A 72,089-nucleotide genomic window follows, 5' to 3' on the forward strand; every position below is an offset into this window, starting at 1 on the left:
CTGCAGAGCTAGAGTCGTAGGTCAGGGGTTATTTGAGGCAGAGGCATCTCCTCTCCCGGGCAGGCTTTCCCGGTTGGAGGAGGCAGGACTATGACACGCGTCAGGGGTGGCTGGGAGGAGCCTTCAGGGGTACTTTACTCCCCTGCCCCTGCTGGAGGGCCTCATTGCCGCTCCGGACGACGTCGCACGGTCTCGTCAGGACACTCTTGTCCCGACTCAGGCACTCCCTTGCGACAGGTGGCGGTCCGCCGCATCACTTGGTCATTCACCTGGGGGGCAACGACATCACCAACATGGGAAGGTCCGCACTGCTGCATAAAATGAAGGCGGACCTGGTGGAGGTTTGCAGAATGGTGGGGAGCTGTGAGGTCTGGTGGTCCGAATTGCTCCCACGCAGAGTCTGGCGAGGCGCTAGGTCATGCGAAGCCATACAAAAGTCTAGGAGGAGGGTAAACCGCGACATGCGCAAATTCACTTCACGGAGAGGCATTGGTTTCATCCGCCATGAGATGATTCAGGATAAGATAAAAGGTCACTTTGAGATAAATGGCGGCCATCTCAATCCAGTGGGCTTGGACCTTTTCCTCCTAGATTTGTACGATGTTTTGCAGGAGAGAGGCTGCATGTAGGAAGGAGCCTAGTGGATGGGGGGCCCGGGCGGCGGCGGTAGCCGCCGGTCGGGCTGTGGCGGAGTTACAGGGTGATCCGGAAGCAGAGAGGTGCAGCGTCTTACCTCAGCAGGCACATAGGGGTGCCAGAGCCTAACACCTGGACTTCATGGGAGGTCCGGGTACACGTGTCGGCACCTCAGTAGTCCTTCGGGCGGTTGTGGGCCTGTACAACCGGGGGTTGCCTAGTTGCGCTCCGCCCCTCGGGGCGGGAGTTTAGTTAATTAACATATGGGGCAGCACACAGGTTGTTACACACTGTGCTGCCTGGCTCATCAGGCGGGCAGGTGGCGAGAATGCGGCCTGCCCTTGGATCGCCTGTAAGATAACCCATCTTGATTACATATGTTGTATGTAATAAATCCTGCAGCATTTTCTTTCCAACCAAACACTGTGTCCTGTGTATTATTCCATGTTTGTAGGGTATCCATGTGTGGGGTGGGGGGTCCTGTTGCCATGAGGGGACTATGCAGCTGCCCGAGGCCACCCGGTGGCCATCAAGAGGGCGGCATCTTAGTCGCCGGGGGGCTCCCCCCGCCCCCTTTCCATGCAGGTACTCCCTCCTCCCTCGGGTAAGAGGGGTCCAGAAAGGAACGGGGCTGGCCCAGTGACGAGCTTCGGGGGGGCGGCAGGCCGGGCGAGGGGTACTTAAGTCCCCCTAGCCATGTTCAGGCCTCTTTACCGCCCCTCACCACGGACAGACGGTCGATTAGGACGCACTTCCCCTCCCTACCTCTTACCCGTGCGCCAATTGGGGGTGGGACTGCTTGAACTTTTTAATGTTTTATTTTCGTTGCAGGCGGAGTTACAGGGTGATCCGGAAGCAGAGAGGTGCAGCGTTGTACCTCAGCAGGCACATAGGGGTGCCAGAGCCTAACACCTGGACTTCATGGGAGGTCCGGGTACACGTGTCGGCGCCTCAGTAGTCCTTCGGGCGGTTGTGGGCCTGTACAACCGGGGGTTGCCTAGTTGCGCTCCGCCCCTCGGGGCGGGAGTTTAGTTAATTAACATATGGGGCAGCACACAGGTTGTTACACACTGTGCTGCCCGGCTCATCAGGCGGGCAGGTGGCGAGAATGCGGCCTGCCCTTGGATCGCCTGTAAGATAACCCATCTTGATTACATATGTTGTATGTAATAAATCCTGCAGCATTTTCTTTCCAACCAAACACTGTGTCCTGTGTAATATTCCATGTTTGTAGGGTATCCATGTGTGGGGCGGGGGGTCCTGTTGCCATGAGGGGACTATGCGACTAGCGACGTCATCGTGACTTCTGGCAGTGCAGCGAAATGCATTTCAAAAGGGATTTTCTAAAGAAACAAATACAAAAACTCAAATTAAAAGATGATAATAGTAAACCCCTACTCTCAAACATTGTCTACACTATATTTATATATGTGTTTCAGAATTTTTAAAACCATGTTGTCTTCAGACAAGCAACGACATTGTGACTTCCGGTGGCACCGTTGATAATGGGAAATACATAATACATTTCAAAAGTAATTTTCTGAAGAAATAAATGCAAAAACAGTAGATAAAACATGAAAGTAAACCCTATTCTCGAACATTCTCTATGCTATTGGCCCCATTAGGCCGCCATCCCGACGTAAAACAGGACCACCTGCCATAAGGGCGGCAGTCCCGTGGGGGGCATTAGGATGCACCTGTCACACTGGTGGGCACATCCTGTATTTTTAACATTGCAGCGGGAGGTGCAGAAAGCATCGCCTGCCGTAATGTTAAAAATGCGCATTGCGCACTTCAATGCACAACATGACAGGCACTGTGCGGTGCTTGCCACGTTGTACCATAGGTACCCCACATGTGCACCCCCCACCCTCCCGGAGTCCCTGGGGGCCCGTAACGGACCCCCAAAAGACATTCCTGCATGCCTTTTCATGGCGGCAACGTCGCCACGGAAAAGCATGTTCCCGCCCACATCCTAATAAGGATGGCGGTGTCTAACAGACACCGCCACCATATGAAACACTTTTCAGCCCAGTCAACTCATTGACCTGGCGGAAAAGCAGCGGACGCTATTTTCGTATTTATATTTATATATCCACTCATTCTTCAATGCAAATTTATATATATGTATACATATATCACATATTTAAATAACGAACCAAACCACATTTACTGGATGAGGTCATCAGTGATGTCATCAGTGATGTCACTGACCATGTCATGAATGATGTAATATGTGACATCATCAGCAGTGGATTGCGGGCGCGCGCAATGTAGTTAGTACAACTAACTATATCGGAGGAATTTCAATGGTTTTGTATGAGTGAAATGTCCAGCTAACTATAACACCCCTAAAACCTATGGTTTTTTTCTGTGAATTTCTGATGTTTTTTAAATGCTAATTCCTAAATATATCAGGCCTGAAACCTAGGGTTTTTTCTGTTAATTTCTAAGGTTTTTTAAATGCTCATTTCTAACTATATCAGGCCTGAAACCTAGGGTTTTTTCAGTGAATTTCAAAAGTTTTTTAAATGCTAATTCCTAACTATATCAGGCCTGAAACCTAGGGTTTTTTCAGTGAAATTCAAAGGTTTTTTAAATGCTAATTCCTAACTATAACATGTCTCAAACCTATGTTTTATTCAGTGAATTTCAAAGGTTTTTGTAAATGACAATTTTTCATGTATTAATGGTTATACTGCTTTTTTTATACTGATTTACTACATTTTTTAACTATTTATTTTTCAATATTTTATTTTTTTAATTACATTATAATTACATTATACATTACAATACAAAATATACTTTCTCAGAATGAATTACTTTAGTTTAAATACTTTCAAATAGGCAATAGACTTTTAAGTACAGTAGTTACAGTTGTTTCAATGGGCAACACAATAAGTCCAATTCTTGTAGTTAAAAACACTCCCCAAGCAATATTCTAAAAAACTATTTACATACTAATTATAAAACATCGCAATAAGAGAGACAGCATTCCACACATGTACATTTGTCATTTCAAGACTGTTTATTTGAAGAAATCAATATGGGAAAAGTTCTAAAATATCAGATTATTCATGGTTTCTCAATTTAAACAAAACCACAGAGGTGTTGACATGTTTAGGTGGAATCTTCAGGACAACAGTATAAATATCTTTCTAACTGATTATGCAGTGTTCACCTACATAAAAAACAACACAAGAGTCAAACACACAATCTTAGGAAAGCAATAAATTATTTGTTTGACAACTTAATCATGCTAAATAGAGTATACGTATCTTACATGATATGTTCCATGAAAAAAACCAAGAGGATCTTCTAGACAATACGGTTTTGGGTCAGATTCATAATTGTCAGAAGAGTCCACATCAAGACTGAGACCAACCATCCATTCATCTGTTCATTGCAAAACAGGGACCCCCAACTCCCACAAACCCTTGGGGCACGAGCCGCTACCTGACCTCTGCCCTGACTGCTGGTTGCGCCCAAAGGCACTTAAAAGGGGCCATCTTCTCCCGCAGCACGGGTTGCGAAACGGGGATCCCAACTTCCACAAGCCCTTGCAGCAGCAACTGTCACCTGACCTCTGGCCTGACCTGTTCATTACACAGACATACTATCAGATTTGTACCTCAAATGAGAATAAATAAAACATTACACTCACCAAAATTCTCTGGTTGTTGCTATCGGGGTGAGTGACACTGTTGACCATCACAGATCTTGTCAAAAACACATGAAACTAGGGTTAACAAAATAAACAACTGAATTATTAAATTATGGCCCCTCTTTCAAAAACATCCCACCGAAAATCAGTATGGATATGTACCTCTTATTTAAATGGTTGCTCCTAAGGACACTGGAACCTGAACCTTCCCGAAGTCTATTGTATGTCAAAAAAAGGCTTTTTCAGCAGAAGTCCCTGTGTTCCTGTACTGGTAAAAAAGGATATTTTTAAGATGTTATCATCCCCAAAAGGGCAAAAATTTTAAATTATTTCCTAAGTTCAATTATAGCAAAAGTAAGGTGACCTACCTCTCGGACATTATTCCTGAGATCTATAGTCTCCTAACGGATATGGGTCAAAATACTTTATAAAAGCCTAAGTGAGGAGAAAAGGTTATTAGTCCACCATTTGAGGTATATGTAAATCCTATTTCAACCCATATTCTATCTGACACATACCTTGATTAAATTCTCAATATTCAAATCAAGAATGCATGATGTGGTGATGGGGGCTAAACATCTCTCCAAAAGGATATATGTCAAGAAAATGACTACCACATCAGGAACATATTCATTAATTATGATGAGTCTAAAATTCGAAAATACAATATCGGTAAATAAAATCCAATCAATAAACTTAAGATAATTCTCAAAAACGAGGAATTACATGTGACCATGATTCATAACATATTCCAAAAAGGGAGCCCACATTAGCGGGTCAAATTAGACAAATGGTGCCCTGGGTATATTCCCCTATCAATGAGGGGGTTTTGTATATTAAAGCAGAAAAGCACTGTTATTAAAGTGACTAATAATGCCACATCGTATCATAAATTAAAGCTATTTTCTCATTAATTGGTTCTGACTCGTATCTCTGGCAGGGGCGTTAAAAAAATGTGAGTAATATGATGAGGCTCAAAATATAACTGAATGATTCTCAGAGCCTCTGTGTACTATAAGTCTTACACCGAAACATGATGACTACCATAGTTATTGCTCAGGTGACCGCTATGTGAGTGCTGCGAACATCCCTGCATTCAAGAACAAAGGCGTGCTATAAAATTTTGAGAACCACTAATATGTTGCTGAATTGGGACAATATGTCCCATGATAATAAGAGTGAGGAACCCGGTCCCAAGATGCTTGTTTCCTATTCAGGGAAGACCTGGTTGGGCAGTTGGGGCTGGTCTGTTCCCATGAGGCACAGGGTCAAGGCTGATTTGCATATAGCTGGGTCTGAACTCAGGTGGCAAAGTGAGCTAATGAATGATGATGGATTCAACCCTGAACTGTGACTGGGGGTGAGTGTCTGAAAAGTTTCAGAGCTCCATCCATCATCTCCTTGTGTTCAATTGGTGTAGGCTCAGCCCATATCACCCAGGCTAGAAGACCAGTCAGCAGATCAGCACAGCAGAAATGCAGTTCTTCCAGAGCAGAAGTCCAGCAGAGCAGCATTTCTTCAGCAGCACAGCAGTCTTTCTTCCTGGCAAAATATCCACAGGTCCAGAAGTGTACTGAGTTGGTAGGGTCAGACGTCTAGTTCTTATATAGAAAATAAATTTGAGGAGGGTCAATGTAGGGCTATATTTAATGACCAAGAACCACTCGTGCCCTGAGAGAAACTGTCAAAAAACAAAGAATGGCCTGGTCAAGAACCTGTAAGTATGCCGCAGCTGTGCTAATGCCCCAAAACCATTAGTAGCACTAGAAGTGATAGCCTGGGTTTATGAGAAAAATTCCCATCAGCCCACCCATGTGGTGGAGTATCGTCATGTGGGAGATGTCACCAATCCCGATCTCAAGCAATGCACCTAGTCATGGTGCAGAGATGGACTACCATGGTGTAGGTTCAAACCACTGGGCTTCACTGGTGATGCTAATGGGGTGCAGTGCAAAAAACATAAGTGAAAAATGTGCATATAAAATTAACTCCAAGGGCCTAAATTAAGTTTAATCAGTAAGGCGCCTGGGTCAAGATTAAAATATGTTGCCTAAATAGTTTGAAATAATAACTATATATGGGCAAAGTGAGTGAAGGTCGACATGTTTCAGCTATTTATGACTGCTGGTCTTAGCTTTCTTCAGGACCATTACAGAAACTTGCGACTGCAAAAGAAAAAGTGATGTACGCTAATGTACAAAGGATAGATCCTACCAGTTCCTCTGAGCCCAGATGAATACTGTAGGGAATCCAGAATTTTATGTATCTCCTAAGGGAGAGATATAAGCGTAAATCAGAAACCATATAGTGCACAGCAGGTTACAAGAGAACAAGCACAGGATGCTAAGCACACATAACAGGGCGAAGGAGAAAGTCTCTCCCCGCTATTTCATACAACTATGTTGAGAACAGTGTATAAAAATCACCAACATGTAAATATATGGTAACTTACCCAGCATTATGTGGGAGTATGCCTCACCTCACCCGGAACCAACTCGGGAAAAAGGGAGGCCCCGCTCTAGTTAAGGAAGGAAATGGACAGGAAAGTACCTTTGAAAATTAGCAAAGGGACTACAAGCCAAATGTGCTGCCATTCCTAAAATGAGTCTTAACAATACCTAGCTTAAAAGCAGAAAGAGACTCAACCAAATGTAAGAAAAATGACTGGGGGACTCTGCAATGATTATTTCAAAACATGGTGGGGAGCTGTGTTCAGCGCTATATACTCATTTAAAGTAGGCTCTGGCGCTGTCAAACCCCAAGTATAGGACAGTAAGGTGTATGGTTAGGACAATCTAGCGCTCGCCTACTGGGACTGCAGTGACTAGCCCTGTAAATACCACAAAAATACCACAAAAATATATAGGGGCCCTACCTGTCCGTCGGTACCTCGATGCCAGCGTCCGAGAAGGAACGGAGGTACCGACGTGTGGGGCGCATGCGTATTTATACGCTATTCAATTAGCCAACTCATTACAGCTGTTTTCAATTACCATCGCACCGGCATTGTAGCGGGATGACAGCGCCGAAGGGCGCATGTTCAGAGCAGCCTGAGTACTGACATCGCAGCCCGCATGCGCACCGCGTAGTGTCCGCAGCGCGCATGCGCGAGCTTCGGACCGAGTGTATCTAGCCGCGCATGACCCAGAATGAACTGCGCATGCGCGAAATTAGAGACACGTCCGCTATACAGGAAACGCAAAAGCGGAGCTCTGTGTTTTAAAGCAGAGAGCCCTCTCCAAACGCAAATTGACTCACAATGTATCTATAGCGATGGGTATTTCTCTAATACCTCCAAGGTATGTTTAAAGGGCAAGTGTCCTCTCTAACATATAGTGAATCACTGCGGATTTCATAGGGATATGTTCTTAACTAACCCCTGTTAGATATAATTAAAGGGCAGGTGTTATTGCTAGCTAGAAGTCTAAATACTGGAACCATACAGTTCATTATGTGAATCACTATTAGAAAGCGCTCAGTGACCATATATGGTCAATGGAAACTTTATATTAACTTGAAAGAGTGATGGCAAGGTTGATCAGAGTGGAAGGCAGATGACAAAACATGTGGACTGGTTGGATTACAGCGACGTCCACGGTATGTCATCATTCAAACCTTGTATATGACTTTTCAAAAGGAAAATCCATTTCTGCTCCTTTTTGAAAAGGAATTTCGCCACATCACTGATGTGAGACGGAATGAATGGCCGTTCTATAATGACCCACTTCATTTCTTCAGCATTGTGTCCACGCTCCAAAAAGTGGTTGGTTAATTTGGTAGACTGTTTACGACACCTAATTGTGCTTTTATGCTCCCCTATTCTTAATTTGATCTTGCGGGTGGTATAGCCAACGTATCTAAGGGAACAGGGACACGTTATCATGTAGATAGCGTTGTCGGTGTTGCAGTTGGTGTGCTTTTTGAGCACCCATGACCTCCCAGTCCCTATGTCAACTGTAGTAGTTCTCTCAGTCTGGGGGCAGACGCTACATGACCCACAGGGGTAGTGGCCAGAAACCGGAGGCAGGTTCCATAGGGTTGTCGAGCCGTCAGTCTTGGTAAGTCTAGGTCTTGTATGTACAAGAGTGTCGCGAAGGCTCGGTGCCCTTTTAAACGAGAACAGTGGGAATGGAAGGTTGGCTCCAGTGCTGTTAAGAATCGTCCAGTGTTTGCGTACCATTCTCTGGACAGAGTTGGACAGTGTACTGAATGTGCTTACAAATGTTAGGCGTTCTGTCGGTGGTTTGGGTGGGCGTTTTTCAATCAGTGCCTCGCGGTTGTTGTTCGAGGCACGTTTCCATGCTTTCTTCACCAGATGTTGGGGGTAATAGCGTTCCTCTAGATGTGTGGCTAGTGTGGTTGCATGCTTGTTGAAGAGTTGTAAGGATGAACAATTCCTCCTGACCCGGAGGAACTGTCCCACTGGGAGATTCTCCCTCAGGGAGCGTGGGTGATGACTGTCGAATGACAAGAGTGAATTTCTTGCCATCGGTTTGGTAAATAACTCACTGCGGAGACCTCCATCCTCGGGAAAGATGGATAGATCAAGGAAGGGAAGTCTTACATGGCTGAACTCTAGCGTAAACTTGAGATGAGGATTACATCCATTGAGCCAAGTGTGGAAGGCCTGTACTTCAGGGATAGACCCCCGCCACACTACCAGGACGTCATCTATATACCTCTTCCATAGCACCAGGTGTTCAAAAAAAGGGTTGCTATGGTTGAGGATCTGGGTCTGTTCCATTTGGTGTACATAAAGATTTGCCAAACTTGGGGCAAAGACGCTCCCCATGGAGGTCCCGGAGATCTGTAGGAACAGCTGTTCTTCAAATTTGAAATAGTTTTGCCTCATTGCTAATTCTGCAAGAGAAAGGATAAAGTTAACCGGAGTTATGCTGTCCAGATCTTCCAATGACAAAAGGCCTCTGACTGTATCCAAGGTGTCTTGTTGTGGAATACAGGTGTAGAGAGATTCTACATCAAAACTGACCATGAGGTCAGTCTCCACATTATATTCAATAGTTGGTAATAGTCTGAGGACATCGGCTGTGTCCTCCAGATACGTGGGCATTTTCTTAACAAGAGGTCTAAGAAAGTGATCTACAAAGGTGGAGAGTGGTTCCAAAATGGAACCGATCCCTGAGATGATTGGACGGCCTGGCGGAGGTCTCGTGGCCTTGTGGATTTTAGGGAGACAGTAGAAACCAGGAATGGTGGGTTTCTCTTTCACAAGGAATCTGGCCTCATTAGGTGTGATCCACCCCTCTGTTGTACCTTCATCCACCAAAGTTTTAATTTCAGTGAGCAAACTCTGGGTGGGGTCCGAGGTAAGACGACGGTAGAATTTGTCGTTGTCCAACTGTCTAAGGCATTCTTGACGATACTGTTCAAGATCCATGACCACAGTGGCTCCCCCCTTGTCCGCCGGTTTTATAATGATGGACGGATCAAGTGAGAGATTTTTTACCGCCTGCTACTCAAGTTTAGAGAAATTGTGGAACGTACTCCGTTCGGTAGTTTGCAGCTGCGATACATCATGTCTAACCGCCTGTTCAAAGGTAGTAACGAGGGAAGGGACTTGGTGACTCAAAGGGGTAAACGTGGAAGCGGGACGTAGTCCTGTGTTCCTACTAGTATCGTCACCTGATTGAGAATCATCCGTCTTATCCATAAAAAAGAAGTGAAGACGCACTTTACGGAAAAATTTCTCAAGTTCTGTTCTTAAGAGAAAAGGGTCTCCATCATTAGTTGGCACAAAGCCCAGGCCTCTCTCCAAGACTGACTGCTCGACTGGGGTGAGAATACGAGAGCTGAGATTTACAACTAGACTCCCGCTGCCTCCGAGCTGTTGTTCTCTTGTGCTGCTCTCCTGCTCCGAGTGTTGGGGAATGTCTGTTCGGCTTCCCAGTGGACAGTTTGAGGTCCTTTTCTTTTGCCCCTGTTCTGGCCTCGGCCACGCCCTAAAAAAGGCTGGTTTGGAAAAAACTGGGGAAAAGGAGTGTAAGGATTCATGGGTGGCGGATGTGGCTGAAAGCCCCATGGGCCAGGTGGCCACCAAGGGCCCGGATGCTGATAGTTGCCTGGGTGTTGATTATACATCGCACCTCTCTGCCGACCTCCCCTCTTGAAAGGCCGTTGTTGGAACCCTGATCCTCTCTGGGTGGTTCCAGACGTGCTGGGTGCCTCTGAATCACTAGAGTAGGTATCCGAGCCAGAGGATGAGTAGTTGGAACCATACTGTTTGCCTCTGCTATTAAAATTAGGGGCTACATAATTGTCGCTAGTGTATGGATAGATTTTTTCCATAGAGAAGCGATCCAGGTCTTTTTTAAACTTATCCATCTTGCTCATTAGGATATTGTCCTTGTACTCTTTATTTGTTTTGTTAGTTTCTTCTAGCCTTTTCTTGAACAGTGTGCTACATGTAGTTTTGATCTGACCTTCAAGCACCTGAATTTCTATAAGGATTGCGTCCGCTGCTTTCTTAGCTGTACTGATTATTAATATCAACCAGTCCCGCGTGCAGCGCCACGCAATAAGGGACCAGTCTCGTAAGAAGGCTTTGTCGGTCAAGAAAAGGCGTGGTGTATTAGTGACAATTAGGCCTGTAGGGGCACATTTGCCTCTCAGGTATTGTGCCATAATGGTTCCATGAATAGAGGTGCGTGTGTGCGATTTTTTCAAATTCAACAGTGTAAGCCAGTCATCTTTTGCTATACTCGAAGTCTCGGGTAGTGAGTCCAGAAGGGAGGGATTGTCATCCAGAATGGTCTTTAACATATCATCATCGAACGCTAGTCCTGCAAAGTCAGCCATTTTCTTAGAAAGGGAGTCTCTTAAGCACGTATAAGCTAGGTGAGCATAATCCAGGGATATACCCTATACACTAGTGTGTTCCGAAAAAAGACCCGCAACAGAGGTTGCACTACATATAGAAAATAAATTTGAGGAGGGTCAATGTAGGGCTATATTTAATGACCAAGAACCACTCGTGCCCTGAGAGAAACTGTCAAAAAACAAAGAATGGCCTGGTCAAGAACCTGTAAGTATGCCGCAGCTGTGCTAATGCCCCAAAACCATTAGTAGCACTAGAAGTGATAGCCTGGGTTTATGAGAAAAATTCCCATCAGCCCACCCATGTGGTGGAGTATCGTCATGTGGGAGATGTCACCAATCCCGATCTCAAGCAATGCACCTAGTCATGGTGCAGAGATGGACTACCATGGTGTAGGTTCAAACCACTGGGCTTCACTGGTGATGCTAATGGGGTGCAGTGCAAAAAACATAAGTGAAAAATGTGCATATAAAATTAACTCCAAGGGCCTAAATTAAGTTTAATCAGTAAGGCGCCTGGGTCAAGATTAAAATATGTTGCCTAAATAGTTTGAAATAATAACTATATATGGGCAAAGTGAGTGAAGGTCGACATGTTTCAGCTATTTATGACTGCTGGTCTTAGCTTTCTTCAGGACCATTACAGAAACTTGCGACTGCAAAAGAAAAAGTGATGTACGCTAATGTACAAAGGATAGATCCTACCAGTTCCTCTGAGCCCAGATGAATACTGTAGGGAATCCAGAATTTTATGTATCTCCTAAGGGAGAGATATAAGCGTAAATCAGAAACCATATAGTGCACAGCAGGTTACAAGAGAACAAGCACAGGATGCTAAGCACACATAACAGGGCGAAGGAGAAAGTCTCTCCCCGCTATTTCATACAACTATGTTGAGAACAGTGTATAAAAATCACCAACATGTAAATATATGGTAACTTACCCAGCATTATGTGGGAGTATGCCTCACCTCACCCGGAACCAACTCGGGAAAAAGGGAGGCCCCGCTCTAGTTAAGGAAGGAAATGGACAGGAAAGTACCTTTGAAAATTAGCAAAGGGACTACAAGCCAAATGTGCTGCCATTCCTAAAATGAGTCTTAACAATACCTAGCTTAAAAGCAGAAAGAGACTCAACCAAATGTAAGAAAAATGACTGGGGGACTCTGCAATGATTATTTCAAAACATGGTGGGGAGCTGTGTTCAGCGCTATATACTCATTTAAAGTAGGCTCTGGCGCTGTCAAACCCCAAGTATAGGACAGTAAGGTGTATGGTTAGGACAATCTAGCGCTCGCCTACTGGGACTGCAGTGACTAGCCCTGTAAATACCACAAAAATACCACAAAAATATATAGGGGCCCTACCTGTCAGGCGCCTTACTGATTAAACTTAATTTAGGCCCTTGGAGTTAATTTTATATGCACATTTTTCACTTATGTTTTTTGCACTGCACCCCATTAGCATCACCAGTGAAGCCCAGTGGTTTGAACCTACACCATGGTAGTCCATCTCTGCACCATGACTAGGTGCATTGCTTGAGATCGGGATTGGTGACATCTCCCACATGACGATACTCCACCACATGGGTGGGCTGATGGGAATTTTTCTCATAAACCCAGGCTATCACTTCTAGTGCTACTAATGGTTTTGGGGCATTAGCACAGCTGCGGCATACTTACAGGTTCTTGACCAGGCCATTCTTTGTTTTTTGACAGTCTAGTTCTTATACCCAGTGGTGTCTCTGAAGAGGGGGAGTCTTCAAACAGGCGCTTTGAAGTGCACAGAGGTCCATCCCTTCTTGCCCTGGTTCCAGACTCACCACAGGGTTGCGGTAGGATCAAGTTGCATACAAAACGCTGAATGGTCTTACTATGACTTTGACTGCAGTAAAAGAGATCTCGTGAGCTCCCGTGGAGCCTTTTACTTCCACAAGTCAGCACCCTTTGCTGGAAACACTTTGCATTGCAGAGCTGCCTGCGTACCTAGGCAGTAGCAGAAGGGGGGAGATGGAGGGGCATGAACATTTTTTACAATTGATATGCACCGGTTTTGAGCGATGAGACCAGATTGCAGTTTCAGTGATGAGATAAAGAGAAAGGGAAGTTCATTGACAGGCAGTTAGTTGTGATTATTGGTAGTGGGATAAACAGAGATAACAAACAATGTTCTTATTATGGCTTTGGCTACAAGACCAGGAACAGATAGATCATTTTGGTATATCAAAGGCTGCATGAATAATTTTATAGTTGCCGTTTTGACTATTTAAACAAGTGATGACTTTTATTTAGGCTTCTGCAGCAGTTATGAATTATTGTGAATGATGCTTCTCTTTGGGGCTGGAGCACTCATAATGAAAAAGAATAATTGTTTTGCATTTCATGATTATGTGACGTACTGGTTAGGACCGGAGGAACTTTGAGCAATCGGTAAAAATGATAATGGCTGACTAGGCAGAATTTCTATTTCAGTGAGTACATATGGTCATGGCCTGATGTCGAACAACATAAAAGAAGCAAAAAACGTATGAAAGCTATTTTTATGCATGTAACAGTACGTTTAAATTTCTGTGAATAATGATTACACATAAAAGTGTATTTATATATCGCCCAAGTGCTGGATAATTGCCAGTAAGGTAGAACTGAATGCAGTAAACCGAATAGTATTTTGTTTATGTTTATTATGAAATAGGTATATTTGGTGTGTTCAAAATGGCGCTCTTTAAGTGACAAAGGCTGTTGATCTACTGAAACGTGTCCTGTCCGGGGTGTTTAAAATGGAATAAAACGGTGGCAACACTCTTCTATCTTAGAGTGCTGTTTCTTTCTTTGAAGAGGTAAGTTAGTGGTGTAATATATATATATATATAAAGTCAGGTTTTGCTGAAAGCCGCACGCCTGCCTATGCGTGTTGATGCCTGCCGTGGTCGTGTAAAACCACAATCCATATGTAAAAGTCCAAACCTCCAAGGAATGAGGCAGCACACCAATCCAGGTACAGTGAGAGCTTTATTAAGTTTGAAAACAACGCGTTTCAGCTGGTCAAGTTACCCGGATGTGAAAGGGACAGCATTTTCAATACAGAGTAAACAGCGTCATAATAGACATGAATGGGTTACTTTGTAGTTCCGCTAATGTCTAATGGTACATGACACAATATGTGATAAAATCGTTGATCGTTGCTCAACACAAAGCATGAAAAAATTATATATATAATAATAATAATAACTGTTTGTAAGAAAGGAAATTGCAAGATTATAAATGATAATGCTCATAGTATTTCCATTTGCCCCCGCATACTGCCGTGTGTGCTCATAAACCCAAATGGTGAAAGAGTTCCTAAGGCATTAAAATGATTCCCTCGCGATGCCACAATGCGAGTGATACATATTTTAAAGGGGGGAGTCAGTACATATCGGGATAAGCCCTTGAGTGCAGCAGTTAGTAAACAATAACAGCTCTCAATTTGTAAGAACTGATTGTTTGTGCGGCAGAATAGAGGGTAATAGCTTGACATGTGTCAGAGTGCAACATTTTCTAAACAACAAAGTCTATCAATTCGTAATTAGATAGTAATGTACCACATATTACGTCAGTGTTGAACTCCAGATGTTCACATCACACTGGCATAGCAGTTTTTTTTAAAGGAGCATGCACACTGAACATATTCGATACCAACAGTCAGCTCGGTTATATTCAGGAACACGCCATTTCTTAATTCTAAAAGGAAAAATGGGTCTACACCTTTTTCAAGTTAAATCAGCAGAGCGACGTTCAAAGTGAATGTCAATCCTCATATTTATATATTAAATCAGCAGAACGACGTTCACAGTAACTCTCAATTCATCATATGTATGTATCTGTGCCGTCCCATACATAATAGAGGAATAACTAATGTGTGTCGAAACTCTTTTCTACTCAACGGTAAAGAATGTGAAATCGTGAATCAGTGATATAGTTCAAACTGTGGTGGGAGGATAGAATGGACATCTAATATAAAAACCCTAAGTAGGTGGTATAATAACCATTTCACATTTAGTTCAAGACCTGCGAGAAAAGACCAGGTGTGTACCATACTATCGACTGTACACAAGGTAAGACCAACTGGGTGACTATAATAGTTGAAGGGCAAATGCCAAATCCATACCCCCATGGCCTGTGTATATCACAGTCTTGATTTCTGACTTCTAACATATGAGAAATCAGAGTGCAGACAACTGTCTGATAAAAGGTAGAGTCCAAGATCCAATCACTGCCATTGTGATTGTGCAACCACTATAAAATAATAATGGCAGTCCAAAAAAAAAACCGGGGATTCCTGACATGAATAATAAACGAAAGAAGAAAGAAAACAGAGGAAAAGAAATGCGCATGTAACCACTGTAGAAATGTAAATGTTAAAAAATGGACAGTAGTCTAACCCTGCAAATATAGCCGCTTTGCCGAAATCAATAGTCTTAGGTCAGGCAGTGCATTAATTGGCCAATGTAGGTTTTTATTCTTCCTGATGTTCAAATCGATAATATATTTTGATTCAAGAATGCACAATTGCTTCTTCCTGCCCCCCCCCACGAATGTGTTTGCGAATTCTATCATTCTACAGTTTTCTGTCACTGTTTTGTGAATTGTAAAAGTGATTTGCAATGGGGTAAGAGAATGCCGCTGCCCGCGTCCCACGCAGGGGGACATTGGCAGGGCAGCCCCCTTAGTGGCCACTAGTCCAACCCCCTCCCCCTGTCGTCCCTTGCGCGCTTGGGTGGGAGGGAATCCAGGGTGCCCCCTTGCCCCTCCCAGGTACCTGCATGCTACTCCAGCCAGGGGAGGGCCTTCCTGGGGTGGGCGTGCCGGGTATATAGGGCCTTGTCCGTCCTCACTGCGTCCTCTGCTTCCTGACCCTGCCCAGCGCCCGGCCACCGTCCTCGGGCTGCATCAGTCCGCCCCCCGCGAGTGCTGCACCCACCCTGTCCGCTCACCCAGCAGCATGTTAGGCGGCGCGAAATCATTGGAACGTTTTAATGTTTTTTCTGTGTTGCAGGCGGAGTTACAGGGCGATCTGGTGGCAGACTGGTACAGTAAGGGTACCTCTGCGGCAGACGGGTACAGTAAGGGTACCTCTGCCCGGCACAGTAAGGGTGCCCGAGCCTAAGACCGTGAGCCGCAGGAGGTTCTGGAAACCACGACGGCGCCCCGTTAGTCCTTCGGGCGGTTGGGGGGCCTGAACCAACTGGGGGTGTGCCATTCCGCTCCGCCCTGAAAGGGGCGGGAGTCCAAGGAAAAGATCTACAAGGTGCGGCACTGCTGTCCGGGCGTCGACCCACAGTGCCGGCTGGCTCTACAGGCGGGCGGGGCAGCGAGGGGCTGCCTGCCCTGGATCGCCCGTAAGATGACCCACTAATGTCATATTATGGTTGTATGACAATAAACTTGCAACAGTTCTTTACCCATAAACAAAGTGTCTGGTGTATCATTCATGGGTAAAATGTTTTAAAAGTGCGGGGAGGAGCGGGTGATGGTGTGGGCACTAGTCCATGTTGGTTATAGCTCTTTGGTGTTCGACCATATGTTTCTTGAGCTGGTGTTCGGTGCTCCCTGTATAGCGCATGCCACATGGACATTCTGATTGATAAATTACGAAATCTGTGGCACATGTGATGCATATTTTGATATTCCTTTATTTGCCATCGTGTGTGGAAAAAGCTCTGCAGCTGGTAATATGTTTGCAGGTTTTACATGACTTGAAAAATCCCTCCTTATGCTGCAGCCAACTCCTGGTAGATTGTGTTTGCTGGTAACTTTGAACCAATCTGTCCTTAAGGGACACTGAACATCTGTACGTTATCGTAGGTGAGTCCCCCATTATCTTACCAATTACTGGGTCAGCTTTAACCAAACCCCAGTGTTTCTTCCTTATTCTCTCAGATTGCCAGATTTGGCACTGTATGTTGTGATCATGCGGGGATTACTGGTAGGGCATCCCTTGTGCCAAAGAGTACCACAGCTTGCCTGGTATTGCTGTTTGTCTGTGGCTTGTTTGAGGATTTTGTCTGAGTAGCCACGTTGTTTGAATCTTTTATTCAAATTTGTGCACTCCATATATATATGTGTGTGTGTATATGGATATATATATGAAGAAATCCCCGCCTGTCAATGGATGACAGGCAGCAGCAGGGTGCAGACCTCGCAGCGCCACGACAGACAGGCAAGTGAAGCTCTCCAATAATCCAACTCAGGTGAGTAGCAGGTGGATATATATATATATATATATATATATTACCTACTGGCGATAGCCAGTAGGTATATATAGTTAGGATTTTTTCTCTATGGGACTTTTGAAAATTCTATGCCTAATAACTTTGGCGTTTGTGGACGGAATCGGCTGAAATTTTCAGGAAAATGGCACATTTTGTTTCTGAGCAGCTCCTGGAAATTTGGGGGGGGTTCGTCAAGGGGGGGCCGAGAAAAAAGGGGGGTCCCAAAACGCGTTTTTCCCATGTTAATTTCCATAGGGCGGTTGGACTCACTTTTAGCCCGAACGGCTGAATGGATTTCCACGAAACTTGGCAAAATTGTAGGGACTGTTAGCCCGATGTGCCTTTGCTAGGTCTCAATATATGTGCTCCAGTAGTTTTTGAGAAATTAACGTTTAAATCAAGATATATATCTGTAACAGCGCTCTGGGCAGCGATCCGGTCCGCTTACTTTTCGCTTATCGGAACTTTGCGCGCAGAAAGCTGATTGGCTCTCCGGTGTCTGTCAACATTCTAAACAGTCCGGAGCGGACGCCATCTTGTCTCTCGGTAGGATCGAGAGAGAAGAAGAGGTGGAAAACGAAGGGGGAATTTAATGAAAGGGGGCAAGGTATCCCCCTCTTGACCCCCTAGGAATGTTGTTGGGGTTATTAAAGGGTCCCGTGGGGAAAATAAAAAAAAAATGATTTTTCACGGTAGAAGCGCGGCCGCGAACTGGTAGCGAAACGGGAATTCGCCATTTTGTGCTTCGTAAATTAAATTACTAGTTATAAGTGGGTGCGGGAGACGTATCCTAATCCCCTATGTTTCCTGAGGGTGGGTGAGGAGGCTGATATATGTTGATACATCTCTTCCAGCGGCTGTGCGTGAGCTTTTTTTTTTTTTTTGCTGCGTGACAGTCCGGAGCGGCCGCCATCTTGTCTCTCGGTAGGATCGAGAGAGAAGAAAAGGTGAAAAACTAAGGGGGAATTTAATGAAAGGGGGCAAGGTATCCCCCTCTTGACCCCCTAGGAATGTTGTTGGGGTTATTAAAGGGTCCCGTGGGGAAAAAAAAAAAAAAATGATTTTTCACGGTAGAAGCGCTTCACGGGCCGCGAACTGGGCCGCAAACTGGTAGCGAAACGGGAATTCGCCATTTTGTGCTTCGTTAATTAAAGTACTAGGTATAAGGGGGTGCGGGAGACATATCCTAATCCCCTATGTTTCCTGAGGGTGGCTGAGGAGGCTGATATATGTTGATATATCTCTTCCAGCGGCTGCGCCATCTTGCCTTTTTTCGAATGCCACAATTTTGTCGTGCACGGCAGCCATTTTAGATGCCAGGCTGGTTCCAGGCTATCACCTAACCCTGCGGATGTAGTTTATGGCCCCAGCTGTAGAGAATTCAGACATGCCAATCCTCCTGATTCAGGCGTGTGAGTACTGATTTCAGTGCTAGTCTCCCGCCTCCCGATTTCTGCAAGCAAAAACCCGGGGGCATATTACGAACAACTAGCGATAATTTTTGTCTCTAACTTGTTTAGAGACAAAAATTATCGCCGCACATCGGCGATTTTTATCGCAGATAAACCTTGCTATTATCGCAGAAAAGTCAGCGATATTCATGTATTATCGACCTAATGCTCTTAGCCATGTTATCCACCTCCCATTGGATAACATGGCTAAGAACTGCTCAGGGCAGGTGTTAGATTTTGGAGATATTCGCGCTTAGCGCGAATATCTCCAAAAGTTGGTAATAGAAGGTAGCGATGTTAGGGACTGTTTCCAGTCGCTAACATCTTGGCACGCCACTTTGCATGTCATTAGTGATAAGTATCACTGACATGCAAAGCGGGGCCCAAGATGGTCGCTATCTCCTTTTAGCTGTCACTAACTGGTGTTAGCGACAGCTTGATAATAGGGAAATAATTTTATCTCCGCTTTCATGGTTTTTAAAGCCAAAAAAGCGGAGATAAACCCCCTTGATAATATGCCCCACGATTCCTTGGGGGTTTCAGCTGACAGGGCTTGGTATTGTGTTACATGGTAATTTTTCCATGAAACGTCAGAGGGTCGATGCAGGGGTTCTAGAAGAGGTGATAAACCATTTAAGCCTCATGAACAAGCGCATGGTCTTTTAAAGATTTGTGAAGTACTCGGGGCGGCGGTGTGTGTGTGCCCTCTTTCAGGAGCGGGCGGGGGGGCACTGCCAGCAACTTGCCAGGTCAGGTAGTGTTCAACACGTGCATCACCCTTTCTCTGCCTGCTATTGCGCTCCATGCTTCGGAAAGGTAAGAAAAAGAACGTGCATTTGAGTTTGAAATGTCCGATCCTGCAGCAGCACACTTCCAAAGCCCACACATGACAATAACCCGATTCAAGGCCCCATTCACCCGTTTTTAAAAAAATAGATAACACTCCAACAAAGTAAGGTTATAAAACTTTATTAACTACTAACTTTAACAAACGGAACAAAAACTAAAAACATTTAAACATTTCTCAACACAAAAAGCAACAATGGTTAGAAGCTGTCTTTTGTGCGAATAGTCCCAAGGCAGCACAACGTGCAGAGTTCTGGACGGCACCCAGGTGATGTCGCCTGGGTGCCGCACTGGTTTAGGGATCCTACAATGCTGCTCCGAAAATTGGCGTGGGGCGTCCCGGGTGGGGCGGGGGGAGGCCTCGTCAGTAGCGGTCTGTTGTGCGAATAGTCCCAAGGCAGCACAACGTGCAGAGTTCTGGACGGCACCCAGGTGATGTCGCCTGGGTGCCGCACTGGTTTAGGGATCCTACAATGCAGCACAGAAAAACAGCGTGGGGCGTCCCGGGTGGTGCGGGGGGAGGCCTCGTCAGTAGCGGTCTGTGTCCAGTGTCACATGGCTGACACAACATGTACGACAGGCACCCAGGTGATGTCCAGTAAACTGCCGCACTGGTTTTGGTATCCTACAATGCTGCTCCGAAAATTGGCGTGCGGCGGCCCGGGGGGGGGGGCGTGGGGGAGCCGGCGTGAACGGGCCTCCCCAGGTGGCGGCCATCTAGCTGAGTTGCGCTCGCTCTTGCGGCCACAGCGTCTCGCTCACCATGTTGTTGAGTTGCTCCCACTCTTGCAGTGCAGCGATAGGCGGCTGCCACATGGCTCTTAAAATGGCGGACGGCTCCTCGGTTTTGGGCCTGGTCCACTGAAATGGCCCTGGGACACTTTGGAACTCGGACGCTTGCCTGCTAGGGCTTGGGCTCCATTCTCGAAAAGCATCCCCTCAGCCGTGAAGATTCTACAAAAGTCTTGGGGGCCCCCGACTCCCGCAGGCTTCCGGTGGGGAGCGGCTGCCATGATTGCTCGCGGAATGACCACGACGGAGCCACGAGATGGTGGTGCTCTCATGCTGACGCCAGCTTCAGTCTGAATGATCCAGAAACAAGGTGGGGCTTTCATCGTTTGGGAAAAAAAAATGTTCTAAACCAATGAAAAGTGTTATTTTTAGGTCATATGACCAAGCCTTCCATCTTTAGGAAACCAAAAGTAAAATGAACCAATGAAAAGTTTTATAAACAAGTCACATGACCTGTTATGCGACATAGGGCTACAAAAAGCGTAGAAAATCCGTTGGCACGTGAGGCGGCGTCAGTAGCGGACCGATGTGCAAATAGGCCGAAGGCAGCACAACGCGCCGAGATCCGGATGGCACCGAGGTGGTGTCCAGCAAATTGCCGCACTGGTGTGGCCATCCTACAATGCTGCGCCGAAAGACGGCGTGTCCAGCTGAATTGCGGTCACTGTTGCGGTACAGTGACTCGAACGCGCCGAGATCCGGATGGCGCCGAGGTGGTGTCCAGCAAATTGCCGTACTGGTGTGGCCATCCTACAATGCTGCGCCGAAAGACGGCGTGTTCAGCTGAGTTCCGGTCACTCTTCCGGCACAGTGACTCGAACGCGCTGAGATCCGGATGGCACCGAGGTGGTGTCCAGCAAGTGGCTGCACTGGTGTGGCCATCCTACAATGCTGCGCCGAAAGTCGGCGTGGGGTGCCCCGTTGGCTTATGAGGTGATGTCAGTAGTGGACTGATGTGTGAATAGGTCGGAACCAGCACAAGGCGCCAAGATCCGAATGGCAAGTCCTGGATGTTGAGTGCCTCAGTTGAGATTTCTGAGCAGTGCTTGTAGGACTGTCTGAAGCTTATTTGCACCTGCTGCAGCTTCACTAGGTCCGGCGGAACTTTTTGCCTTTTCCTTTCTGCTTCTTTTCCTACAATGCGTTTCATCTGAAGACACGACCAGGTCCCTGAATGTGTGCAGGGGGATGCTATTGATTGAATGAACGCGCCGAGATCTGGATGGCACCGAGGTGGTGTCCAGCAAATTGCCGCACTGGTGTGGCCATCCTACAATGCTGCGCCGAAAGTCGGCGTGGGGTGCCCCGTTGGTTTATGAGGTGATGTCAGTAGCGGACCGATGTGTGAATAGGTCGGAACCAGCACAAGGCGCCCTGCACTGTTGAGCCTTTTTCAATGTCTGTTTTTTGTTGTTTCCCCTCCATCAAAAACAAAACAAAAATACAAGGCGCCAAGATCCGAATGGCAAGTCCTGGATGTTGAGTGCCTCAGTTGAGAGTTCTGAGCAGTGCTTGTAAGACTGTCTGAAGCTTATTTGCACCTGCTGCAGCTTCACTAGGTCCGGCGGAACTTTTTTCCTTTTCCTTTCTGCTTCTTTTCCTACAATGCGTTTCATCTGAAGACACGACCAGGTCCCTGAATGTGTGCAGGGGGACGCTATTGATTGAATGAAAATGGCGGCTTGACACAAAGCTGACTCAAGCGTTACTGTTGGTGCTATACAGACAAAAATTGGTTTTCAGTTTGTACATTCTTCAGGTTTTTTTTTTCCATCCAAGTCTGATTGAGAGTTTGTAGAAAAATGGCTTCAGATTTTCCACATACTACTCTTCAACATTCTTCCTAAATGTAACAATGTGAAACTCACTAGGAGAACGGCTGTTTCTGTTTCCTTTCAAAATGCTGCCACCAATATTTTCTGAATGGAAGACACCATCTTGTAGCATAAAGGGCCGAAAGGGGTTCTGGTCTGGCCGATGGTTGGTGGAGACATTTTGACTATATCTTGGACCTGCCCGGCCTCGCCCAAAATGGCGCCGGTATAAATGGGACTCGTAACTCTTTGCCCGCAAATGTATATCTAGAAAATGTTATTGTAAGTGGCCCTGTCGTATTTTAATTACAAAATGTACGTCCACCGATTCCGCAACTGTTAGACACCTTTGTTCTTGTCACCTAATGGCCCGCTCGTTACGTTCTTCTACAGTGTAAATGTCTCCTCATCATATACGATTTCAGTTTGCTCCGTGGCCGGCCCACGTGGTTATAGGCCCGTATTTGTATACTGACATTTTCACAATAAAGGTTTTTAAAACAAAACACGGTAGTAGTATTTTCATTTGTAAAGTTTTTACTTTTAGTGACTGTTTTCGAATCAGTAAAAGGCAAGTGAAATAAAGCAGTCCAATTACATGACGGATAAAAGGTATAATATGTAGGAACGCAGTAAAGATAAATGGTCAAGGGCAGTTGTGTTTTTCATGTCTGCAACATAAAGTGATCGATAAGAATCTGATAATCAGGCGTATCGGCGACTAAGACAGCAGGCCGAATCTCTTTTACTCAACGGCTCCGTCATGGAAGGAAGAAACGCCCTTTTTCTCGAAAAAGGAATATATTTTACTTGCAAGACAGTTGTAAATTTTCCGGGAAGGTACATTAGCCTGGAATATTATAACATATGTTTGAAAAAAAAATATTGTTCGAAAATAATAAAAAGCGTAATTTTTAGGTCATATGACCAAGCTTTTCATCATTAAATTAACAAAAGTAAAATGAACCAATGAAAAGTTTTATTAACAAGTCACATGACCTGTTATGCTTACGTTACGCGCTGCGCGCCGCGCCTCGGATCACTTCCGGGTGCGCTAACGCGGCGTGTCATAAAACGCATTACGCGACAACGTAGGTCAAGAATATAGTCTAAATGTCTCCACCAACCAGCGTTCAGAACACAACCCCTTTCAGCAGTCCAAAAAGTTCTGTTAAATGACAACAGAGGGGACAGGCAACAAGAACCATCAGTCAAAGAGGGGAGGGCAAGTTCTTCTCTTCCGGGTCATGTTGGGGCGCTACCGGAACTGATCGAATTGGTAGTCTACAGTGTTTCTGGATGTTTCAGACTAAAGCTGGCGTCAGCATGAGACCACTACCATCTCGTAGCTCCGTCGTGGCCATTCCACGAGCAATCATGGCAGCCGCTCCCCACCAGAAGCCTGCGGGAGTCGGAGGCCCCCAAGACTTTTGTAGAATCTTCACGGCTGAGGGGACGCTTTTCGAGAATGGGACCCAAGCCCTAGCAGACAAGCGTCCGAGTTCCAAGGTGTCCCAGGGCCATTTTAGTGGACCAGGCCCAAAACCGAAGAGCCGGCCGCCATTTTGAGAGTCCTGTGGCAGCCGCCTATCGCTGCACCGCAAGAGCGGGCGCATCTCAACTACATGGTGAGCGAGACGCTGTAGTCGCAAGAGCGGGCGGAAAACAGCTGAATGGTGGAAGAGGCACAGTGTAGCAAAAGCGGGCGGAATGGCAACTAAAACGATAAAGGGGCGCCCCACTACAGCTTGTCTTCAGGTCAAACGGATTGTGGGACAAGGTCCAGAATTGAAGAGTCATCAAAAGGCAAAAAGTTCCGCCGGACCCCGGGAGCCGGCCGCCTATGTCGGGGGCGATCTCAGGCTACACCAGTGCTATAAGACTTGGGGAGGGTGTCGGAGCCAAGCGTCTTCTCCGAGTCCATGGCCATCACACCGCCCCTCAGGGGCCTCCGTCAAGCTGTTTAGGAAGGTAACATATCACATTGTTTTCTAATGCAGTCAGGTCCACAAACGACACTCACTTACTTTGAGAATAGTGAAGCTGCAGTAGGTGGAAATAAGCTTCAGACAGTGTTACAAGCACTGCTCAGAACTCTTAACTATGGCACCCAACATCCAGAACTTATGCTATTTGAGAATGGTAGTGACATCGAAGCATCTCAGGGACCAAAACCATTAACGTACTTTCACGTATGAAAATCTTACTTGGGGAGGGGGCAGGAGCGAAGCGCCCCCTCCCAGTCAGCGCCACCACACCGTATGTTGAAAATCTGAAGCCATCGTTCTACAAAGTCAACCAAACTTGGATTGAAAAATCTAGAAAAATGTACAAACTGAAAACCAGTTTTGGTCTGCATAGCATCAGTAACAACGCTTGAGTCAGCTTTGTGTCAAGCCGCCATTTTGATTCAACAAAGCACAGGCATTGAAAAAGGCTGAAATTCAGAACTCTAAACTATGGCACCCAACATCCAGGAGCTTGCTATCCGGATCTTGGAGCCTTGTGCTGTTTTCGATCTATTCACACATCGGTCCACTACTGACATCATCTTATAAACCAACGTTATGTAAATAGTTTTTTAATAAAATGTTTTACCCTGTTTCTTTGCTGGTGTGTTGTCTATATTTTTAATATTTGCATAGGGTTTGTCGTTATTTTGTGCGGGATGGGTGATGGAGCCGAGCTGTCTTGCAGCCCTCATGGTGTGGAGCTCAGTTCATCTCACTATTTTCGTATTTCTCAAGAAGGGTTGTTCCTAATATTTCTATTTTAGCGAGGTCAAAAAGAGATCCAATTAGTGGCCTACTGATTTTGCTCGATTACTTTTATTTTTTTACACGATTTTTCACTATCTGCAAAGACTAAACAGAGTATTGCGACTTTGTGCTTGTTTGTAAATAGAGAATGATCCAAAGAGAACCAATTCTAAAACAGTAAATGCTTGGACAACAATCAATCAAATGGAGAGACAAGGAGGCACGACGGATTACAACGGGGGTAAAGGCCTGCGTTAACTACCCTTCAGTATCTGCAAAGAGAGAGTACTACTAAGGCAAAAGAGGGGAGGGGGGGGGGGCAGCGTTCAAAGCACATCAGCGTGCATAAATACGAAAATGTTTTTATCTATCACGTACTTGACATTTTAAAGCTTTTCATATTTGCTATTAAAAAACCAATGAAATTCACAGAAAAAACCATAGGTTATAGTGGATATATAGTTAGGAATTTGCATTTACAAAACCTTGAAAATTCAATGAAAAAACCATAGGTTATAGGCCATATATAGTTAGGAATTAGCATTTACAAAACCTTATTTTACTCGCATAAAACCATTGAAATTCCATATATATTTGCTAACTATAAGCGCTAACTATATATCGCGCACCCGCAATCCACTGCTGATGATGTCACATATTACATCATTCATGACATGGTCAGTGACATCACTGATGACATCACTGATGACATCTCAAATGACATCACTGATGACAACTCAAATGATATCAATGATGACATCTCAAATGACATCACTGATGACATCACTGATGACAACTCAAATGACATCACTGATGACATCTCATTTGTCATCACTGATCACATCACTCATGTGATAATACAATGAACCTCTTCAGACTCTAATATAACCTTACATACACTCAGTATAAACAGACACTCACAGACTGTCACTCATCCATGGAGTTACTCACACACCTAGTCAGTCATGCAAAGAATCAATCACACATCCATTTCCTCAACTATACAGTTATACACATCTTACTTATTCAAACATATAATAACACATATTTACTCTCTTATATAATCCCTGATACAAGCTCACAGTGATCGATACAGCCACTCACACATTCACTGGCTCTTATGTTCAGTTATTTATATATCTCAACTCTCACATGTATTGTGTTTTACATACGTACTTACTTGCACATGTAGCAATGAGAAATCCATTCACTCACCAACACACCCATGCACAGTCAACCGCCCATATAGCTGTTTCCACATGCACTCTTGAACTCATACTCCTAGTGAATCAACTGCTTACACATCTATGCACAGAGTCACGCACCTCCCAGCCACCCACACACACACTCAGCCTCCCATTCAAATATTTGGGCAACCAATCAATAACCCATATGGCCACTCTTATAGCTACTGATCAACACATGCAGCAGCTTACACAACAACAAACATACTGATGCACGAATTAAGACAGTTTAGTCACTAACCCATGTACTCAGTGAGACACATTTAATCACTCACTCATACAGTCAGTCATGCACCTACTAAATTCTTCATCCAGACACTTATACATCCACTCATTCTTCAATATGTGAAACATATTTAAACTTTACAGACACATACAATCACTGGATGTTGTGATCAGTGATGTCATCAGTGATGTCACTGACCATGTCATGAATGATGTAATATGTGACATCATCAGCAGTGGATTGCGGGTGCGCGATATATAGTTAGCGCTTATAGTTAGCTAACTATATATGGAATTTCAATGGTTTTATGCGAGTAAAATAAGGTTTTGTAAATGCTAATTCCTAACTATATATGGCCTATAACCTATGGTTTTTTCATTGAATATATATATATATATATATATATATATATATATATATATATATATATATATATATATATATATATATATATATATATATATATATATATATATATATATATATATATATATATATATATATATATATATATTCCAGCTCCAAAGTCACCAAATCGATGCATTCAGGGGTGGGTGCTATAGTTGCAGGGTTGCTTCTGCATGCATATAACAGCTTCCAAGTTTCACAGGGTAACCATACCCATCAATGAAGAAAGCACTCTCAGGGGTGAGTTCCGTGAATTTATTGAAATGGACTCCGGACAAACACGTGTTTCAGCTATCACCTTTTTTTATATACGCGCCAAAGCCATCATTTTTGATATACAATGCATTCTAATGTTGGCAACACAAAGAAAGGACCATAATCACAAATGCGAATGGAGACCCAGGGGGATCATTGCACGAGCCGGTGTCCCCCTAGGGTTTGTCGCCCAGTGGAACAATCCACACGGTGCGATAGGTGCAGGTAGGTTTGGGGGGGCAGGACTTAGAGGTAGGTATGGAATAGGTGTGCTTTTGGTGGGAGGTTACTCTTTGAGGCTAGGTGGCGGTTAGTTTTTGTGACAGGTTATTTCTAGTCAGTGAATATTTTTGTCACCTTTGAGGGAGAAGTTTATTAATTAAGTTTAAAATATGGTGGAGGGTGAGGCATTGTGTGACGCGCTGCATGTTCTTTGCAATGTGGATCTTTAGGACCTTTTGAGGCCCGGGGTCTCTGCCTCTGGGGTGGCGGGCATGGGGCGCCTGAGAAGGAAGGCAGCAAGAGGATTGGTGGAGGCCGTGGTGGCATGTTTGCCGTTGCACGGCCAAGCTCCACTGACGCCGGTTAATGTGGAAAGAGAGGTGGCGTTGAAGCAGAGCCACAGTCTTTCTTACCGTAGGAGAGGCGGAGATAGGCTTCAAGCGCTGGGGTGTTCCTCGGCTTCTGTGGGAGTGGCAGATCAGTTGGGCTGGTCTCCGCCCCTCGTGTGGGCCGGTCTCAGAGAAGAGCCTCGCTCAGGGGTGGGGCTGCCTCCCAGTCACATTCTACTTCACTCCTTTGGGGAGGGAGGGAACGAGGGCAGGGTTTGGCTTGGGGAATGGGCATTTCTCTGGTTTTGCCTGCGAGCCCCTCACCTACATTACGGGCTAAAGATAAAATGAATGTGCTCACGAAGCGCTAATATTTTAATATGGGAGTGGCTCCAATTCATACAGCGCCTCAAATGAATTTAGGCAAGCGCTCTGCCTCATTAGTAGACTATTCAAGTGATAATGCGGAAGATATATATATAGTGTTCCCTGCACCCCAACAAGCAGAGAATACGCAGTCAGGGCGTTTCAATGTACCTGGGACAGTGTTGGTGGGGGATAATTCTATTGTTGTGCAGCCCCCTTTGCCTAGAGGCCACCCTGGTGGTAAATCCCAGTTGTCAAATGGAGTTTTGCTTGCAACAGGTCAATTTGAGCACATAGAGTTATCAGTGCATCGTTATGCACATGAGGAGTTTGAGGTTGTGGAGTTCCTCTCAGTGAGCATGTTGATCCAATGCCTGAACAGTTAGGGGGTTCATCTAGGTGTGAGTTCATCTCGCTGTCCTCCTGTTCAGCCTCAGTTCAATTTTGATTCATCTTTGGGCCTCAGATTGGGCAATAGGTGTCAGTGGAGCTTTTTAATGCCCTATTGGCTACGGGTGGCAGCTCTGAACAGGGGACTGGGGGAGAATGGTTTGGAGTTCTCAGCCCTTTCAGGCAGGAGCGGCTTGAATGTGTCAGCATCAGCAGGATCACTGACAGTGACTCAAGTCACCAGTCTTTTGAGCACGGAGCAGTTTGTGGCTTTTGGTAAAAAATCAGGAACACAAGGCAGATCAAGTCCGGATTTTTGGTGTACGGCCAGGCATTCGGTGGGGATGCCTGTGACCAATTGGAGGTTGAATGATGGGGAGTGGGGGATGGGGACCTGCCTGGATGTAGTAACCTTGTGTTGGATATACATGAGGAACAAGTGGATTATGGGTATGATTATGATGATCTTGAAGAAGGGGTTTTGGGTGAAGGAACTCTGGATGGTAATGTACATTTGATAATGCAGGATAATGTGTTTTCAAAAGGTGGGTCAGGGGCAACCAATGTTATTAGTGTGTTGTAGAAGTCAGGAGTGGACAGTGCAATGGACAAAGAACAGCGACGCGGTCATCGTCAGAGTGATAATCCCAAAGGATGTCAGAAACGCTCCACTCAGTTATCAACAGGTAAGTCACATTGGTGGGCTTCTTGGTCACAACCCTTGGGTGGCAAGCGAAATATACGTTCCGCGGGTGTCGGTGATTCCTCATTGTCTGATGTTTTGGGGGTGTCTTCTGGAGAGGCTGAAGTGAATATGGCTGCACAGTTGCCAACTGTTAATAGTGCGGATGTGGTATACAAAAATACAAGTCAAGATAAAAAAGTGGATAGTGAAAGTAATTCCAGTAATGTGCAGGTGAGGGAAGTTACTAATAATATTTATAAGAAGCTCCCTTAAATGGGAATAGCTATGCCATTGGGGACGCATCTCTCAGATAAGACAAAAAACAGGATTTGGCAGCACTAGTTTGTTGATGTGTTTTCACTACTTCATAGGGACATTCAGGCTAAAGAAGGGTGCAAAGAAGAGTAATGGGAGTTGCTAAACATCCAAGGGTCCTTAAGAACATAGAGAATTGAACGTCATCATTGTTGATCTACACAAGTGTCTATTTTGAAAGACATCAAGGGTAGTTGCAATGTTCAAATACATGGACATTATTCGAAAGGCCCAAATGCACTTTGGTGGTTTTGCGTGGCTTAGCTACAAAGAGGAATTTAGAGCCAGGGTTAGTATATGATGTCTATGCGGAGCTTTAGCTTCAGTGGATGTCCTCTGCCCAACCTCCCGCCGCGATGCATGCAGCAAGTGGCTTACAAATCACAAATCGGCACTTTCAGCTGTGCCGCACCCAAATCTGGGTGGGTTGGTTCGGTAGGGGACAGTTTCCAGTATCTGGAGCCTGGTGGAATTTTAACCGGGTCCTCTGCACCAGACAGTTTTGTAGATTTAAATATGAATGTTCCCAATGTGGAGGAAAACATGTAATCACAGAAGGTTTCACCAATCAAAAGTTTGGAGAACAAGGGAGGTTTAAAAAGGGGACGGGTATCAGTTTTCCAACCTATGCCTAAAGGCTCACACCCCAATTAGGCTGTTGATTCTTGAACCATAGCCGACTGAGTATCCAGATTCAGAGGTTGCTTCCAAACCCTATTGGTGATTTAAGGACGGTTTCAAGATCGGTTATCAGCGGCCAAGGTATAATTGTTGGGCTGATAACTTGAAATCTGCCAAGGAGTAACCATAGATTGTGAAAAAGAAATTGGATGTTGAATTGAAAGCAGGCAGGATAGCGGGTCCATTCTGGCAGTGCCCTCTGGTAAACTTTATTGTATTGCCTTTAGGATTAGTACCCATTTTGTTTAATTCACCATCTATCTTGGCTAGAGGGTCAGTCCATTAATAATTTATTTTCTCCTGCTGATTCCAGTGTTTCTTTTGCTTCAGTAGATGATACATTAAAATTGGTTAGGATGCTTGGAACTGGAGCTAAATTGGCAAAGTGCGACATTCAGTCAGTTTTTTGCTTGCTACCAATAAATCCATTGGATTTTGAACATTTGGGCATGTTTTTGAATGGAGCATTTTACGTTGACATAGTTCTCCCTATGGGTTGCTCAGTGTCCTGTGCTCTTTTTGAGATGTTTAGTACCTTTTTGCAATGGTGCTTTACCAAGAGAAGCGATCATCAATATGTTTTCCATTATTTGGATGACTTTATGTTCATTGGAGCTGCACATTCAGATCAGTGTAGCAGGGCTCTTGGCATTTTTCAGGACATGGCTAAAGAGTTGGGTGTCCCGCTGGCTCCAGAAAAAAATGAGTGCCCTAGCACTAAACTCACTTTTCTAGGTATAGAAATCAACACACAGGATATGATGGCTCGTTTGCCGACTGAAAAGGTACAGGAAATCACTTCCTTTTTTTGGGTGTAATCGTCAAAGACAGGATTGAGCTCACGCAGGTTCAGCGCTTACTGGGCTATCTAAACTTTGCCTGTCGGGTGGTTAGGGCAGGTAGGACTTTTTGCAGACGTTTGGGGATGGCAATGTCAGGAGCCTACCATCCTCACCACAGAATTTGAATTTGCAAGGCCATTAAGGAAGACCTTTTAATTTGGCTAACGTTTTTGTGAGATTTTAATGGAGTTTTCCTCTTTTTTGTGGAGGCCAATACCATTTGGCAGATCCAACTCTTTTCGGATGCGTCTGGGGCTCATGGATTCAGTTTGTTTTGGGAGGGTTGCTGGTGTGCAGAAAGATGGCCCCCTCATTGGCTTCAACAAGGTTGTAGTATTGTCTACCTAAATTTATTCCCTCTGATTGTCGCATTGCAGGTTTGGGGAGAAATTTCGGGATACATGTGTGCTTTTTCACAGTGATAATATGTCTGTGGTAGATCTTTTTAATAATCAAAGAGCTAAGAATCTACGTGTGCTGCAGCATTTGCGGGTTTTCATGTTACAGAGCCTTAAATTGAATATAGTCTTCAGAGCAAGGCACATTCCAGGCATTAACAATTTTATAGCACACGCTTTGTCTCGTTTTAATTTGCCACAATTCCGCAGCTTGGCGCCAGGGGCAGAGAGCGTCAAAACTCCAATTCCGCAGAGCACCTGGGTGCTGGGGGACTTAGGATCATTGATTTAGTGGAAAAATCTATAGCTCTTTCCACCAGATGAAACAATCAGCAGGCCTGGAGCAAATCTTTAAGTTATACAAACTCTCAAAATGTTTGTGGGAAAGTAGATGGTGACAAACTTTTCATTTTACAGTTTGTGTTACATCTGATCAACAAGGGCTTGTCACACACAACCATTTCTGGAAAATTGGCTGGAATTTCTTATTATGGCCAATTATGGTGGGGTCATGACCCGGTAGAAGATGTTTTGCTAAGAAGAAAGTTGAAAAGTTTTAGCAAAGAGCATATTTATTCTTTGCCATTACGTGAACCAGTTACTTTTGTTAGTCTGCAACACTTGTTGTCACAATTACCAGTTTGCTGTTATGATGATTGGGAGGTTTATCATTTTAGATTATGCATGATATGGTTATTCTTTGGTGCTTTCAGGGTTTCCAATTTATTGGGTTTAAGGGATCAGGTAGGCATTTAAAGTAGCGAGGTTCAGTTACACGGAGACAAACGGAGGATCTGGTTTAGGAGGTCGAAAACCAACCAATTGGAAAAGGCATGTGGGTTCATTCAAATGGCAGCGGGGTAATGGATTGCTGTCCTTTGAGGGAGTGGGAGTCTTTCTCTCAATCTGCTAATTTACGACATGGTGTGATATTTTCTCATTTGAATGCGACTAAGATTTCTAGTGCCCAGCTGTTGGCTGTGTTAAGGAAGGCTTTGGTTAAAATTGAGAAAGACGCTTTATTGTTTGGGACACACTCTTTTCGTATTGGGGCGGCTACTGAAGCGGCCAAGTTGGGTTGGGATTGGGAGGATATAAAGAGGATTGGGAGGTGGAAATCTGTCTGTTGCACTCAATATGTCAGAAAATAAAGTTTGTGTTTGTACATTGCTTCTTTCTAATTTTGTTTTTCTGTCTAGGTTGCGTGAAGGGGTAATTGTCAACAAAAATATGCTCCTGGATATTGGGACACTTTTTCATTAAATGGGCAGCCGTCTTTGCTAAACAGCAGATATATGGCAGAGCACTTGAACTTCCAAGGAAAGGGCACTAAGTTTTCTGGAAAGGAATAGGTGGTATGCGGTGGGTGGGTTTGTTTCCCACATTAAAGGAGCTGTCTTTTGCACAAGGCTTTCCTGACATATTAATTATACATTTAGGTGAAAATTAATTAGCACCTTTGTTGGGTTTATCCTTAATAAAGCAGATGATGTTGGACTTTGTTGTACGAAAGAACAATTGGTCGGGCACATGTTTGGTGTGGACAGGGTTTATTTACCGACTACAGTAGAGGGGGGCACGTAATCACGCTGCACATTGTCTCCTCACCTCCCTCTGTTGTCTGGGCCACTCTCAGCTGAGTATCGACGCTGAGAGTTGGTCCCGGGGAGGCGAGGGCAGGACAGCGGCCATATTGGGTCGGGCTGCGCCGTGACGCGCTCCAGACAGTTTAAAAGGCGCCCACTTGTAGAGAACAGGTTAGCTCTTTCACCCTCTGAGGCGAAAAGCCGGAGGTTCTCACGCTCTACCTTTTGTATACCAGCAGCACTTCGTTACGCTTGATTACAAAGCGTTTTTATGTTCATTTAACTTGCGGGGTATTTTACCTTTAGTTGATTTTAAAATTAGCGCTTACACTGTGGAATTGTCTCCTCACCTCCCTCTGTTGTCTGGGCCACTCTCAGCTGAGTATCGACGCTGAGAGTTGGTCCCGGGGAGGCGAGGGCAGGACAGCGGCCATATTGGGTCGGGCTGCGCCGTGACGCGCTCCAGACAGTTTAAAAGGGGAAGGGCCTCTCCGCGTAGCGGACGCGTTGCGGACGCGCCGGATGCCCGCCGGAGTCATGCCAGAGTCCAGCCCGTCTGCGCCCGTCCGCGCTCTGGGCTCTGGCATAATCTAGTTGTGGTGAGCAAAGCAATCCTCTTCATCATGGTCTTAGCATATTCCTTTGAGGAGCTATATGCATTACGTAATACCCCCAATACCAACTGTTCCATATACCCTTTCCCCCCTACCAAGTTTCGCTGTTCTTTCTGCAACTACTCTTTAAAAAATCCAACTATGTGCAGATCCCTGTGTCATCATGGTAGACGAAATAGACAGGTAACCCCCAGGATAATCCCGCCCCGACCCCCACTAAGTTTTTGGGGTATAAACTGTAGATCCCTACCGCAACATAGATACAATATACATGATTTTCTGGTTGAACATCAACCTGATGCGATATTCCTGACCGAGACTTGGCTCGGGGACTGCTCGGGTCCGGATATTGCAGATGCCATTCCCTCTAATTATGCTATTCTTCGCCAAGATAGAATTTCTGGCAGAGGGGGTGGAATTGCAATTATCTATAAGAATATATATACTTGTAAATTGGTCGACGCCACCCAAAAAGATTGCGAGTCAGCTCTATTCCAACTGTTCATAACTCCTCAATTTACGCTGTCAGGTTTACTAGCATATCGTCCCCCCGGGACAGCCAGCTCATGGATAACTTCATTACCGGACCTATTAGCCCCAGTCCTGCTTAAAGCATCTAATTTTACTATTCTAGGAGACTTAAACATTCATCTGGATGATAATGAATGCTCTCACAGGAATCAGCTCCTCTCTACCCTGGAAGCCTTCGACCTCCAATTACTTAATACTGGTCCCACACATGATGCTGGACATTTACTTGACCCTATTTTATCTAATCTGCCCTTAGACTGTTCCCGTGAAGCTTTACAAATTACCTGGTCCGATCATCTAGCTGTCCCTTTCACCTTAGACATGGCTGATACAACAGCTAGACCTGCGACAGTAAAACTGGGGCCATCTCGGAATTGGGGGAAGGTTAGCATTCCAGAACTTAATAAATTACTGATAAAAACTCTCCCGTCTATTGATGCATCGGTTACTGCTCTTAATAGTGTTACTGAACTTTGGCTTACCAATGCTGTAGAACGGGCGTTACCAATGACGTCAAAGCCCACAGTCATACATCATCCTCCAGCCCCATGGTACTCGGAACAACTTAAGAGTCTTCGCTCACAATGTAAGATCTTGGAGCGTAAATGGAGAAAAGGCTACTCTCCTTCTCGTAAAATCATATATAAGGAAGCCTTAAAAAAGTACCATAACAGCTGCAAAACTGCTAAAGCAAACTACACTACAAAAACAGTGACTGATGCTCAAAACTGCCCTAAGGTGTTATTCTCTGTTGTGAAGAAACTGACCGGTGTAAATTCCATCCCCCCCCCCCGGCTCTTGATGTCGTCCAATGTCAGTCCTTAGCAGATTATTTTATAAAGAAAGTGGATCTCATCTACGATCATTTTTCTCCATTTCCAGAGACCACTCTCACCCCTCCTAATACGGCCAAGGAATTAGTGAATACCACCACTGATGCTATTATTACTACCTGGCAGCCTCTAGATGCCACTTCTTTTGTGTCCTGTTTAAACAGTGTGCGATCCGGTTCCCCAAGGGATATGCTCCCGGCCAAAATCTTAAAACAATTGGATCCCCTTACCCATCCCATTTTTATTAAACTACTAAACACCTCTTTGAGCGAGGCCCAGGTCCCCCAACCTTGGAAACACGCCATGGTGGTACCTTTACTAAAAAAATCAGGTGCCGATTCTTCAAACCCCGCTAACTTTCGCCCGATATCCTTGCTGCTAATCTTTTCTAAGATATTGGAGAGACACATTCATTTCCAGCTTTCTAAACTGGTCGAAAGCACCGCCTTTCTCCATCCTTCTCAGTCGGGTTTCTGGCCTAGGCACTCTACTGAGACAGCACTCCTGGGGGTAACGGAGAGTCTGAGGCACGGTGTCGACCAAGGTAACACCATGGCGCTCATCCTATTGGACTTGAGCGCAGCGTTCGACACCGTGTCACATTCCATTCTTATTGACTCTCTGAAATCTCTGGGAGTGGGTGGCCAAGCCTTGGCCTGGCTGGTGTCTTTCCTCAATGACCGAAGTTTTCAAGTGTTCTCTCCTAAAGCAGCTTCCACCATCTGTCCATCTGCTCGCGGTGTCCCTCAAGGCTCAATCCTTAGTCCTTTATTATTTAATATTTACGTTAAACCCTTGGCATCCATTGTTGAACAGGCTGGTCTTACCCTGTTTTCTTACGCGGATGACACCCAGATTGTCTTCTCCCTATCAGGAAGAGACGAGAACAACATCTCCGCACTCAAGTCAGGCCTCACTCTTGTGGCCGACTGGATGCGGAGAAACTGTCTCAAACTGAATGGGGAGAAGACCGAGTTGGTCATTCTGGGCCGGAATAAACACCTCTGGGGTCCCGGCCACTGGCCCATTAAATTGGGTACAGCGCCAACACCTTCCACCGCTGTTCGCAACCTGGGTGTCATCATAGATGACAGATTATCTATGAGACAACAAGCCACTAAGGTTGCGGCCATCTGTTTTTCAACGCTGCGGTGGCTCCATAAGATCCTGTGGATGCTTCCTCTCTCTTCCCGCAGAACCGTAGTCCAGGCGCTTGTAACATCTCGCCTGGACTATGGCAATATTCTTTATCTGGGCGCAGATAAAGCCACCCTACAGGTGCTACAAGTAGTGCAAAACGCAGCTGCGCGCCTGCTAAAAAACATCCCAAGACGCTCCTCAGCCAAGGCCGCCTTACGTGACCTTCATTGGCTGAGCATCCCTGAACGAATCAAATTCAAGGCACTTTGTTATATGTTCAAGGTTAAGCAAGGCAGTGCCCCAGCCTACCTCCAAAGGCTGGTCACACCCTATAGACCCTCACGGCCGCTAAGGTCATCAGACATGGGAAATTTCACCATGCCAAGATGGAAGCTGACAAAAATGGGAGGTCGTTCCTTCGCTACCTTGGGACCCAAATATTGGAACTCACTCCCATTGACTCTAAAATTAGAGACCAATCTGTTTCGCTTCCGCAAGGCTGTAAAGACATTGCTTTTTTCTCAACGTGCCGAATAGCTTGCCGTTGGCTCAGTTAGGTGAAGCTGCCTCCTTCTTCTTCAGTCTATCCCTAGCGCCGGGAAACCCACTGTGGGTAGCTGTGCGCGGTACAAGCTTAAATATAAATAAAATAAATAAATAAAATAAATTGAGAAGGCCAGAAGGAAGCTTAACTGGGCGATGAAACTCTTTTGCCAGGCTATGGAATTACATTTTTATCACACGACAATATATCAAGTGCTGAAAATCATCTTTTGAGAGAGGATGGTGTTCACTTGTCACAGCTGGGTCAAGCTTATTATTTATTGGAGATGAGGGATTTGCTGGTAAATTTTTGGAATGAAAATCTATGGTACAATAAAAGTGTTTTATAGATTTCTATTTCAGCAGGCATTTTGGGTGGGGCCAGGAAAAAACTCTGTGGTTTTCCTGGGTGGCATTTTTTGGGGGGTTTGGATAGTCTAAAGTGGGCTTATCCATCCTTCTGGGCTGGGGACGGGGGGAAAGGTCAATAAGGAAAGGAAGGGAAAGGAAATGATGGTATTGTTTGCATTACATGGGGCATTTTTTCTGCAAGTACTTTTGGAACTATTTGGGTTTATTATAATAAAATGTTTTGGGGTTTGGTTGAAGCATAATGTAAAAAGGGGTTTTGATATGACAATGAATGTTTATAGTTTTTGCATAAGGAAAATATTGTTTTACCTGTCTTAATAAAGTGACCTGTTCTGCTAAGACAATAACAGCGGGTGGATTGATGTTACTGCGCGAAGCCAATACTTCAAAGCCATGAGTGGAAATGCACAAAAGCATACCTGCGTGGTAATGGCAACGCTGCAAAGATTGAATCTTATAATACAGTCTTATCTGCATTCTTATGCATTGTAATTCCTACCCTGTTATTGGTGGGCTGTGTCTTCCAGTTTAGAATGTGTATCTTTTATGTTATGAATCAAGGGTCTGCAAGTCAGGGGATTCTTGGCCTCTTACTGCAGTGGTACTGCCTTGTTATCTCCATTAAAGGTCTGGAAAACCACGGCGCTTGGTCCGCTCCTCATTACTATAACAGCTGGTAGTGTCTTTCGATCGTCTTGAATTTTTCCCAGCTTTCTGATAAAAAGAACTTAATAGGTACACCATTACCTCTGTTAAACGGGCTCCATTTGTCTTTGTAAGTAGGCAAAGCATGAAAAAGCATATCAGGAAATGTGCAGCAAATGTACTTAGATAATATTTCCCAAAATTGTACGTCCTAACAGAGGAGATGTTATACTGAAAGGAGTCAAAGAATAACAATGCGTACGTCAAAGGCTATTTTAAAAAATGATCTCGAAGTTCTGATAGCCTCAAGAGCGCGCACACTGGAAGTGTAGAAAAAACTGAAAAGCTGAAAACTCCAGGCAAGACAGAACAAAGGGTCTAGCAAAATCGGAGGAACAGCAGATGATCAAGGGTCATGTCAGATAAATGACATGTAAGGCCTCTGAGAGATAAAAGCACAAAAGGAAAAATCAGGCATCAAAGCAACACTGGGGAAGAAGCCATCTAAACAAGTCTCAAGAAGGAAAATGCAACAAGTAAAAGCCAACAAAACCTTGCTAGAACAATCAGGACCACAATGTCCATGATCAGAAATGCATACTTGAAATCCTCCATGGAGATACCTTCCATCATTGGCGATGAAATTTCATTAACAGGAAATTGATAGGGTTCCTGGATCCAAGGAGGTTTTCTTAAAATGTGTTATTGATTGTTTTTGTTTTCTTACACCTCCATAGATGTATAGTGTGCATGCAATGAATATGAAAGTGACCTCACAGATGTTTATTATGTGAAAAGGTTTACTTTTCTACATCTTGAAAGATGTCAAAAAATCCACAAGGGAAAGCAAAGGTGGTAAACCATTTTTAAGTCAGTAATTCAAAACAAAGGGGTTAGGTCAGGTTCACTCATCCCAACTACAGTGCATTATTGGAAATCACATGCAAATGTTCAATATTGAGTTTAACGCCTTAACTGCTTCGAAAGTTCCGCGCCAGTGCGGAACGTTCTAAAAAACGGGCGGGCCGCGTCGGCCAACGGACGTGCGCAGCACTACAGAGGTAGTGCTCGCAACAGGCGTTGGCCGAGACCGGGTTAAGCACGTGTGGCAGATAGGAGGGTATCTGCTTAGATATACATCCAAATGTCATACACTTCTTGTTTTTATTAATACTTTTTGTCAATTCATTTTCTTTCAAACCTTTATCTTGTGCATCTATTTGTGCAGCCAGAACGTGTAATGGAACTGAAACAAGGTTTGCTAAAGAGTGCCATGCTAAAATTACAGGTCAGGAAAAAAACTTTTTATTAGCTGCTTTTTGAGTTAACATTATTTCTTCAACAATAAGTGTGAACGTTGCTTGTTTTTGTTTAACGTACATGGGGCATTGACATAAAAAGGCATCATAAGGCACTTAGCAATTGGCACGAATAAAAGTATACTGTATTTCCAAGACTATTGTCCCCCATCTCTCATTCTGAGGGCCCCACCTTCCTCTAACCTCCTTCCTCACCTTGTCCTCATACCCTCGCTGTATTACCCTTCTTTCAACTTACGAATCTCCAACCGCCTCTTGCCTTCTTCCTACACGCTCCGACATTTCCAAAACGCAGGAATGCGCTGTATTTACAACAATATCGCGCATCCCTGTGTTTTCCCCAGCGCTGGAACTACAATTAGCTGCATTCCTGCACATAGACAATCCATAATGGTGAATTGTTACTTCTATGTATGCTGAAAAATGCAGCACACATAGAAGTAGCATATCGTCATTATTTAATGATTGTTAATGTGCAGGGAGGGACTCTTTTCTGCACATAAACAATCCTTAATTGCATGTGGCTCTTTCTAGGTGTACTGAATGCAGAATGCAGCACATAAAAGTAGCATATCGTCATTATTTAATGATTGTTAATGTGCAGGGAGTGACCCTTTCCTGCACATAAACAATCATTAATTGCATTTGGCTTTTTCTAGGTGTACTGAATGCAGAATGCAGCACATAGATGAAGCAAAAACGGGGAGAAATAAAAGTGATTGTGACTCAAAAGGGTCCCCGCAACAATGACATATCTGCCATCCTTATCAATTACAGTGTGAGTTAGCACAAAGGGTACCCGCTTATGTATACAAATAGCGACCCCCCTGGAATATCTGCTATAATGGGAGAAGAAGCAGTGTGATCCCTAGCTTCTGGCAACATGTGAAGTGTCATCCAATGATAAATGAGTCTCTTGCAAAATAACTATGTCAATCCTATGCCTAGCAATGTAGTTAAAGACTTGCTTACATTTCCTAGCATTGTTTAGTCCCCTAACATTCCAGGACATCATCGAGAGTTCAGAGGGGCTGATCTGTAAGCCTAACTTGGCCATGAATACAGGGGAAGGAAAGTTGACCTATACCTTGAGCAGTTCAACACGAGAATCGCTATTGTGGAAATGACGAGACACATTGTAAAAAAAACAAAACCAAACAGAACCCCTCGCCCACCCCCCCAGCCAACCTCTCACAAACCCCAAAGAGGAAAACCCAACCCAATGTGGCAGTGAAATGCAACATTATGTATGGAGGAAGTACATTGCAAACTGAATCCACTGCAGTAAAAAAATCAACAAATACCCAGGAAACAAAGGCGTTCGCCATGGGGGATAACAACGCCACGACATCCGGGCTAACCAATACAAATAACCATGTAATAACCAGACCTGTAGACCATCAGACAATCCCCAAATTGACCATGTCATAATAGGAGAAGCAAAAAACATGTGTAGGAGTCAAAATGGCAGCCATTTCCACGCTGTGCTGGGAGTCCCCCTATGCCGGGGAGGGCGCTCTGGAGCTAGCATTGGCCTGAGTGCCTTTGTTCTTATAAGAGTGACAAAACTCCTGAACTTCCGTAGGGGTGTCGAAAATGTGTGCTTTGCCAGCGACTTCCACCCTAAGAAGCGCAGGGTAAAGAATAGCATACTTAAGACCTAAATTGTGTAGAGTGGCTTTGACCCCAGTGTATTTCCGTTGCGCCTCTTTGACCATGAGGTTGATGTCTGGATAGAAGGACAGGGAATTGCCCTGCCATCGTATCTCCCCCTTCTTACGGGCCTCACAAAGGGCAGTGTCGCGGTCCCTAAAGTTCATGATCCTGGCGATAATGGGACGCGGTGGTTGACCCGATCTTGGTCGGGGACCCAGGGACCGATGAGCCCGTTCTACCACAAACCCTGGAGTAAATTGTTCCCTGCCGAACAGGTTGATGAGTAGTTTCTCCACAAATACGTCCATCCGACCAGTTTGGGTAGATTCCGCCACGCCTAAAATACGAACGTTGTTGTGTCGTCCGCACACCTCTAAGTCTTCATTTTTAATAGTTACTTCCTTTTGGATCTTTTCAATGCGCGCAAGTCGCTTCAGCGCTTTGGCGTCCGCGTCCTCAACATCGGAAACACGGGCTTCAACAACATCCAGCCGGCGATCATGTGCTTGCACTTTAGAACCCATTTTGTCAAGCTTTTGTTCCAAGGTGTCAAATCTGCTGTCGAGTGATTTGAATCCAGCTCTCATTTCGCTCATCATGGCCGTGACCAAGGAGGTGGTGTCGTCCTGAGGGGGGGGGGAGGCATCGCGTCCGATGAGGACCCAGTAGGAGTGTCTGTAGCCAGCATGGAGGCCTTGTTAAAGCTGAGCTTTCGCTGATTAGGGTCTCTTTTCCCCATACTGACTAGTGGGCAGCAGGGTGCGGAATGTCAAATAGAAAGGTAGGTGAAGAACAGGCGAAGTTGCCGCGCGCAATCGATCAATAAGGTGCATGCAGAGAGGGATAGCAGCAGCGGCCAAATAATTCCTCTGGAGAAGGGAGGTCTCACAATAGTCAGGCAGCCAAAGGCAGTGGAGTGTTGCCCTTGAAATCAGGATCCAAGCAGTTATAACGGCAGGCTACACACCGGGAAAGACACCCCCGATACTCTGCAGCTGATCAAGTCAATGCAGCCTCCCCATGTTCCAGGATGATCCAGGCCCATGAAGGCAGCACCCTCCGGCAAAATGGTGGACCAGGTCTGCTCTGCCGTCAGGTAAGGAGCAACAGGATCTGCCGCTACAGCGCCACTTCCACCAGGCGGCCACACGAGGAGGACACCGAGGGGAGGCGGGGCCACCCGGCCTCACAGCAGCTCAAACCCCCGAGACGCCCGTCACCACCCAAGCGTCCCCTCGCGGTACCTGGGGGAAACATCCTTTACAACGCAACTTTTACCACGCAGTGCTTTTACATTGCAACTTTTACAACACAAACCATTACAACGCATTGCGCTGGGGGGCGCTCTAGGATAGGGAATAGATTTAATTTACTATCCAACACCTTCCCTACTATCCATGGGGACTGAAATTGGATTAGTAAATTAAACTATTCACTATCCAGCACCCCTCAACACTATGCGTTGTAAAGGCATGCGTTGTAAAAGTTGTGATGTAAAAGCATGCGATGTAAAAGCATGCACCTGGGCCACACCGCACAAACCCCCAGAGTCTGCCGGGACCAGCCGCTACCAGAGTCCCCGGCTCTGGCCTACGCTCCAGGCCCTAAAGCCACAGTGCGCCCCAGAGCCGCGAAACCAGCACGGTCTAACTCCCGAGCCGGACCGGAGGATGCACGCCCAAGCCCCCAGCGCCCCAAGCGAACGCGGGGCAAAAATGATTCGCCCCCGGCGCAGAACTCACCGGATGGCCAGGCGCAGATAGAGAGGACGCCGGTGGGGTGGCGCTCCGTCTCCTCTGCCGAACGAACCCTCGCAGGGCATCCCCGAGTCAAAAGCGGGTGTCGGATGGTGGCGAATCGCCACCGCTACAGGATGGAGGAGCGTAGCTGGCTCAGGTCTGGCTTATGTCCGCAGGATGGTGGAAATTGACCGCCCGGAAGGCGGAGCTTCAGTCGGAAGTGACCATCTTGGTCGCCTCTGTGGCCACGCCCCCCGTGTTTTGCCCTAGTTCGAAATGTAGAGGTCTCATCAAGACAGGTGGGAACGGGACACCTAAGTGGGAAAATCATAGGGAGATTATCGTTAGTCAAAGTCACTAGAATTGTGGTTAAGACTAGTCCAGGTAAAGTTAGTTGCCTTAGCAGATGTCGCATGAAGCTCACCTATGTGGGAAAAATCAATAGCACACTAGGGGTGGGGATAAGGAGATGTTACTCACTCAATGAGCCAGGTATGACATGCCAGTGGAACACAACAATTAGGATGGCAATATTAGTTGGAATTATGACGATCTAGTAAATATTTATACCTAAAAAAACAATATGATAATTAAAAAATTCACCACTACAACTCATCCCTGGACTGGTGTGCCAAACATTATAGTGTTGTCTCGGGGACCATGACTACTGAGCGGTAATGCTATGGGCATATCAATCCGGTAAACCTCCAATCAGTTTTGAGCAAGGGTACTCACAAACTTTAAATTGGGGGCCAAAAATACAGTCTGGTTTGTGACCGAGGACCGCACGGATGGGCCAGCGGGAGGGGGGTAGGTGGGACGTGGTCGGTGTGGGGGGCTACTAGATTGAAAAAAAAAACTTTTCAAAACATTGCTTGACAGTGCTATATTTCAAAAGCAGATGTAACTATAAAGCTACAATGAGGAGGCAAGAGGGTTGGTTATGTCTGACTGTAGCGTGATGTTGCATTTATTCACTTGGATTGGTTCCTCTCTTTTCTGCGCCTACTTTGACTTTAATGCATTCAGAATTATTTATTGCACCAAGTTGGGGAATGGGACAATCACTCATGCACACTCACACACACTTTCATAGACATGCAATGGTGTATACGCACACACTCACTTACAAGCACACAGTATTCGAGGCACTTCATGTGTTGTTTTTTACACATAATTCCCACTGCCACGGGCTGCAACTCCCCTCGTATGCATTTTAAGATCCATACATTTGATAATAGTGTGGGTAGCAGGCGCACAAGGCGTCATGGAGAAATTACTAGAAAAGGGAGATATCAAGAATCTTGAGTGATTCTGAGTCGTTATTTACAGCATATATGTACAGTCACAACAAGGATTCAGAAATTATTTCATATGATTTATAAGTTATAGAGCAAACGAATGCCCTTGGGCATCTTGGCTCTAGCATTTATCAATTTCATGACCTGAAGCCGCAGCAGGAATGAAGACTACAGAGGAAGATAAAACATCAAGGATTTCAGATGTTTCTGAAAGCTTGACATATTGTACTTACATTTAAGGTGCCTAGGCAGTCGATTAAAAAGTGGACAGGTGGAGTGAACAAAACTTCTGCCACACATGAAACTGTCTTAATTTTTGGAACAATGACTGATTTGGAAACTGCAGATTGCAACAGTCTATAAGGACTGTACCACACAAATTTATTTTTCAGGTACTCTGATCTGAAGCTATACTCTGCTTTATGCGCCAAACAGAGAGCCTTAATGGTCACTCCTTTCGTAGGTCTCGCCTACGCAGAGCGTATGCGCTGCTCAGGCAAAAAGACCTTTTGCGATCGCTTTGGCTTTTCAGCCAAAAACGTGCATGCGTTCCATTGCCTTCAATGGCAACGAGTGCACGTCTGGCGATTCACTTGTGGGAGCGCGCAGCGCCATATGGTAGCAATTATCACTCCTGGCGCTGCTCGCTCTCGCAACTGAAAGGCTTTCCCTCGCCGCCCACGAGGAATGCGCTTGTTTTTTATTTTTTATATGTTATCGAGGCCTGCTTGTTCCTCGCTGTTGACACTGGATAACTACAGTCTATAGCAGGCACTTCCGAAAAATGCAGACATCAGCTTCCAAGCGGACCACTGGCAGATATTTTTAAACCCTCAGAGTTATTAATGTTCCTACCTAATAATTGCAACACAGAGGAGAATAACTGCGCCACAAATTTTCCCCAGATGTGAATTCTGCTGACTAGTGTGTTTTTCGCCTTCATTGACAGTCCGCAGAAGTCTACCATGTGGGTTTTTAAAAATTAACACTATATTGCGCCATCATGGACCACTAGGCTTCAATGCTGCAGTGTTGTCCTTCCTCGATTTCTCCCGCAGCCTACAGACTTGACACTGCAACCAAACTACAATTAGGTTACACCCAGTTAGAAAGCTTTGTTACTTCAAGGACTCTTCAAAGCACTTACAATCGGGTTTTACAAGGGGAACATACAGGAATGAAAAAGCTTGTTTGTTATATTGTCTTTAAATAGTTTCACTGCCAGCATCACAGTGACACGGAAATATGGCAACAGGGATTTTTCCAGGACACCTTTATGCCAGAACAATGTATACAATCCCATTATAATCATGGTATGGCATCAAACAAATACACTGCCTCTCCATATATGCTTTTGGCAAAGTTCTAGTAAAGAAAGTGAGTTTTAACGCAAATAAATCATGTTTTCATCTTGGGACTGGGGAATTGTTTTGACTGGAATCATTTAGTCTGGTTTCATTCTCATAATTCTTGGACTCATAGTTGCATGCTACTGTGGTAATTGTCACTGTGTTATCACCTAAGCACAGAGCATAGTTTCTTGCAACATACTACCAATGCATGTATTATTTTATATTGAATGCACATGTCCACCCTTTTTTCCTTTACTGCTATTATCAATATGTATGATCAATTCTAGTATTTGATTGATCGATTGATTAAACAAGAAAACCTCTCATTATTTCACTCTGAACCTTTGTTGTTGATGTGTTTGTAAGTCCTGGCTTCTAGGCGGTATTTGGGCTGTCCATGTCCCTAATTACCTACATATTTATTTGAAGAGTTTTTATAGCGCCGGCTAGACCCGGAAGTATGAGAGCACTTTACATAAGAACAAGTTGCACACAGTTACATCAGTTACAATAGCATAAAAAAACAAACATATACAAGAGACCTGGAGCATGAGGGAGGATGGGGGGGAGAGGGTTCAAGACAGGGCTGTAGGGAAAAAAAGAAGCATTGGCATAGCCAATAGGTCTCACCTTTGGGACCTTATAAGTGTTTAGCTATGCAACAGTTGATGTTGCACCAAGAATATTGTGCTGCATAACTAAATACTTATAAGGTCCCAAAAGCTAGACCTATTGGCTATGCCAATGCTAGTTTAACTGGAAGCCTGTGAAGCTCTGATAAGGCGCCTGAAACAGATTTGAACTTCGGTCTTTTCTTAAGTATTCTGCCGAGTCTGGCGCTTGTTTAGAGAGTGTTGTTTTATGCCCAAATAAACAGCATTACAGTAATCCAATCTTCCTACCACTAATGCTGTGGTAACTGATTTCTGCATATCAAAAGCAATAAAAGTCAGAACATTCCTCAAAGTTCTCAGAAAGAAGAAATAGGACGAGGTCAGCTTGTTAATCTTATCTGTAAATGACAGTTCCGAATAAAAAATTACCCCTAGGTTCCTAACTTTGGTAACGAGGAGAGTTGAAGGATCTAGGGACAGATTTACAAGCAAGTTGCGTCACTTTTGCGTCACTTTTCCCATGTTAAAAGTGATGCAAAAGTGGCGCATGGGGCTTGTAAATCTGACACCCAGAGTCCGGGGTCACCAAGATTGAGTCCAGAAAGAGGTGTCCTTTCCAAATAGGAGAACCTCTGTTTTTTCTGAGTTGAACTTGAGGCAATTGCAGCTTACAGAGTTCACAATTGCACAAGGGCATTTGCTGAAATGCTCAGCGACCTCATCCACATTGCTGGAAATCAACTCTACAGTTTGAGTGTCGTCGGCATAAGACACTGCGGCAAAGGCAAAAGAACAAATCAACTTGGCTAAGGGGGCACATAAATGTTAAAAAGTGAGCTTAGTGATGACCCATGAAAAACACCACAAGGCAGTGAAAACTAATTTGATAAAATTTTTCCAAGTGCCACATCTGCTCTCTATTTGTTAAAAATGAGGATAGAAGAACAAGGGCTGATACAGCGTTCTCAATTTCTGCTGGGCACTCCAGCAGGACTGCATGGCTCACAGTATTGAAGGCTGCGGAAAGATCCAAATGACCACCGCAGCCCTCCCTCTGTTATCCATGATATGCTTTATCTCTTTGGCAACTACAACTGGAGCTGAATTGATACTGTCGCTAGACCTTAATCCAAACTGTGCCTGATCCAGAATCTCTTTATTATCTAAATACTCTGAGAGAGTACTATTATATGCTTCTCAAGGTCCTTCACAGGAAATGGTAGATGCGAAATGGGCCGATAGTTTTCTCTTCCTTAGGGTAAAGTGAAGGTGTTTTTCAGAAAACTAAGAATGGAGGACCTACACGAATAATGATGTTTAACATAGTGGTTAGAAGCATGGCTAACATATCAGCTATGTCATGTACTACTTTGGGTGAACAGAGAACTACGGGTGCTCCTGATTTAATGTGACCGCTTAACTCTAGCACTTGGTCAATAGTCAAAGGTGTGAAGTTGTGGAGTTCACTATTATTAAGGCTTGAGTAGGCAGGCTTGGTGCGTGAATCAGAAATTGATCGTCCGGTAGATTCAAAGTTACCATATTATGCCTCCACTTTATTTTTGAAAAATTCCACCAGCTTATTTCAAAACGTCTGTAAAGGAGAGCATTCAAAAGATTACAGCTAGATAGTGCCTGAACAGTTTTTAAAAGCTCTCTTGAAGAACTTTTCACCAAATTAATTTTTTCTGCATAATGATTTATTTTGCGCCACAATAGTAAGGGCCTTATTATGATCCTGCTCAATCAGACCGCCACTGTGTCGCGCAGGAGACCATCCGACAATGAGCCGGTCCAACTTACCCAATTAGGATAGAACTGCTGTGCAGACAGTCGTAAAAAAATGCTTTTTTCTACTGCAGCTTGTGCTGCAGCCCAGGGAAAGGGCCCCAGTAAAAATGTACACTTTGTGCACATCCATGGACTGTGTGCCGGGCACCATGTAGCGCGTGGCATCCGGTGCATGGATGTGTGGGATGGCACTACATGTACCGCCTAGGCCATTTAAGAGTTGCCCACAGGGACGGAGGCTCTGCGTTGGGCCAAGTCCATTTTGTCTGCCTTTACATGGTGGTACGACCGCCTTGAAAAGGCAGTCAGGAAGGGACATCCTAATCCCTACAGTGGTGCCTGCACACGCACCTCCTCTATAGTAGGGATAGGATTCTAACCGCGAGAATCAAGAGGGAGAGAGAGGACCAGAAAGCTAGTCCAGATCCCCGGTTTATATGTATGGATATCAAAAAGAGACTAGCTAGAGATTGGGTTAATCTGACATTAACATTATTAATTACATAGCGACTCAGTATCGTTTTGCCAAGTGGCAGTGGCACCTGTTGGGTGTCATTAGAAAGCCCTCACCCACCAACCTAGTTGGTGGCATGCTTCATCATCGGGCCCACCCAGTGACACCTAGCGTGTCCCGGGTGTGCTTCGACGCCTGATTACAGCGGAGCAGGTATGTCACTGTGTGTGCGGTGTAGGGTGTTTAGGTATGTGAAGTTAAAACGCCTTGGCGGATGGTCCCTGGGGTGAGGATACTTTATTAAAAGGGCCTCCGTCAGCGGTTAAAAATAAGGCTGTGGGACGTTAGAGGCGGGTTACGACCTCCTACGTCCTTCGAGTGTCAACATGTTTCAGCCAGTGCCTTATACTAATCTGGCTTTCTTCAGGACAATAAAATATGTGTGGGTTAAAATAGGGGTTGTGTAGTGTAGTCTATGTGTCTACACGCCCTAAAGTGTATCTAACTGTGAGAGGGGGGATTCCCTTCTCAAGATCACCTGTACATTTAACATTGAGGACAGGTACAGGACAAACATGGGAGAGAAAGAGTCACTAGAAGGTATAGATCATATATTATGACAGCCGGCTTAAATAGCGAATAGTGCAGGCTATGAGCGGCTCAAGTGTAATGACACTGGTGGTATCATTAAAGTGGAATCGCACTAGAACTTCGAGGGTGAAGTGGTTAAAACAGCGGTAAAAATTACTGCAGTGAATGGTGAAGAAATGTGGCGCAAGGACCATGTCTTACGCTTTCAAGGCTTGTTTTGGCTCCAAGGTTATTGAAGTGGCAAGGTGTGGCCCTAGTAGGGAGAGAGAGGTAGGACCACTGGGGTTAGGGGACCTGTGGGAGAAAATTGGGAAGCGCTTACCTATTGTAGTGATGTACAGCATACTCACAGGATTTCTGGCCAGCATCAGCGTGGGACCTGTTGTGCCTCCTTCGCAGAACCGGTAGTGAATGGCTGCTGTTGCCGGTTTATATACTGTCTTAGATTGCATAATTGAGGGCACCTGGGGGAAGAGCAATGGTAGAAAGACTCGCTAGGCGGGTCTAGATAGCGCTCAGGTGTGTATCTAATTGGCGCGCTGATGCGCGGTATGGTGCCCGGTCTGAAGCGCCGTGTGGGCGTGTGAGGCTGCCGGGTGCGAACAAGCAGGTAGACAATCCTACCAGCCAGCCCTCATTGGTATTCAACCTGTCCAGCACCCCATTATCCTGCAAAGAGATTGCAGTACTGGAGAGAGGCCTGTCCTTTGTACCGACTACGCGACTGGACAAGTTTAAACTACAAGCGGAATTAGCTCAATTCTTCAGGAAATTGAAACTGAAGTCCTTCTTTGAAAAGGCAAACCAAGATGCCCTCCAACCAGATGAGAACCCCAACACCACAGGACTCAGAGTGAAATCCACCTTTGTCCCTCCTCCATCCACCGTGCCAGCAGAAATTACGACCTTCGAGCAAGCGGTGTACAATGACATTGAAAAACTCAACCCGACCAACCACTACAATAACATGTCATGGGAAGATAGACAGACGATACAACGCCTGCAAAATAACCCCACTCTGGTAATCAAACCAGCAGACAAAGGGGGTGGCATCGTGCTATTGGACAAAACAGACTACGATGCGGAGTGTCGGAGATTACTGAGCGACAGCCGGAACTACCGCAGACTGGAGCAGGACCCCACAGAACAACTACGCAATACAGTGCACAACCTTGTCAAAAGGGCAGCAGATGACGAACACATCTCCAAACAGGAGGCCGAATATCTCTGCCCGGATAACACCAGAACCCCATACTTCTACACAGTACCTAAGGTTCATAAAGGGGTAATTCCACCACCGGGCAGACCAATTGTATCGGGCATCAACTCCATTCTAGAGCCACTCTCAAGATATTGTGACTTCTACCTAAACCCCCTGGTACAAAAAACCCCCACTTACATCAGGGATACTAAACACCTTTTACAGGTCATCGATAACATCTCCTTTGATCCCGAGACACAGCTACTGGTAGGACTGGATGTGGAAAGCTTATACACCAGCCTCCCACAAGACGCCACCTTACAGGTCCTACATGATATCCTGGAAGAATCCCCCTGGCCATACCAGACACCCAGGAGTTTTGTCATGAATTGTGCAGCACTTGCCCTAAAAGAAAACTACTTTGAATATGAGGGCACCTTTTACCTACAAACCAACGGAACCTCAATGGGCAGTGTTTTTGCGCCGAGTGTAGCTGGACTTTACGTCCACCACTTTGAGAGCACACACATAAACACGGAAGCCAACCCGTTCAAGAACCACATACAAAAATGGCACCGATATATCGATGATATATTAGTCATCTGGAACGGGCAACGACCTGAACTAGACAACTTCCTGCAATGGCTCAACAACAGAGACCCATACCTTAAGTTCACCTGCACGGCCAGTAACCAGCAACTCGCTTTCTTGGACCTACAAATAACAGCTAAAGGCGGAACCTTGACAACAACAACATATTACAAACCCACAGCAAGAAATTCACTGCTGCATTTCAACAGCTTCCATCCCCGGCCCCTAAAAGAAAACTTACCCTTTGGCCAGTTTCTCCGCAATAGAAGGAACTGCTCGGATGTAAACGACTACAAAACACAATCAGCGGACCTAGCCCAGAAACTAGAAAACCGCGGTTACCCTAAGGCGATCAGCAAAAAAACCCAGAAGAGGGCAAGAAACCAGAACCGTGACGCACTACTTGAAGACGTCACCAAAGAAAGCGACACACAACCCACCACATGTGTGACCACTTTCAATACTGCCTCCAATGAAGTGGCCAAAATCATAAAAAAGCACAGGAGAATCATCAATTCAGGGCAAAGGAAATGGGAACCCCCCAGGTTCGCCTACAAAAGGTGCCAGAACCTCAGAGACCAACTAGTCAGCACCAGACCCAAACCACCACCTAAACCGGATAATACCATCCTCAATGCGTGGGGAATGCCCAAAGTAACCGGACACTACCCATGCAATGACTGTAGTGTCTGTCACCTGACATCCCACACCAAAACCCTGAACCTGGAACCGAATAAAGTATGGTCCCAAATGAGCCACACTAATTGCAACTCACAGAATGTGATTTACTTACTAACCTGCAGATGTGGACTCAGATATGTGGGCATGACCACTCGCAAAGTGAGGACCAGGATCACGGAGCACCGCAGCACAATGCGATGCAAGAAAAACATTAGCAAGCTGACAAACCACTTCATTACCCACTGTCACACCCCCAATGATTTCACCTGGACGGTCATTGAGCAGATACCAGTCAGCCCCATCAACAATGACAAAAAACTATTAAACAAAGAACAAAGATGGATATACCGTCTGTCCACAGCCACGGATGGGCTTAATGATGCTATCCCTGGAACTCCCTGACCCTATGATGACCCTATGATGACAATCACATCAACTGGCAACTCTACCGAGCAGTCCAGTCTGACCAAACACCTACCCAAACGTCCCCTGGTCCCCCATTACACTGTGCCAACCTAGCACTTGAGAACAACCTGATGTCTCAAGCGCTATTCCTCTTGCCATTCGCCCCATTACCAGCATGGAGCCACGGCAACATGTCACACACTGTGTTTCATTTACTTAAACCACCACCTGAGAACACCCAGGGCCTTCAGTGCTATTCACAATGCCACATTAAACTGCCCCTGTCACCTTTCATGAGCCAGTGCAGCAGGTAACGGAGTGGTATTTTATTTTACATATTCTAGCACCCAGGGCCATAAGCGCTATCCACAATGCCATAATATACTGACCCTGTCACTCATCTTGAACCAGAGCAACAGATAACGGAGCGGTAGCGCGAACGGGGATACCCTCCCATTCGCGCACCGGTGTATACACTACGGCGCATGCGCGGACCACTTCTCGGCCGCGCATGCGCCGATCACTGCGTTCCACGCATGCGCGGACCACTTCTCGGCCGCGCATGCGCTATTCGCACCCGGCAGCCTCACACGCCCACACGGCGCTTCAGACCGGGCACCATACCGCGCATCAGCGCGCCAATTAGATACACACCTGAGCGCTATCTAGACCCGCCTAGCGAGTCTTTCTACCATTGCTCTTCCCCCAGGTGCCCTCAATTATGCAATCTAAGACAGTATATAAACCGGCAACAGCAGCCATTCACTACCGGTTCTGCGAAGGAGGCACAACAGGTCCCACGCTGATGCTGGCCAGAAATCCTGTGAGTATGCTGTACATCACTACAATAGGTAAGCGCTTCCCAATTTTCTCCCACAGGTCCCCTAACCCCAGTGGTCCTACCTCTCTCTCCCTACTAGGGCCACACCTTGCCACTTCAATAACCTTGGAGCCAAAACAAGCCTTGAAAGCGTAAGACATGGTCCTTGCGCCACATTTCTTCACCATTCACTGCAGTAATTTTTACCGCTGTTTTAACCACTTCACCCTCGAAGTTCTAGTGCGATTCCACTTTAATGATACCACCAGTGTCATTACACTTGAGCCGCTCATAGCCTGCAATATTCGCTATTTAAGCCGGCTGTCATAATATATGATCTATACCTTCTAGTGACTCTTTCTCTCCCATGTTTGTCCTGTACCTGTCCTCAATGTTAAATGTACAGGTGATCTTGAGAAGGGAATCCCCCCTCTCACAGTTAGATACACTTTAGGGCGTGTAGACACATAGACTACACTACACAACCCCTATTTTAACCCACACATATTTTATTGTCCTGAAGAAAGCCAGATTAGTATAAGGCACTGGCTGAAACATGTTGACACTCGAAGGACGTAGGAGGTCGTAACCCGCCTCTAACGTCCCACAGCCTTATTTTTAACCGCTGATGGAGGCCCTTTTAATAAAGTATCCTCACCCCAGGGACCATCCGCCAAGCCGTTTTAACTTCACATACCTAAACACCCTACACCGCACACACAGTGACATACCTGCTCCGCTGTAATCAGGCGTCGAAGCACACCCGGGACACGCTAGGTGTCACTGGGTGGGCCCGATGATGAAGCATGCCACCAACTAGGTTGGTGGGTGAGGGCTTTCTAATGACACCCAACAGGTGCCACTGCCACTTGGCAAAACGATACTGAGTCGCTATGTAATTAATAATGTTAATGTCAGATTAACCCAATCTCTAGCTAGTCTCTTTTTGATATCCATACATAGGATTCTAACCGCCACCCTGACCAGATCTTGGATCTTGTCAGAGGTGATGGTCTTTCCCCCTGCCTTCTGCGCTCCGACTGGGGGGTATTACAATCCGAAAGACGGAACAAAAGCCTAGATGTTGGTGGCGGTCCACCCACCATCTTAATGAGGCCCTACATTTTTTATACTCCTGAATATATTTTTTATATCTACGTCTTTCGACTGCACAAGCGTTTGCTCTCAAAAGCTTTCTTTTGCCTGTGACATTTTTGTTTCTAGGCCATAAGTTTGGGAAAAAAACATGGTGTGATGGGTCTATTCCTATGAGTTTTTACATATTTTAAAGGTGCCAGCTTATTTACTGTCTCACATATCCACTCTGTGAAGTTTTCAGCAGCTGCATTGGGGTCCTCAGTAAGCAATGGCTGTGTAGCTTCTGAATTCTATGACAAGTCTATTTTATTAATTCTGTTCCGGGCCCAAATTTTTTGCCCTGCCTGTTGTAAAGTGGGTTATTGGTAGTGATAAATATATATCTACTACTTGCAATAAGTCCGCTAACACACTATAGTCCTCAGTACAGATCTTAAAAAATGATTCCCATGCTCAACCCTTAGTAGGTTAGCTGCAAGCAGGCATGCTTAACTTCAAAGACAGGTATATAAAGCATTTAAAAGCACCAATTCAGTAACTATTCAAGGCAAAACACACAATAAAAATCCAAAAATATTTTTTTTAAAAAAAAGGAAATATTTGTAACTTTCAAAGGACACAAACACTAAAAATATCCAAGGTAGGGAATCAGAGGTATGCATTTTTAAATAGTTAGCACAATATAGCACATAGAAACCAATAGTGCCTATTGGGACATCTGGTCGTTTGAGTCCGACCACAATGGATCCCTGTGCAGCTATCCCTCGTTGTAGGTCTCGGTCAAAGTTTTTACTTTCCTACTTGGAAACTTTTCTGGAGCTTTTCTTCCAGGGTCCCTGGAAGCTCTCAATGGCCTAGATATGGAGAGGGATCACCGGCTTGCCTTGCAACAAGCTCCAGGTCCGACTTGTCGAAGTCAGACCTCCGGAGCTTTCCAGTGGGATGAACCAGGGATCTAGGCCGGCTTGCAGTTGAAGGTGAGTGGCTTGACTCGTGTGGTTGGCCCCAGGCCCTCTCTCCTTCATTCGGACTGCAACATTTTACAGTGCTTTTTCTTCAGGGGTCTCTCGCTGCTCTTCACAAGGCAGGATTTGGTGAGGGTTAGCCAGCTTGGGTTTCAGCTTACTCCCAGTCAAACTCTGGAAGTCAAACCTGGAAGGGCCAGCTCGTGGATGAGGGTCGCCAGCTTGGTGGCCAGGTCCAGTCAGTCCACTTGTAGTACTTTTTTCAAAAGTTGATCCAAAACTTCCAGAATTTCTTCCTTAAGTTCCTCAGGGAGTGCAAACCTTACTCCAAGTGTCTGCAAGTTCCAGTATGGTCCTTGCAAGTTTGGGACTTCAATTCCCACCATCCACTAGGACACAACCCTTACAAATCCACTGGTAGAACACAAGGCTGAGGATTCTTGGTGGTGATGCTCCATGTGAGCTCTATTAACTTGTAGATTGCAGGGATTCCACTCTTTAGTCCTTTTGAAGTAGATTTGATCCACAAGGGGTCCAGATTGTGCAGCAGGCGTAGTCAGTCAGAGTGCAGGGCCTAGTTCGTGCAAATCAAACTTCCAGCATGGACCCTTCAGGGGCTAGCAGCACTTCCTTAAGTTGCAAGCAGCGGACCTGAGAGGCTATTCCCCTCTCAGATACTTATTTCAGGTTCTCTGGGTGAAGCAGGAGGGCACTCCTGTACAATGCGGGACACCATGGGGCAAAAACGGCACAGATGCGTGACGCATCTGTGCCGCAAGCGCGATGCAGCTCCAGCAATGCTCTTGGGGGGCCTATCTGTCCAATGCTGCGTCAAGCCTTATGCCTGCTTCAAGCAGGCGCAGGGTTTTGACGCAGCATTGGCCTAAATGTGACTGAGTGAAATCTTGTAGATTTCACTCAGCCACTTTTAGGAGGTGTTCCTGCGCAGGAACGCCCCCCCCGCGCCGGAACGCCTCCTTATGGCGCAGGGCTTTACAACGTGACGCATCTTCCAGATGCGTCACGTTGTAAATACCCCACACCATGGTGCATCTTTTGCGTCGCCGCTGCGTCACATAAGTGACGCAACAGCAGCGTAAAAGAGGCGCAAGGGGCTTGTAAATCTGGCCCTAAATTGTTAGATTTAGCAATACCATTATACAAAGTCCTTGAGTGAAATTTTTATCACCTCCTTGACAACAGTTATTTAATAACTTCTTGCCATGTTAACCCATGTGGCTGGAGATTTGTAATAGAAAATATGACTTGGGCCATTTTTGCAACACAAGGGCTTATAACAAAATCTTTTAAAAGGGCCCTGTCTATATCTACCGGACTCCACACCCCTGTAATCCCAATGGGTGACCTGAGGGAATCTGGATATGTAAACCTATTGCAGATCCTTACTCCACTGTGTTCCCAGCCCAAACGTCGATTTGGGGAAGCACTTTACCACAATATTGGGAGTGAAATGTGCAATTTCACTTGATCCAGAGCATCTAAAATTCATTTTATAAGGGTCCTTCTTATAAATGCCCGACCCCTCATCCCTGTGACACCTAGGGGATACCCTGGGGGTACCTACTATGCACAAACATAGTTTATCAAGTTGTAAGTTCCCCAAAAACCAAAGTTGAGTTTGGGCACAATGTGCATTTTACAAGCAGTTCTACAACACAGGGCTGCTTTTAAACTGAACTGAGGCTGCAGCAGTGCACACATGCAAGTGCAGAAAGGTTTGCCATGCCCTATTATATACTAGAGACTTAAAGGTAGTTTCAATCACCTGCCCTGATATGAATTAAGCCTTATAGGGGAGGTCATGCCGATTATAGAGATAGCATAACCCATAGTGTATGTTGGTGTTTTCATTGTATTCTAAATGTCTTTTTCAACATAGCACTGGCCCTGGTTAGGCAGATCCCAGGGTCTGTCAGAGTCAGTTACTGTCAGTGGCAATCAGCAAAACAGTTGTGGGTGCCTAGGGCACAGTATGACTTTGCAACATACCCCCCAAACAAAAGGTGATTGGTTACTACCCTACACCCTGGTAATCCTCATCAGCTAAATGGAAAAATGTGGAAAGGCCATACACATTTCAATGGGTAACCCCAGGTCTATGTTCCACTGTAAAGTCCATTCCTTGTAGGGAAATGGACCACCATAACATCTTGGGATTCTCCCCTCTTTGCATGAGCCATTGAGAGACTTGTGGTCAGTTTGAACAAGAAAATTAGTCCCAAACAAATATGGTCTTTTTCAGGGGCCAATCACAGCATTTAGCTGTGACAACACTACCCCAATCTCTTGTGCTGACACGTCTGTCTGAACCAAAATTTATTTTGTGTCATCAGGGGATAGCAGCACTGATGCTGAACACATGGCAGCTTGCAGAGTGTCAAAAGCCTACAGACACATTGGGGTACAATCCACCTTGTTGGGCCTCTTCTTAGAAGTTAGTTCTGTGAGGAGCCCCACAATGGTCCCATAATTTTGAACAAACCTTTTATAATACCCTGTCAGTGCAAGGAGTGCCCTGGCCTGAGTCTGGGTAACAGGAGCTCTCCAATCCAAAATAGTGTGAATCTTGGTCTGGAGAGGCTGTATATGGCCTCCACCTACCAGTGGCCCAGTTACACCACAAAACGCTGCCCCATCTGGCACTTACTTGCTTTAATATTTAGGCATGTCTGCTGCATGGTTCGAAGCACTTCCCTCAGGTTGCTTAAGTGGCCCCAGGTAGAACTGTATACAGCTCTTGCATCCAGATAAGCTGCAGCGAACTTCTTCATTCCAAACAAGACCCTGTTGACCAACCTTTGGAAGGTGGTGCCATGCATTCTTTAAGCCAAAGGGCATTACCTTGAACTGATACTGTCCCTCTGGTGTGGAGAATTCTGACTTTCCTTTGCTCCATCAGTGAGGGGAATCTGCCAATAATCTGAAGCCAAATCAAAAGTACTCATGTACTTAGCAGCTGCTATCCTGTCAATTAGGTAATCAGCTCTAGGTATAGGGTGAGCATCAGTCTTCGTGGCTGCATTCAAACCTCTGTAGTCCACACATAACCTTAACTCCTTGGGTCTCCCTGGGGATTAGATTTGGGCTATAATCACAAAGAAGGGGCGAGGGTCAAAGACAATTTATACTCTGCCACCCCAAACCCCCGAGAGAACACTAGTGTACACACGAAAGGGGTGGGAAGAGTAAATAATAATACCATATATACTAATGTGGTAAAGGATAGAGCCAGCCCCAATAGGGCAAATCGCTCTATTTGGAAAAACTGCCCTCACTCACATACCGAGGTATGTGACATGCTTCATCACTGGGCCTGCTTACAATACGCCCTGGTGTACCCCACACAGGACGGAGCATAAGGGAGGGGGAAAAATAATAAATTCCACGCAACACAACATATAGTCAGACAGACACAACACTAAACACATCCACTGTGGTGAAAATAGGGAATTAGTCAAAAATCTGATTTCCCTGTCGGCCTCCTCCCGAAACTCCACCATCAACTGTAAGCGCTTTATCTCTCTCTCCTCTGTGTAGTGTTGAAGCTGTTCTGCATCCAGCACCGCTATGGCACGCTCTATTTGGGACAGGGCAGCGCGGATATCGCGCAGCGCGCCTATGTGTTTAGCAATGCACACACCCCTGATGGTGGCCTTAAACCCCTCCCACAGGACAGCCCAGGTGTCAACCATACCCGTATTGAGCTCGAAATACTCCTCAATGACCCCCTAATTTCCTCCATGAAAACCGGGTCTGATAAAGCCTTCCCGGGGAAGCGCCATTGTCTTTCATTGCCACCAGCCCTAGGAATCTTCAATCTCAGTACTATGGGAGAATGGTCAGACAGGGTGCGTGGGAGCATAAGGAGGTCGTCAACCCACCCAACCACCTCCGAGAAAATTAGCCAATAGTCAATCCTGGTCCAGGTATCATGGAACCCAGAGTAGTGCGAGTAGGCCGGTGACGAGACATGCATAGACGCCTCGATGTCAATGAGGGAAAAGTGGGAGCATATATCAAGGAGAACTGGACATGAGTGGTTTTAGTGTCTGGGGCAGAGGATGTGCTGTCTCTGGTTGGATTAAGTAGCAGATTGAAGTCGCCACCAACTAGCAGCAAACTGGGGTCCGACTTTAGCAAATGCACAAGCAACTCATGGAAAAAAGCAGAGTGTCTGTATTAGGGCCATAGACTCCAACGAGTGTGATCTTGTGACTCAAAAGGGTCCCCGCAACGATGACATATCTGCCATCCTTATAAATTACAGTGTGAGTTAGCACAAAGGGTACCCGCTTATGTATACAAATAGCGACCCCCCTGGAATATCTGCTATAATGGGAGAAGAAGCAGTGTGATCCCCAGCTTCTGGCAACATGTGAAGTGTCATCCAATGATAAATGAGTCTCTTGCAAAATAACTATGTCAATCCTATTCCTAGCAATGTAGTTAAAGACTTGCTTACATTTCCTAGCATTGTTTAGTCCCCTAACATTCCAGGACATCATCGAGAGTTCAGAGGGTCTGATCTGTAAGCCTAACTTGGCCACGAATACAGGGGAAGGAAAGTTGACCTATACCATGAGCAGTTCAACACGAGAATCGCTATTGTGGAAATGACGAGACACATTGTAAAAAAAACAAAACCAAACAGAACCCCTCGCCCACCCCCCAGCCAACCTCTCACAAACCCCAAAGAGGGAAACCCAACCCAATGTGGCAGTGAAATGCAACATTATGTATGGAGGAAGTACATTGCAAACTGAATCCACTGCAGTAAAAAAATCAACAAATACCCAGGAAACAAAGGCGTTCGCCATGGGGGATAACAACGCCACGACATCCGGGCTAACCAATACAAATAACCACGTAATAACCAGACCTGTAGACCATCAGACAATCCCCAAATTGACCATGTCATAATAGGAGAAGCAAAAAACATGTGTAGGAGTCAAAATGGCAGCCATTTCCACGCTGTGCTGGGAGTCCCCCTATGCCGGGGAGGGCGCTCTGGAGCTAGCATTGGCCTGAGTGCCTTTGTTCTTATAAGAGTGACAAAACTCCTGAACTTCCGTTGGGGTGTCAAAAATGTGTGCTTTGCCAGCGACTTCCACCCTAAGAAGCGCAGGGTAAAGCATACCATACTTAAGACCTAAATTGTGTAGAGTGGCTTTGACCCCAGAGTATTTCCGTTGCGCCTCTTTGACCATGAGGTTGAAGTCTGGATAGAAGGACAGGGAATTGCCCTGCCATTGTATCTCCCCCTTCTCACGGGCCTCTCAAAGGGCAGTGTCGCGGTCCCTAAAGTTCATGATCCTGGCGATAATGGGACGCGGTGGTTGACCCGATCTTGGTCGGGGACCCAGGGACCGATGAGCCCGTTCTACCACAAACCCTGGAGTAAATTGTTCCCTGTCGAAAAGGTCGATGAGTAGTTTCTCCACAAATACGTCCATCCGACCAGTTTGGGTAGATTCCGCCACGCCTAAAATACGAATGTTGTTGTGTCATCCGCACACCTCTAAGACTTCATTTTTAATAGCCACTTCCTTTTGGATCTTTTCAATGCGCGCAAGTCGCTTCAGCGCTTTGGCGTCCGCATCCTCAACATCGGAAACACGGGCTTCAACAACATCCAGCCGGCGATCATGTGCTTGCACTTTAGAACCCATTTTGGCAAGCTTTTGTTCCAAGGTGTCAAATCTGCTGTCGAGTAATTTGAATCCAGCTCTCATTTCGCTCATCATGGCCGTGACCAAGGAGGTGGTGTCGCCTTGAGGGGGGGGAGGCATTGCGTCCGATGAGGACCCAGTAGGAGTGTCCGTAGCCAGCATGGAGGCCTTGTCAAAGCTGAGCTTTCGCTGATTAGGGTCTCTTTTCCCCATACTGACTAGTGGGCAGCAGGGTGCGGAATGTCAAATAGAAAGGTAGGAGAAGAACAGGTGAAGTTGCCGCGCGCAATCGATCAATAAGGTGCATGCAGACAGGGATAGCAGCAGCGGCCAAATAATTCTTCCGGAGAAGGGAGGTCTCACAATAGTCAGGCAGCCAAAGGCAGTGGAGTGTTGCCTTTGAAATCAGGATCCAAGCAGTTATAACGGCAGGCTACACACCGGGAAAGACACCCCCAATACTCTGCAGCTGATCAAGTCAATGCACCCTGCCCATGTTCCAGGACGATCCAGGCCCATGAAGGCAGCACCCTCCGGCAAAATGGTGGACCAGGTCTGCTCTGCCATCAGGTAAGGAGCAACAGAATCTGCCGCTACAGCGCCACTTCCACCAGGCGGCCACAGGAGGAGGACACTGAGGGGAGGCGGGGCCACCCGGCCTCGCAGCAGCTCAAACCCCCGAGACGCCCGTCACCACCCACGCGTCCCCTCGCGGTTCCTGGGGGAAACATCCTTTACAACGCAACTTTTACCACGCAGTGCTTTTACATTGCAACTTTTGCAACACAAACCATTACAACTCATTGCGCTGGTGGGCGCTCTAGGATAGGGAATAGATTTAATTGACTATCCAACACCTTCCCTACTATCCACGGGGACTGGAGTTGGATTAGTAAATTACACTATTCACTATCCAGCACCCCTCAACACTATGCGTTGTAAAGGCATGCGTTGTAAAAGTTGCGATGTAAAAGCATGCGATGTAAAAGGCCACACCGCACAAACCCCCAGAGTCTGCCGGGACCAGCCGCTACCAGAGTTCCGGGCTCTGGCCTACGCTCCAGGCCATAAAGCCACAGTGCGCCCCAGAGCCGCGGAACCAGCACGGTCTAACTCCCGAGCCGGACCGGAAGATGCACGCCCAAGCCCCCAGCGCCCCAAGCGAACGCGGGGCAAAAACGATGCGCCCCCGGCGCAGAACTCACCGGATGGCCAGGTGCAGATAGAGAGGACGCCGGTGGGGTGGCGCTCCGTCTCCTCCGCCGAACGAACCCTCGCAGGGCACCCCCGAGTCAAAGGCGGGTGTCGGATGGTGGCGAATCGCCACAGCTACAGGATGGAGGAGCGTAGCTGGCTCAGGTCTGGCTAATGTCCGCAGGATGGTGGAAATTGACCGCCCGGAAGGCGGAGCTTCAGTCGGAAGTGACCATCTTGGTCGTTCTGTGGCCACGCCCCCCGTGTTTTGCCCTAGTTCGAAATGTAGAGGTCTCATCAAGACAGGTGGGAACGGGACACCTACGTGGGAAAATCATAGGGAGATTAACATTAGTCAAAGTCACTAGAATTGTGGTTAAGACTAGTCCAGGTAAAGTTAGTTGCCTTAGCAGATGTCGCATGAAGCTCACCTATGTGGGAAAAATCAATAGCACACTAGGGGTGGGGATAAGGAGATGTTACTCACTCAATGAGCCAGGTATGACATGCCAGTAGAATACAACAATTAGGATGGCAATATTAGTTGGAATTATGACGATCTAGTAAATATTTATACCTAAAATAACAACATGATAATTAAAAAATCCACCACTACAACTCATCCCTGGACTGGTGTGCCAAACATTATAGTGTTGTCTCGGGGACCATGACTACTGAGCGGTAATGCTATGGGCATATCAATCCGGTAAACCTCCAATCAGTTTTGAGCAAGGGTACTCACAAACTTTAAATTGGGGGCCAAAAATACAGTCTGGTTTGTGACCGAGGACCGCACGGATGGGCCAGCGGGAGGGGGGTAGGTGGGACGTGGTCGGTGTGGGGGGCTACTAGATTTTAAAAAAAAACTTTTCAAAACATTGCTTGACAGTGCTATATTTCAAAAGCAGATGTAACTATAAAGCTACAATGAGGAGGCAAGAGGGTTGCTTATGTCTGACTGTAGCATGATGTTGCATTTATTCACTTGGATTGGTTCCTCTCTTTTCTGCGCCTACTTTGACTTTAATGCATTCAGAATTATTTATTGCACCAAGTTGGGGAATGGGACAATCACTCATGCACACTCACACACACTTTCATAGACATGCAATGGTGTATACGCACACACTCACTTACAAGCACACAGTATTCGAGGCACTTCATGTGTTGTTTTTTACACATAATTCCCACTGCCACGGGCTGCAACTCCCCTCGTATGCATTTTAAGATCCATACATTTGATAATAGTGTGGGTAGCAGGCGCACAACGTGTCATGGAGAAATTACTAGAAAAGGGAGATATCAAGAATCTTGAGTGATTCTGAGTCGTTATATACAGCATATATGTACAGTCACAACAAGGATTTAGAAATTATTTCATATGATTTATAAGTTATAGAGCAAACGAATGCCCTTGGGCATCTTGGCTCTAGCATTTATCAATTTCATGACCTGAAGCCGCAGCAGGAATGAAGACTACAGAGGAAGATAAAACATCAAGGATTTCAGATGTTTCTGAAAGCTTGACATATTGTACTTACATTTAAGGTGCCTAGGCAGTCGATTAAAAAGTGGACAGGTGGAGTGAACAAAACTTCTGCCACCCATGAAACTGTCTTAATTTTTGGAACAATGACTGATTTGGAAACTGCAGATTGCAACAGTCTATAAGGACTGTACCACACAAATTTATTTTTCAGGTACTCTGATCTGAAGCTATACTCTGCTTTATGCGCCAAACATAGAGCCTTAGTGGTCACTCCTTTCGTAGGTCTCGCCTACGCAGAGCGTATGCGCTGCTCAGGCAAAAAGACCTTTTGCGATCGCTTTGGCTTTTCAGCCAAAAACGTGCAAGCGTTCCATTGCCTTCAATGGCAACGAGTGCACGTCTGGCGATTCACTTGTGGAAGCGCGCAGCGCCATATGGTAGCAATTATCACTCCTGGCGCTGCTCGCTCTCGCAACTGAAATGCTTTCCCTCGCCGCCCACGAGGAATGCGCTTGTTTTTTATTTTTTATATGTTATCGAGGCCTGCTTGTTCCTCGCTGTTGACACTGGATAACTACAGTCTATAGCAGGCACTCCCAAAAAATGCCGACATCAGCTTCCAAGCGGACCACTGGCAGATATTTTTAAACCCTCAGAGTTATTAATGTTCCTACCTAATAATTGCAACACAGAGGAGAATAACTGCGCCACAAATTTTCCCCAGATGTGAATTCTGCTGACTAGTGTGTTTTTCGCCTTCATTGACAGTCTGCAGACGTCTACCATGTGGGTTTTTAAAAATTAACACTATAGTGCGCCATCATGGACCACTAGGCTTCAATGCTGCAGTGTTGTCCTTCCTCGATTTCTCCCGCAGCCTACAGACTTGACACTGCAACCAAACTACAATTAGGTTACACCCAGTTAGAAAGCTTTGTTACTTCAAGGACTCTTCAAAGCACTTACAATCGGGTTTTACAAGGGGAACATACAGGAATGGTAAAGCTTGTTTGTTATATTGTCTTTAAATAGTTTCACTGCCAGCATCACAGTGACACGGAAATATGGCAACAGGGATTTTTCCAGGACACCTTTATTGCAGAACAATGTATACAATCCCATTATAATCATGGTATGGCATCAAACAAATACACTGCCTCTCCATATATGCTTTTGGCAAAGTTCTAGTAAAGAAAGTGAGTTTTAACGCAAATAAATCATGTTTTCATCTTGGGACTGGGGAATTGTTTTGACTGGAATCATTTAGTCTGGTTTCATTCTCATAATTCTTGGACTCATAGTTGCATGCTACTGTGGTAATTGTCACTGTGTTATCACCTAAGCACAGAGCATAGTTTCTTGCAACATACTACCAATGCATGTATTATTTTATATTGAATGCACATGTCCACCCTTTTTTCCTTTACTGCTATTATCAATACGTATGATCAATTCTAGTATTTGCTTGATCGATTGATTAAACAAGAAAACCTCTCATTATTTCACTCTGAACCTTTGTTGTTGATGTGTTTGTAAGTCCTGGCTTCTAGGCGGTATTTGGGCTGTCCATGTCCCTAATTACCTACATATTTATTTGAAAAGTTTTTATAGCGCCGGCTAGACCCGGAAGTATGAGAGCACTTTACATAAGAACAAGTTGCACACAGTTACATCAGTTACAATAGCATAAAAAAACAAACATATACAAGTGACCTGGAGCTCGAGGGAGGGTTGGGGGGAGAGGGTTCAAGACAGGGCTGTAGGGAAAAAAAGAAGCATTGGCATAGCCAATAGGTCTCACCTTTGGGACCTTATAAGTGTTTAGCTATGCAACAGTTGATGTTGCACCAAGAATATTGTGCTGCATAACTAAATACTTATAAGGTCCCAAAAGCTAGACCTATTGGCTATGCCAATGGTAGTTTAACTGGAAGCCTGTGAAGCTCCGATAAGGCGCCTAAAACAGATTTGAACTTCGGTCTTTTCTTAAGTATTCTGCCGAGTCTGACGCTTGTTTAGAGAGTGTTGTTTTATGCCCAAATAAACAGCATTACAGTAATCCAATCTTCATAACACTAATGCTGTGGTAACTGATTTCTGCATATCAAAAGCAATAAAATTCAGAACATTCCTCAAAGTTCTCAGAAAGAAGAAATAGGACGAGGTCAGCTTGTTAATCTTATCTGTAAATGACAGTTCAGAATAAAAAATTACCACTAGGTTCCTAACTTTGGTAACGAGGAGAGTTGAAGGATCTAGGGACAGATTTACAAGCAAGTTGCGTCACTTTTGCGTCACTTTTCCCATGTTAAAAGTGATGCAAAAGTGGCGCATGGGGCTTGTAAATCTGCCACCCAGAGTCCGGGGTCACCAAGATTGAGTCCAGAAAGAGGTGTCCTTTCCAAATAGGAGAACCTCTGTTTTTTCTGAGTTGAACTTGAGGCAATTGCAGCTTACAGAGTTCACAATTGCACAAGGGCATTTGCTGAAATGCTCAGCGACCTCATCCACATTGCTGGAAATGTACTCTACAATTTGAGTGTCGTCGGCATAAGACATTGCGGCAAAGGCAAAAGAACAAATCAACTTGGCTAAGGGGGCACATAAATGTTAAAATGTGAGCTTAGTGATGACCCATGAAAGACACCACAAGGCAGTGAAAACTAATTTGATAAAAATTTTCCAAGTGCCACATCTGCTCTCTATTTGTTAAAAATGAGGATAGAAGAACAAGGGCTGATACAGCGTTCTCAATTTCTGCTGGGCACTCCAGCAGGACTGCATGGCTCACAGTATTGAAGGCTGCGGAAAGATCCAAATGACCACCGCAGCCCTCCCTCTGTTATCCATGATATGCTTTATCTCTTCGGCAACTACAACCGGAGCTGAATTGATACTGTCGCTAGACCTTAATCCAAACTGTACCTTATCCAGAATCTCTTTATTATCTAAATACTTCTGAGAGAGTACTATTATATGCTTCTCAAGGACCTTCACAGGAAATGGTAGATGCGAAATGGGCCGATAGTTTTCTCTTCCTTAGGGTAAAGTGAAGGTGTTTTTCAGCAAACTAAGAATGGAGGACCTACACCAATAATGATGTTTAACATAGTGGTTAGAAGCATGGCTAACATATCAGCTATGTCATGTACTACTTTGGGTGGACAGAGAACTACGGGTGCTCCTGATTTAATGTGACCGCTTAACTCTAGCACTGGTCAATAGTCAAAGGTGTGAAGTTGTGGAGTTCACTAATATTAAGGCTTGAGTAGGCAGGCTTGGTGCGTGAATCAGAAATTGATCGGCCGGTAGATTCAAAGTTACCATATTATGCCTCCACTTTATTTTTGAAAAATTCCACCAGCTTATTTCAAAACGTCTGGCTGTAAAGGAGAGCATTCAAAGGATTACAGCTAGATAGTGCCTGAACAGTTTTAAAAAGCTCTCTTGAAGAACTTTTCACCAAATTAATTTTTTCTGCATAATGATTTATTTTGCGCCACAATAGTAAGGGCCTTATTATGATCCTGCTCAATCAGACCGCCACTGTGTCGCGCAGGAGACCATCCGACAATGAGCCGGTCCAACTTACCCTATTAGGATAGAACTGCCGTGCAGACAGTCGTAAAAAAATGCTTTTTTCTACTGCAGCTTGTGCTGCAGCCCAGGGAAAGGGCCCCAGTAAAAATTTACACTTTGTGCACACCCATGGACTGTGTGCCGGGCACCATGTAGTGCGTGGCATCCGGTGCATGGATGTGTGGGATGGCACTACATGTACCGCCTAGGCCATTTAACAGTTGCCCACAGGGACGGAGGCTCTGTGTTGGGCCAAGTCCATTTTGTCTGCCTTTACATGGTGGTATGACCGCCTTGAAAAGGCAGTCAGGAAGGGACATCCTAATCCCTACCGTGGTGCCTGCACACGCACATCCTCTATAGTAGGGTTAGGATTCTAACCGCCACCCTGACCAGATCTTGGATCTTGTCAGAGGTGATGGTCTTTCCCCCTGCCTTCTGCGCTCCGACTGGGGGGTATTACAATCCGAAAAACGGAACAAAAGCCTAGATGTTGGTGGCGGTCCACCCACCATCTTAATGAGGCCCTGCATTTTTTATACTCCTGAATATATTTTTTACATCTACGTCTTTCGACTGCACAAGCGTTTGCTCTCAAAAGCTTTCTTTTGCCTGTGACATTTTTGTTTCTAGGCCATAGGTTTGGGAAAAAAACATGGTGTGATGGGTCTATTCCTATGAGTTTTTACATATTTTAAAGGTGCCAGCTTATTTACTGTCTCACATATCCAGTTTTCAGCAGCTGCATTGGGGTCCTCGGTAAGCAATGGCTGTGTAGCTTCTGAATTCTATGACAAGTCCATTTTATTAATTCTGTTCCGGGCCCAAATTTTTTGCCCTGCCTGTTGTAAAGTGGGTTATTGGTAGTGATAAATATATATCTACTACTGGCAATAAGTCCGCTAACACACTATAGTCCTCAGTACAGATCTTAAAAAATGATTCCCATGCTCAACCCTTAGTAGGTTAGCTGCAAGCAGGCATGCTTAACTTCAAAGACAGGTATATAAAGCATTTAAAAGCACCAATTCAGTACCTATTCAAGGCAAAACACACAATAAAAATCCAAAAATATTTTTTTTAAAAAAAAAGGAAATATTTGTAACTTTCAAAGGACACAAACACTAAAAATATCCAATGTAGGGAATCAGAGTTATGCATTTTTAAATAGTTAGCACAATATAGCAATCAGAAATCAATAGCGCCTATTGGGACATCTGGTCGTTTCAGTCCGACCACAATGGATCCCTGTGCAGCTATCCCTCGTTGTAGGTCTCGGTCAAAGTTTTTACTTTCCGACTTGGAAACTTTTCTGGAGCTTTTCTTCCAGGGTCCCTGGAAGCTCTCAACAGCCTAGATATGGAGAGGGATCACCGGCTTGCCTTGCAACAAGCTCCAGGTCCGACTTGTCGAAGTCAGACCTCCGGAGCTTTCCAGTGGGATGAACCAGGGATCTAGGTCGGCTTGCCGCCCCTCCCCCCCCCCCCCACGCCGGAACGCCTCCTTATGGCGCAGGGCTTTACAACGTGACGCATCTTCCAGATGCGTCACATTGTAAATAACCCACACCATGGTGCATCTTTTGCGTCGCCGCTGCGTCACATAAGTGATGCAACAGCAGCGTAAAAGAGGCGCAAGGGACTTGTAAATCTGGCCCTAAATTGTTAGATTTAGCAATACCATTATACTAAGTCCTTGTATGAAATTTTTATCACCTCCTTGACAACAGTTATTTAATAACTTCTTGCCATGTTAACCCATGTGGCTGGAGATTTGTAATAGAAAATATGACTTGGGCCATTTTGCAACACAAGGGCCCGCACAATCTAGAGAATCTGCTTCCTTCTGCCTTCCCCCTCTTTGTAAGCTTATCAATCTGTCCTTGTCCTCGGGTTTTGTTCCCTGTGCCTGGAAACAGGCTCAGGTAATCCCCATTTTAAAAAAACCTACTCTTGACCCTAAAAAAGCTGAAAATTATTGTCCCATTTCTCTCCTCCCGTGGGCTGCTAAACTGACTGAGGCTCATGTCAACACCATCTTAGCTAACCATCTCCATTCTGCGAATATTTTAGATCCCTCGCAGAATGGCTTTAGGTTCGGTCACAGCACTGAGACTGCGCTCCTGTATATGGCTGAACATCTTCGCATGCTGGTGGATTCAGGTCACACGGCGGCACTGGTGCTCCTTGATCTAAGTGCCGCCTTCGACACTGTCTCCCACGACATTTTACTCCAACGTCTGGTCGAGGCCGGGGTGGACAATCTGGCTCTTGAATGGTTCAGATCTTTTTTATCTGACCGTTCCTTCAGGGTCACCACCCCTCCTTTCGAATCTAAACCTCATGCGATTGCCCAGGGAGTTCCACAGGGATCGGCTCTCAGCCCCACTTTATTCAACCTTTATGTTCAACTGCTAGCTGCTGTCGCCATGCGTGGGAACCTATCCATCGTGTCCTACGCAGACGACACACAGCTGGCGGTTGCCATTAGTGGGGCTTCCGATCTTGAGGCAGCCAAGTTCCGTGAGGGACTTATATCCGTGGCCCACTGGATGAATGACAATTTCCTGCAATTGAACGCCAAGAAAACCGAGGTGCTCATTGTGGGGGAACTTACAGCTTGATAAACTATGTTTGTGCATAGTAGGTACCCCCAGGGTATCCCCTAGGTGTCACAGGGATGAGGGGTCGGGCATTTATAAGAAGGACCCTTATAAAATGAATTTTAGATGCTCTGGATCAAGTGAAATTGCACATTTCACTCCCAATATTGTGGTAAAGTGCTTCCCCAAATCGACGTTTGTGCTGAGAACACAGTGGAGTAAGGATCTGCAATAGGTTTACATATCCAGATTCCCTCAGGTCACCCATTGGTGTGCTGGGCCTCTTCTTAGAAGTTAGTTCAGTGAGGGGCCCCACAATGGTCCCATAATTTTGAACAAACCTTTTATAATACCCTGTCAGTGCAAGGAGTGCCCTGGCCTGAGTCCGGGTAACAGGAGCTCTCCAATCCAAAATAGTGTGAATCTTGGTCTGGAGAGGCTGTACATGGCCTCCACCTACCAGTGGCCCAGTTACACCACAAAACGCTCCCCATCTGGCACTTACTTGCCTTAATATTTAGGCATGTGTGCTGCATGGTCCGAAGCACTTCCCTCAGGTTGCTTAACTGGCCCCAGGTAGAACTGTATACAGCTCTTTCATCCAGATAAGCTGCACCGAACTTCTTCATTCCAAACAAGACCCTGTTGACCAACCTTTGGAAGGTGGTGCCATGCATTCTTTAGGCCATCTGTGGGGCGATAACTGGGGGCCGCATGAGCTTGGTCCTACTCCTACCCCCGTTACCGAAGTTAAAAATCTCGGGGTTTGGTTTGACTCCCAACTGAGCTTTTCCACCCACACAAAAAAGATTGCTGCATCATGTTTTGGGATTCTGCGTCAGCTCCGGTCCACCTTTAAATTCTTCGACGCTCCCACCCGTCAACTCATTGTGCAAGCTATGATCTTGTCTAAACTAGACTATGCTAGCTCTCTTTTTCTTGGAGTCAATCAGGCTAAGCTCTCCCGTCTCCAACGCGTCCAGAACGCTGCCGCCAGAGCTTTGGTGGGCTTACCCAAATTTTGCTCAGCTAGGAAAACCATCTATAATCTCCATTTGCTTCCGGCCGCACAGAGAATAATGTTTAAATCATTGACTCTGGCGTTTAAAATCCTTAAACTCTCAACCCCTCAGATTCTGGAGCACCTCATCTCTCCCTACGTTCCAGCACGTTCTCTGAGGTCCTCTGTTCTCCACCTAGCCATAGTGCCTCGCTTTAAGAGATCCAGGATTGGCGGACGCTCTTTCCGAGTTCTCGCCGCCAAACTGTGGAATTCCCTGCCTGCCCATATACGTGCCATCGATGGGCTCCTCACTTTTAGGAAGGCTGTCAAGACCTTTCTCTTCCCCTTAGTTACTTAGTTCTGCTGTGTTGTGTTTTGTCTTTCACTCTTGTCCGGCTTTTCTGTTCTGTACTAGCGCCAGGACGCCCCTTTGCTGGGGCATCTGTGCGCTTAATAAATCCGGATAACATAACATAACATAACATAACATAACATAACATAACATAACATAACATAACATAACATAACATGACATAACATAACATAACAAAATCTTTTATAAGGGCCCTGTCTATATCTACCGGACTCCACACCCCTGTAATCCCAATGGGTGACCTGAGGGAATCTGGATATGTAAACCTATTGCAGATCCTTACTCCACTGTGTTCTCAGCACAAACGTCGATTTGGGGAAGCACTTTACCACAATATTGGGAGTGAAATGTGCAATTTCACTTGATCCAGAGCATCTAAAATTCATTTTATAAGGGTCCTTCTTATAAATGCCCGACCCCTCATCCCTGTGACACCTAGGGGATACCCTGGGGGTACCTACTATGCACAAACATAGTTTATCAAGCTGTAAGTTCCCCAAAAACCAAAGTTGAGTTTGGGCACAATGTGCATTTTACAAGCAGTTCTACAACACAGGGCTGCTTTTAAACTGAACTGAGGCTGCAGCAGTGCACACATGCAATTGCAGAAAGGTTTGCTGGCCTATAAATTGCCATGCCCTATTATATACTAGAGACTTAAAGGTAGTTTCAATCACCTGCCCTGATATGAATTAAGCCTTATAGGGGAGGTCATGCCGATCATAGAGATAGCATAACCCATAGTGTATGTTGGTGTTTTCATTGTATTCTAAATGTCTTTATCAACATAGCACTGGCCCTGGTTAGGCAGATCCCAGGGTCTGTCAGAGTCAGTTACTGTCAGTACCAAACAGTTGTGGGTGCCTAGGGCACAGTATGACTTTGCAACATACCCCCCCCAAACAAAAGGTGATTGGTTACTACCCTACACCCTGGTAGTCCTCATCAGCTAAATGGAAAAATTTGGAAAGGCCATACTCATTTCAATGGGTAACCCCAGGTCTATGTTCCACTGTAAAGTCCATTCCTTGTAGGGAAATGGACCACCATAACATCTTGGGATTCTCCCCTCTTTGCATGAGCCATTGAGAGACTTGTGGTTAGTTTGAACAAGAAAATTAGTCCCAAACAAATATGGTCTTTTTCAGGGACCAATCACAGCATTTAGCTGTGACAACACTACCCCAATCTCTTGTGCTGACACGTCTGTCTGAACCAAAAATTATTTTGTGTCATCAGGGGCTAGCAGCACTGATGCTGAACACATGGCAGCTTGCAGAGTGTCAAAAGCCTACAGACACATTGGGGTACAATCCACCTTGCTGGGCCTCTTCTTAGAAGTTAGTTCAGTGAGGGGCCCCACAATGGTCCCATAATTTTGAACAAACCTTTTATAATATCCTGTCAGTGCAAGGAGTGCCCTGGCCTGAGTCCGGGTAACAGGAGCTCTCCAATCCAAAATAGTGTGAATCTTGGTCTGGAGAGGCTGTACATGGCCTCCACCTACCAGTGGCCCAGTTACACCACAAAACGCTCCCCATCTGGCACTTACTTGCCTTAATATTTAGGCATGTGTGCTGCATGGTCCGAAGCACTTCCCTCAGGTTGCTTAAGTGGCCCCAGGTAGAACTGTATACAGCTCTTTCATCCAGATAAGCTGCACCGAACTTCTTCATTCCAAACAAGACCCTGTTGACCAACCTTTGGAAGGTGGTGCCATGCATTCTTTAGGCCAAAGGGCATTACCTTGAACTGATACTGTCCCTCTGGTGTGGAGAATTCTGACTTTCCTTTGCTCCATCAGTGAGGGGAATCTGCCAATAATCTGAAGCCAAATCAAAAGTATTCATGTACTTAGCAGCTGCTAACCTGTCAATTAGGTAATCAGCTCTAGGTATAGGGTGAGCATCA

This window comes from Lissotriton vulgaris, chromosome 4_1, assembly GCF_964263255.1.
Source record: "Lissotriton vulgaris chromosome 4_1, aLisVul1.2, whole genome shotgun sequence".
Taxonomy (NCBI): Eukaryota; Metazoa; Chordata; class Amphibia; order Caudata; family Salamandridae; genus Lissotriton; species Lissotriton vulgaris.